Genomic DNA, 71,265 nt, shown 5'->3' with positions numbered 1-71,265 from the left:
AACAAATTAGCAGCTCAACCTCAGACTAATGAGAACACACAACTCTTCATCATTTTGCATTCTGTTTGTGTGTCTGAGGAAGTGCTTCTAAAAATAATTTATTCATCCAGATTGTTCAAAGACTGGAATATCATAAGACTGCAATGATGTCTGTATGTATCATGTATATGTATGCCCCTGTCACAGTTAGGAAATTTGAATCTTGAGTTCAGCATGTACAATCTGAGAACAAAAAGCTGCTGTTTGGGCTCTGATTTTAACCATTCCTCCTCCTGCTGGCATCACGATCAGTGTGTCAAACAGCAGCAGAGGTCAGTTAGTTATGTCATTTTTCATAAGTGAAATTTAAGTTCGCCTGCTCTGCACAGTGAGTTTGTTGGTTTAGGAGGGGGGTGCCTCGTCAAAGTTACATCCGAATGATGTCATTTTTGGATGTCCAGTTTTGGTCCATTGATGGGGGTGTTTTGTAAAGCCAGGCATAGAGCTGGGTGATATAAGATTTTTTCATATCACGATATGTTTTTTTCATTTCAGGCGATAACGATATCTATCACGATATAAGCCAAATAACTATATTTGTAAAATTTAAATGTGCCGTTGCTCACAAGTAAAATGTGAAATAATCAGCAGCTTGTTTTTATTTAAATATTTATTTCCCATAATAAGTTCAACAGGGTAGATGTACTTAAGGAACATGAGACTTTTTCAGATAAATAAAGGCAAATATTGCAAACTACACAAAAGGCAGCCGCTAAAGCGTTTAAGTTTCAAAATAGAACAAACGAAACAGACTACTAAATTGTCAATTCCACTTAGAAACAAAATATTAATTCTAAAAATAAATCTTAGTTTGTTTTACAGAAGAACAGACAAAACTGACTAACTTTTGTCAATATCAAATAAACTGAGAACTAAAAAGAAATTCTCAATCTCTCCTTGTTGTATAGCTGAGCTTTTCAAACAGTTTTAACAGTTACTTTAGTCTGACAAAAGCCGAATGACGAATTAGCGCTTCCAGTCAGAGACTGAGGTTACGTCCACACAGTGTGACGTCAAAAAATGCGCACACCTTTGACGCTGCGTTTTCTCCGTTTTTCTAGTCCACACGTAAATGCAAAAACTGAGTTTTCAAAAATCTTCATTTTCAGTGACCAAAAACGCCGTTTACGTGTGGCCGAAAGGTGCAAACGCATAGAAAAATCTGCGTTTTCAAAAATACCCGGGTACGTGTGGACGTAGCGCATGCACCAGTTTATTGTATTTCCAGACTTGCTTTCAGCACAATTTACAGTGCGCGCTACTCTGTTTTTTGTCAGACTTGAAATAGCCGAAATACCTTCACACTACGGAACTTCTATGGCTCTTCCGTTCGACAATCTCTCCGGCGTTGGAATCATCATCTGTTTGCTCTTCGGTCATGCTCGGTTGATTTTTCTAGTCGGCACACTCATTTCCTCCATTACCCGGGCAGTACGGTGGCTGGCTGCTTCCCAAACAAATACACATGTGCGGCTTGGCACTTGTGCTGTACGTAACAAGTCACGTGACGTGACGCTGCGGCTGTGATTGGTTCGGCTCTGCGCTACTTAATTTGGATTGGCTGTTCTTTTTTTTTTTTAAGAGGACAAGAGCGGCGAGGTCTATCGCAATAGTTTAATTTTTCTATCGAGAAAAAGTTATATCGCGATACATATCGTTATCGTTCTATCGCCCAGCTCTAGCCAGGCATCGTGTTTTTTTAAATGTCTACTGCAACTCTAGTGTTGACGTCCGTAGGACCTCCGTATACGGGCTATTTAAAGTCCGGATGTGGTTGTTGTGGACGTCTTTTCAATGTTAAATTTAGACTTAATGTAGCTACCGATCACAAACACATTCAATTTAATTCAATTTTATTTATACACCACCAAATCACAACATTAGTCGTCTCAAGGCGCTTTATACTGTAATGTAGACTCTACAATAACACATACAGAGAAAAACCCAACAATCACATAACCCACTATGAGCAAGCACTTTGGCAACAGTGGGAAGGAAAATCTCCCTTATAACAGGAAGAAACCTCTGGCAGAACCAGGCTCAGGGAGGGGTGGCCATCTGCCACGACTGGTTGGGGTGAGAGAATACACAAAATCACATTCACTTCCTCTTACAACTATTGAGCTCTTCACAATAAAACAGATTGCTAGTAAAAAATATAACCATATATAATGCAAACACTCTTTAACCTGGTTACAAACAAATAATAGAAGTTTATTAATTGAAAAAAGTAAACTAGTTAAATAAAAACAGGAAAATGTAAAATGACAAAAAAATTACCTGCATATACAGAATAAATCCAAAGGCTGACACATAATAAATTGTGTGTGTTTATAAATAATCTGCCTTCATATGTGTCATGTTAAAAACAACGATGCTGATATTTGTAAATAAAAATATTACAATTATTAATCATGTAAATTCCCTGCCCCTGTCATAGACGTCCACATGACATGCAAAAAAATTACCCAGTCCAAACTTCAAATGTTGAACGTCATGTTGACCTCCAAGTTCGGCCATTTTTGGATGTCCAACCAGTGGGCCTAGTTTGGACGTCGCATAGATATCCAGAATTGGTCATTGACCAACTGACCCACTGACACTGACATCCAGTGTTTAGTGGGAGGGCTCCATTCAGTGCTCTTTGTAGTACCACAGTAACCCTGCAGCCAGATCAAAGGACACAGGAGAACAAATACCATGTGTTGCTAAATGTAAAACTGACAAATATGTTTCTATTTATTTGCTCTATCAGAATATTAATTAAACCATCTTCTGTTAAACAGAAAAAAAGGGGCTCATGATGAGGTTTTTTTGAACGGTGCCAGTCAGCCCTCAGATTGTGGCTCTTGTATCATATTAGTATGAATTACTAAGACAGTTCTGTATTAGTGCCTTCAGTGTATTCTCTGTAGGATTTCTGCAGGATGGCAGCAGTGTGCAGTATTTTCAGGGGTGATTTCCCCACCAAATAACATAATCTCTCAACACTTTCATGTGTGAGTTTCCCAGAGCAAGCTTCTTCAATCACATGTGCCCGCATGTGAATAATCCATTTAGTAACTCAGTCATGTGTGGCTGCAGTCATACATAAATGTATGCAGGGCATCACAAATGTGTGCAGACTCACATTTGTGATGCATGGTTCTGAATCTGCATAATCCGTCTTCTGGAAGTTCTTAAACACACTGAGGATTCAGTGCTGTCACTAAGAAAAAGTTGCAGCTAGGTGGAAAAGCTATTTAGCTCTGAATTCTGACTTCCTAATCAGCTGTTTCATTTTGTGTTATTGTTGTGGAAGTTCACTTCGGAAAAGAGAAGGCAGCTTTTTGACAGTAGAAGCCAAAATATTCCCAGGACCTGAGAATCCATCTGAACCGCAGCTGTTTGCATGAAGCTCCACAAGACTGATTTGAACTTTCTACATATGGACCATCAGATTTTATTCATTATATTGTTGATATATATTGTCCTGACCTGACATTCTGACCAGCCAGCTACCTTTATGACTGTGACTAGAATCAGCCAAAAATAAAGCTTATGAATGTTGTTCCTCTTTGCACAAACTAGCAGATTCAGATCCTCCTGTTGGGTTGAGGATCTTCCAGGGCCCTATTCAGCTCTCCTAGAGTAGCTGCCTGTCTCCTGGAATCTCCTCTGTGGTCTTGAGACTGTGCTGGGAGACACAACAAACCTTCTCCAGGATGGCACATCGAAATGTACCATTACCAGGAGTTGGACATGTAAGTGCAACATAGATGCAGGATAGATTCCATACGTTTAACTGTGATAATACAACCTGCTCTCAACATTTTTGCCTGCAGCAAGCCAACAGACTGACTGTACACTAGCATCCCTACAACACTGTGTATGAAGAGTAGGAGAAAAAAATCATGTTGTGTGCCGACTCTCAGCTCAGCAGCCTCACAGCCTGCAAAGTCACAGCCAACCAGCATCGTGTTTGAGTGTTTGCTGCCACTGCACCTCGCGGCCACTCTGCCTGAGCATGTTGGGGCGAGCGCATGACATTGGGGAAGAGCATTTTGGCATTGAGTCACAGGGGGAATCCTCTCCACTCTTCTCTCTCTGCGACCACCCCATCGGATAAAAGTCGTCTGCCACCCAGTCCCCATTGACAGCACCAGAGGCTGCTGCTCTGCAGTCCTATTTATAGGCCTATCCCTTCCGTGGCTCCTGCCATGGCTAATCTGCGTGACTGTGGCCCAGTGGCAGCAGATTTAGCTGTGTTTTCCTGATGGGATTAACCGTGACATCACGTTTGGAATCCCTCGAAGCAGCCAGGAGGGCCTTTTGCTTCTTATCCTCCTCCTTGCACATCGATGCTTGCCTTGTACACTCACGATTTGTGAAGAGTTTGCCATCTGCTGCCTGCACACTCATGGAGCGAGGTCCATTAATAATGAGCTAACTGTAGCTAGATCGAGCATAACAGCAGCTGATGCCGCAGCTCGTATGACTAGCAGAGATGTCAGCCGTGTTTTGACATGCCCTCAGTGGTTCCATGAGCTTTTCTGAGGTGCCTCAAAGTTACTTCTGACATCTGATCGCCGGAGCGCCGGTAACCAAACGGGACAAACACTGATGTTGTAGAGCTAATTGATTCTCATGTCATTAATCAGTGTCATGTCTGCCTCCTGCATTTCGTGCGCATGAACAAAAGCCCTTGATGTGGTAAGGAGGTGATCCCCTGAGTCCAAACTGTCATATCAAAGTTGCCTTCATTAGTTCTGCCCTTCCATCCATCATGAGTCAAAGAACAGCTTCACGACATGACACACTCTTTTTCTTAGTCATTTAATGCGCTCCCTCACAACTAGTTTTTAAAGACAAACCCAGTCTGACTGATGAATCAGCTCCTGGAGTGTAGAGTCTTCCCACCACTTTCTCTTTGGATTCACTGCCACAACTACACAAGTTTTTTTTGCCTCTGTAGTGAAAGCGTATCGTATCAGTGGTCGTGACAACGAAGGCTTTGTGGGACTCACATTTGAAAAAAACATTTCATCACATTTTGATTTTAAGTCAGAAACATTAGAAAATACTAAGCAGTCAGCAAACGGAAACCTCAACCAAGGCTCACTCTCTTCAAACTACACGCCTTGTTGAAACCTATTTTAATACAAGTCATTTTGAGATTATTAATGTTGTATTTTTTATTTATGTGGATAATGTACATGTAGCTTTCTTTTCATTGTTTAGTGAAATCAGTAATAAATATAACATGACAAAAGTTAATTTTTTGTTCTAAAAACTAATTCTGTTTCAGTGAGATCATACATGTATTCATACTGCAATGTGTTTAAACAGTTAGAACCTGTTACTTTAGTGTAATAATAAAATTGATCAACTATAAATATCCCATGCCAACATATTCCTGTCTGCTTGAAAACCCAGCTCCATTATTATGACCTTCAGATTGACCTTGATGGAGAGGTCAGAGGTCAAATGTGACATGATATGTTAAATTTTTATGCTGTACTCTGTATATGTTGACAATACAGAACACAACGCAACCAGTTTACATCCTCATGTAGCAAATTCAGAGTCAGATTTTTTGACCACTTTGAATACATTCAATTAGCCCTTTAAAGCCGGTAGGAGCGGACACGCTCCATTTTGCGTAACTATTTTTAAATCCCGGTAGCACTGCAACCATGTAAGCTAGCGCAATAATTTTTTTTGCATATGAAACCGGAGGAGTTGTACTTACATCTTATGCCATCAGCTTGTCCTAGGTCACAGTTTCCTTCCACGTATAGCTTTGCAAAAACTGCATAAAAAGCACTTGCAGCAACAAAAACACAATATTCCAGAAACACGCTTCGCCAATCCGATCAGCTGTTTGTAACACTTCCTACGTCCATCAGCGTGAACTGTCGCATGTCCGCCATGAGCTGCCCGAAACCGGAAGTGATGTCATTTTGCGAAAATGTAGTTTTTTTACGATCGGGGCCTTATGAGCCTATACTTGTGTTTTTACAAGTTATGTTTGAGTTTATGACTTTCTGTGTCATTTCTGGGATGATTAGGACTCATATTGCACTGCTGGAAATACTTTATTTTGATGCATATGCTGTTATTTTGCAAATTTGCATTATAATATTTATTTTCGTTTTCCCTGCAGTATATGAAAATTGGTGTATTTAAAAAATAAAACTATGAAGACACTTAAAATAAATTTCCTGTGGTGGGAAACTAGTTTGTGCAACTTTTTTGTATTTACAGTTTTGAGGGATAAGCCTCTTAAATTTCTCTAACTAGAAATATATGTTAAAAAAAACAAAAACGTTCAATTTTTTTGTAGTTTATTGCACTTTTCTGCAATTTATGTAATTACTATGCACCTAATGCAGACATATTATTAAAGTTTGGGCTATAATGGTTGTATTGATGTATAGCAACTTGAAATGCTCCCAAAAATGGCTCCACAGCATGTAAAAATATAATATAAGCTCTGGCGGACTTGGTTCTATGGTAGGTCTTAAAGGGTTAAATAAATATTCACTCTGCTTTGAGCTCTGGTCTAAAGAAGATGCTTCTTAAGCCCGATTTTTTTTATCAATTCTATCCTGATAGTCTGTGTCTGCTGTATGTGGATATGTATTAGAGCGTTTCTTTTTAAAAAACCATTGAATAGAGCTGGCGTTTTTCTTAGTAATTTTGTAAATGTGACTGCTTCCAAGATAGAGATAAAAACGATTTAGATATCCAGTGGCCATCACCATCCACCTCTCTGTTCATTTTTTTTTTGCATTTATCAAGTTTACCAGCGTAAGTTGGAGCTTTGAACCAGGAACCTTCTCGGTGTGATGTGACAGTAGTAACACTGGTCTTTGAAGTGAACGATGCGAGTCAACTCCTTATTGGGAGCCGTGGGTTTTTTTTTTCTTTCTCTCACCCTCTCTCTCGCACTTTTTTTCCCGCTTCACTCCGCATGCGAGCCTTGTGCTTTGCGCTGGGAAGAGGGGGGAGCGGCGGTAGTTACACTGGCAGTAGCACAGGAACAGAGCAGGAGGGGGAGACGGAGAAAGAGAGCCAGGGACAACAACATCACATTAGAAAGGTATAGTAATCATCCACAACTATTTTCAGTTGCGGATGATAAAGGATTCAGAAAGTTTATTCATGCAGGCCCACATGACAGAGAATGTTCTGTATTTGTATAGCACTTTTACTAGTCCCCCCTAGGGACCCCAAAGCGCTTTACACACCCAGTCATCCACCCATTCACACACTGGTGGAGGCAAGCTACAGTTGTAGCCACAGCTGCCCTGGGGCAGACTGACAGAAGCGAGGCTGCCATATCACACCATCGGCCCTTCTGTCCAACACCAGTGGGCGGTAGGTGAAGTGTCTTGCCCAAGGACACAACAACCGAGACTGTCCGAGCCGGGGCTCGAACCGGTAACCTTACGATTACAAGGCGAACTCCCAACTCTTGAGCCACGATCACCCATCACTATTTCATGGCAAAAAGGCTCAGGCTGAGGCTCCAAAACAGAAAGGGTGATGTCATCGTGGTTGTCTCCATCTATTATGCACTATATTGCCAAAAGTATTCACTCACCCATCCGAATCATTGAATTCAGGTGTTCCAATCACTTCCACAGGTGTCACAGGTGTATAAAATCAGCATCTAGGCATCCAGACTGCTTGTGCACACGTCTGTGAAAGAATGGCTGCTCTCAGGCGCTCAGTGAATTCCAGCGTGGTACCGTGATAGAATGCCACCTGTGCAACAAATCCACTCCGTTATTTGTGGGATTATAACAAAGTGGAAGTGATTGGGAATGACACCAACTCAGCCTGGGGTCTGTGAATGCTGTGACACGTAGTGTGAAGAGATCACCAACGTTTTCCACTGAATAGCTGCAGACCTCCAAACTTCAGTGTGTGGAGAGCTTTAGGGAATGGGTTTCCATGGCGACCAGCTGCATCCAAGCCTTACATTACCAAGTAGCCTACAATGCAAAGCATTGATGCAGCAGTGCAAAGCACGCTGACACTGGACTCTTGAGCAGTGGAGAAGCGTTCTGGATCTAAAAGCTTTTTTGTACCCAGTGAAACAGCCTAAAGACCTTCCTGCTAAATCATTCCTCATTGACCGATTGGCCTGTTGGTTCTGTTGCATGGCAACATCACTTCATTTGCTGATTTCAGTGATATAACTCTGAGACACAGGCTGAAGCTCCATCCTGAGGAGGTTAGAGCTGCAGGCTGGTGAGTTTGGTGTGACACAGTGTTAATCTCTCCCAGTCTCCATGCCGACATAGATCTGACTTAAATATTTTCTGAACTCATTTTCTATATTAATGGAGCATGTTAGGGCTGCTGTCAGAGCCTTCTGGCTATTCTATTACCGTTAAAGCCGTCCAATTAATTCTGCAGAATGTCACGCATCACAAAGGGTGGGCGGGGCAGCAGTCCTGCAATTAGAGGCTTAAGAGTTTGGATCCTATTATTAGTGGAAGGCAGTAGGCCTTCCTTGCAATAAAAAATAGCAGCCTGTATTTCTTTCTTCATATTTAAAGATTATGATTTCCATGGCTGAGCAACGAGGGGGATTGCTTTTAATTAACTTAGTATATAATCACAGTAGATTGTTTTTATCCAGATAACACTCCTCCCTTTACAATTAAGCTGGCAGCAAGTCTTGATCCCTCTCAGTGATAAGATTTGAAAGGCGTGCGCTTCATGAATGAACAGGCCGCTAATCCAGTTAAGTTCATCAGACCTGATGCTATTTACTCAGTCAACACTCCGGCAAACGCAAGAGTTTTGCTGACTCTACTAATGGGCTGCAGTCTTTTTATTAATGAGAGGCATTCAGATAATTCTGTCTTTTGTAGGAACTCCTCCCCAAACATTCAACCAACTAAACCACTATTGGTGGTAACGTTCATCACTGAATTTCAAGACTTCTTCTTGTTGTTTTGATGTTATATCTGGTGACACATTGCACTTATCAACTGTTAAGTTGCAACTAAAAATATAATCAAACATGATGCATTTACAAAATTAACCGTTCAAGTTCAGGTTGAGTTAGTAAAGGGTTGTTTTATGTTTCATCTTTCATTTTTGTTCCTTTATTGCTGTCAGCTTCTTTGCATTTATTACACCTTCTCATTGGCTCCTTTATAAATTTATTCTCTTGGATTTAAACATTTTAAAGTTGTGTTAGTCATTAGTGTACTCCAAAGTTTGCCCTGTCTTCATTCATTGTTAGTTTTTTGTGGCTCTCACTTTATATTTAGTTTGTATTTTTGTGTTTCCTTTAGTCTTGTCTCTGGTTGTCATTTGTCTTTCAGTCTGTCCTCCTCTGTGTCAAATTAATCCTCGTTTCCTCATTCAGTTAAATCTTCCTGTTTTATTTTGGTAATATTTTTTTCTGTTCTTGTGTTCAATTTGCTTCCACTGTCTCATTATGTCTGTTGTCTCCAGCCGTACATCCCACCTGTGAATGTGCATAATGTCTCGGTCTCCTCGTAGCCCTGTGTTCCCTGGCCCTGTGGCCTCTGTGTTTCCCTGTGAATCTATATTTCCAGCTGGTTTCTGTTATTTATTTCTTTATTTTTGGATTCCCTTGCTTGGTTCTTTGTTTGTTCCTGAAATTCAGACTAATTAGCATTAAATGCTTGTTTTTATTTGCCTGCTGTCTCCTCCCTCATGCACTTGGGTCCGGAACAAACAGCTCACACAGTTGACACACAACAATATAAACTAGCATGAGATAATAAATGTAGCTGCAGTAAAGCAGTGACTGCATATTATTTGAATCCAAGGCATGAATACAGCAGCTCCTCTTCACACAAGACATTGAAGAGAAATTTTGCTGCTCTGCAAATGACCCTGAGCTTCCCCTTTAACATGGGGAATTACAAAATGAGTAAAAACATATGAAGTGTGAACATAATACAGCTATTCTTATCCACGTACTTACTTGCTGCACACACACCTTTGTAAATTTGCAGGCTTTTTTTTTTGGACACAACGAGTTTGGAGCAGGAACTTTGAGCATCATGATGTCCACCGAGGCTTTTCTGCCAGTACCATTAGAGAGCATGTGCGACTTTGAGCATCACAATTTTGAGGCCTTCTGTTGCCAGCTCTGATGGTGATTTGGATGTGAGGATAAATTTATCTGGACTGAAACAGAAAATAGATTTCCAGCTTTCTTTCCTAAACTAAAAATGACCACATGTTTGGAATTGTTGATGCATTTATGCTGGAACTGATAGATGATGGAAGATGATTAGAGACATAAAATGAAATGTGCTTTAGTCTGTTTAAGACCTTATGACCTAACTGCAGAAAACATGCTACACCATGAGACCATTATGTAGGGTACAAATTATGTTAAAGCCACAGCGGTGCAGCTATCATAAATGTCATCTTAAAATCTTTTTATTGACATTAAAGGATAGAAAAGCTGTAACTGTACTTTACTCAATTACATTCACATAAATTATAGTATATAAAGTCAGGCATGTCATAAATGATGATCTGGGCCTCCAAAAAGTAGTCCAGGTAGTTAGGACTAACAGTGATCAGTCATTTTTACGTTTTTTAAAAATTGTTTCAGACTTTTTTTTTGGCAAATGTGGCCAATGATGGACGCGGTCTGAGACCCCTCTGGACTCCATCAGTTATGAGCTGTTCTCCCCCTCGTGTATGCTTTTGTTTCTCACCCTTGTCTCTGGTTTCAGGGTGACACCCCCCCCGTGCTCATCTGTCTGCCTCCTGTATGATTACCTGCTCTACCCTAATGTATTTCATTGAATCATGTCCCCTGTGTATTTAAGCTGTATGTTATGCCTGAATTCCTTTGCTGACCGTCTGCTGTAGTATTAATATTCCATCGTTTTTCTTGTAGTGTCCCAGTGTTTTTGGACCAATTCAGTTTCCTGGTTTTGCCTCTGCCGGCTCCCTTATTGGACCATTTACCAGTACCACACCAGTGGAGCAGGAACTACACCAGTGATACTTCAGTAAAGACTTTGAATGTACGTTGCGTCTGGAGGTGCGCATTTGAGCCGTTACTGTGAGTCTCGACAGCTGTTGTACATCTTGCTGCGAAACCAAGGGACACTGCACGCTCATTGGCTAACTTCATTGACCAATGAGCGTGCACAAGTCGAGGACAATAGTTTACAAAATGAACATCACGAATGGGGGTGGGATTAACTCTGCTCTGTGCCCCTTCTTGTTTGTGACCTACAGTGAGAGTAGGGAGTGGGGGATGAGAGCATGGAGAGGTGGAGGTATGATCAGGAGAGAAGAGGAATGAAAGTCAGAAGCACGATGCAGAGGGTTAGTGTAACAGAGGAGGATGCTGGGAGGAGCAGAATTACCCTTTTATGCTTGCTTACCTGACATTTCAGTATTTTACCTTTTTAAAACCTTGTGTGTCTATGAGCTGCAGGGATGGTAACACAAATATGGACATTAGAGCCACATGCTGAATACTTGAAAATATCTGTTAAGACGGAAGATCATCAATCAGGAGTGATTGTTGGACCCAAAGTTCAGTTGAGACGCACTGTGTGCAGGGCAGCCTTCACCCTTTGCCTTTTTTTCTTTCTTTCCAACCTTCTTGTCGGTCTTTGTCTCAGTGTTCACTGCACCACTAATCTAATCACATTCAGTTCACTGCATTGTGATCCACTCGGCTCTGCTGGATAAAATACACCTTTTTCTCATTTTGCTGGTGAAGTCATCATGCAGTAATTCCTGCTTTGTTAATCAAATACAGTTTCATTAGAGCAGTTTCGGTTTTGTTCATTTGGTTAAATTTTTTTTTTTTTTTTTTTTACACACCCTTGCTTAATATTTATAGAATAAATGTAGACGATCACAGTTAGTTTCCCAGTTTCAGCTGTTTTTCTTTTTTTATCTGAAGTGGCCTTTGGGCTGCACATAGACCTGATTTGGAAGATCTGATCCCATCAGGTGGCTTTGCGGTTGATCTGGTCCTCAGGCCACCTCTGTGGCTCTCTTCAGTCTGTCCTCGGGCTCTGCAGTGGGCGTGCTCAGTATTCAGCTCAGAATCCACAGCGGACGGCCGGGGAGAGAAATACGACTCCACTGTCACACTTGGCTGATGTCCCTGTGCTCCTCTACTCTCTCCCTCTTTCCTTCCCTGCCTCTCCTTTCTCTTTGGCTCAATATCTAACTCATGTCCTTTATGAATGGGGCTGTGGGGAGTGTTTTTGTACGCGTGCAACACAGACAAGAGGTCATTTATTTCCGTGTACAGCAAAGAGGATGCAAGAGGAGAGATGAAAATGATGCAGGAGACTTAGGAAAACAAAGATAGATACACAGAAAAGGATAGTGAGAGAGAATGTGACAGAGAGAGAAATTATGCTCTAAATAGGAGTGTAACCTGTTTTCCTATAAGCTATTGTTTCCCTCAGCCTGAACATCCCACATCCAGTAAAGCAGGATATGAAGCCTTCACACCAAGGCTCATACACCAGACCTCTAACTGCACTGATACGTCAACAACTGTAAATTTGTACTTCCACAAACCGCAGGCTTTCATAAACTCCTTCACTGCTTAACCATCTTTAATTCACTTTTTCAAATGGCTTAATATATTATTTACTCTGTATTCTCCATCATCCTCTTCTTCTTCTCCATTCTCTGCTGCCGTAACGACCCAAATTCTCCCTCGGGGATCAACACAGTTCACTTTATCTGTATTTTGTAGAGTTCTGAGTAATGCTGATAAGAGCTGAATGCAGACCGGGGCTGCTCCTGTCCACAGTTATAGAGCAGGCAATGGAAGAAGCCTTATGCAGGTTAGATTTAGCAAAAAGAAAATGTCCTGCGATACATATTGATGTAATTATATAAATATGAATAAATATGGAAATGTATTTCTCTGAATTGAAATGCAGTTTTGCATTTTGTAAACATCAGCAGTTGTTTCTCTTTAACAGGCTTGACAGTGGAGTAATTGAAAATGCAGCTAAACCAATAAAAAAACAACTCTGTAGGAGTCTTTTAATTAACTGAATTCAGTAAATTTACTGGCACTTTGTGTTTGTGTTGTTGCAGAAAACACATTTAGTACCAAAACTAACAGAAAAAAACCTGATCATGTCCGTTAACGTGACGACGGTAAACGGGTTGTTCTGTCTTATGTGGTTAAACATACAATTTGTAGTTTATGCCAAAGTTTGCCAAAATTAAAGTTTGGTATGTAACAAATTTTAACATTAGATAACAGAATTCCTTTTTAAATGATGATTTCATTTATTAAGGGAAAAAAGCTATCCAAACCTACCTGCACTGTAGCAGCGAGTGTCTTTTGCATCCCTGTGAAGGAATTTTGTTCCAGTTTTCTTTGCAGACTTAATTCAGCTGTATCAGTGTTAAACGCCCTGCTTAAGGTCATGACAAAGAACCTCAGTTCACACTTTGACTCCGACAAAACCTTCAGGATTTTCTGGTAGAGGCAGAATTTGTGATTCTATCAGCTATGGCAATTCGTCCTGAAGCAGCAAACCAACGTGACAGCAGACAATCACACTGTTTCTGTGATGCTCTCTTTCTGAAATACTGTTAGTTTGATGCCAGATGTAACGGGACTCAAACCTTCTACAAAGTTCCGCTTCTGTCTCGTCAGTTCACAAAATATTTTCTCAGGTATCATGAGATGTGAGATTGGCAGATGTGAGATGAGTACAGCGGTTTTCTCCTTGGAGCTCTACCATGGAGGCCATTTTTGCCCATCCTCTTTTTTATTGTTGAATCATGGCCTTTGACCTTGGCTGAGCCAAGTCAGGCCTGCAGATGTTGTTCTGGGTTCTTTTAGCAATTTTCCACTACTACCTACTCAGCGTGGCTTGACTCGACTCAGTTTCTAGGGTTTTCCATTAGGTGGTAGTGGCTGGTGCTGTCATGTCTGCAGTGGCAGATGGTGTGGAGTGAAGAGAATGTGGACTCTGAAACGTAAAAAAAACCAAACAAACAAAAAAAAACCAAAACTGGGACTTGGGACCCACAAGGAGATATAAGCAGATGACCCAACAAGAAACAGAGGACTAAATACACAGAAGGGTAAGGAGGGAATGAGCACCAGGAGGGAAACACAGCTGGGACTAATCACACACACACAATACAAGAAGCAAAACAGACAACACTACAGATGGACTATAGAAATAAAACATGAAACATGACACAGAGAGAAGCGGGCTTGACGCTGGAACAACAGACATGAAAGCATAACTGACTCGATGTGACACGTGGAACACAGGGGAGGCCCAGTAACAAAACCTAACCTAACTAAATCAAAGAATATTACAGTTTTTGCCCGTTGCTTGAACACATTTTGCAAAACTTCGCTCATTGTGTCAAAACTCTAAACACAAGTAAACATGACACAACACTAGGAAATTATACCATTCACATCTGTGCCAAATTGAAACTCCACTCTCAAAACCTAAACTCTGCTGTCAAAACCTAACATTCCTTTGTCAAAATGTAACTCTGTTGACAAAATGACACATACCTGCACCATATGCAAACACTTACACATCAGGGGGAACACACTAGTCTACTTTATATAAAACACTGCAGTCTTTGATTTCCATTGTTTATTCAGAAGGCATATTTTCAGGAGACACATTTTCAAACAACCAAAAAGCAAATAGGCCTACTCAATATTGTACATTGCAGCACTGTACATTGCAGTACCATGAATTGAGATAAAGCAAAAAAAAAACAAAAAACCAAAAAACCATAATACAGTAATAGAAAAAACACTATACTGTAAACACAAAAAATCATGACAATTGTGCATACGTGGGCTCATGGATCCCACGGTCTGTTGGGGTTTGGCCACAGGACCTCATCGACATTGCAAGCAATGTCTTCTCTCGCTAGGCACCGGGGTAAATATCCTCTTGCATGCCGAAACCATCCATGGATTGCTGTCACCTGAATGTCACCACAGGCCTGTTCCATTACCCGCAGAAGAGGCATGCGGGCATGTTGTTGGCGGTCATATACACGCCATCTCCAAGCCAAAAAAAATTCCTCTATAGGGTTTACAGTTTTTTACAGTCGCTAACAAGCGTTTGTCCAAACAGTTGTCACATTTGCAAAACTCTAAACACAATTAGCACAGCATCGGTCTGTTGTGGCCATACCATTCACACATTTCATGTCGTGTTCACCCAATATGCAGTCAGTGAACACATTTCCACAATGCTTACATTTTCTTAACAGACAAGCTATACCTCCCAACAAAATTATGGACTGTTTTTGTAGTATCTACGAATGTTAACACACAACATCCCACAATAGCAAAAACAATATTCCAAACCTTAGATACAGTATAAAAGCCTCTGCTTCTGCAATGATATCAGTACAAAAACAATATCAATATCAAAAATATATCTCAGCTGATAATAAACAAACAACTGAATAATTGAGACACAGCTTATTTATGTTGGGTAAATTGGGCCAACCACAGCTTCTTCCATTCTGGCTTAGACTCAGTGGGGTTTATAAGGCAAGACCTTGAGGAGTGATGTTTTTGGAAACAAAAAAAAGACAAACACTGTAATGTCTGGTCGAGGAAGAGTAAGAGCAAGGGGCCCAGGGAGAAGAGCAGGCCCAAGGAGAGGGCAAGGTAGAGGTGTAAGAATGCGTGGTGGTGGCATTCCAAGGGCTGCAAGAACAGTAGTCAGTGATGAAATTCGTGCCACTATCATTGACCATGTAATCAACCATGGTCTTTCACTAAGAGAGGCTGGTGAAAGAGTGCAGCCCAATTTGAGGCGGTCAACGGTTGCCTCCATTATACGCATCTTTCAACAAACCAACAGGTAAGTATTGCATTTTACATGGATTGTTTCTATTCTCACTTGACATGTCAATATGGTCATACAGTAATGCATATGTTGAATTTTTTGTCTTTCTAAAGAATGCAACGTCTTCCACCCTCTGGGGGAAGAGGAAAGCTCCTCAGTAATGATCAGGAGCTTGCCATTGTAGAAATGGTTACTGCAAATAATGCAATAAAACTGCGTGAAATTCAAACTAGAATTGTGGCGGACCATGAGATATTTGACAATATCGATAGAATCAGCCTCACAACCATTACGCGGACATTGTCCAAACACAGAGTGTGGATGAAGCAGCTCTACACTGTTCCCTTTGAGAGGAACAGTGAGAGGGTCAAGGAGCTACGATGACAATATGTCCAGGTACAGTGTATATTCAATCCAATGTCCAGTTCTATAAGCTTTGCACTTTGCAAGTAGGTAACCTACACAATACTAGGTTACAGTACAGTATGGTATACAGTAATAACATGACTTACATAAACTTTGTTTCAGAGAGTTATGGAATTGGAGGCCAACCAGGCCCCTCATGAATTCATATACATCGATGAGGCAGGATTCAATCTGGCCAAAAGGCGTCGACGTGGACGAAATGTAATTGGAAAAAGGGCCACAGTTGATGTGCCAGGACAGAGAGGGGCAAACATTACCATGTGTGCAGCAATTGCAAATGCAGGATTACTCCTTCACAGATGTCAGGTTGGACCCTATAATACAGAGCGCTTGCTTGCCTTTCTCAATGATCTCCACCAGCGCCTGGTTCCAGAGCAGGGTCAGGAGGGTGAAAACATGAGGACCTTTGTAATTACCTGGGACAATGTGGCTTTCCATCACTTGCAAGCAATAACAACATGGTTTGAAGTCCACCCAAGACTGGTAAGTCTCTTCCTTCCACCCTATTCACCTTTCCTCAACCCCATAGAGGAGTTCTTTTCTGCATGGAGGTGGAAGGTTTATGACCATCAGCCACATGACCAGATGTCCCTCCTTGAAGCCATGGATGCCGGCTCCAGGGACATCACAGTTGACGATTGCCAAGGGTGGATCCGACATACCAGGCGGTTTTATCCCAGGTGTATCGACTTGGATAACATCAGATGTGATGTTGATGAAAACATGTGGCCTAACCCTGAAGATCGCAGAGATTAGATGCAAATTTTTTGCCTTTTTTTAGCCCCCCCTCCCTTTTTTTTTTTATCTTGGCTTTTTGCTGTTGTTTTTTTGTTCAGAATGCTCTTGTGTGTTTCATGGATATTTTGTTCACTGTAAGCAATACTGTAAAACTTTCTCTGTCCTATCATACCGTGTTTCTACTGTACCTCCTGTGGTAAACAGTAAAGAAACAAAAACTTGTTTTCTTTTTACTGGAATGCTTTTGAATGTGAACATTACTGTACATGTGGACATACAGTTACCAACCAAGACATTTCTGGTGTCAATATGGTGGATTGCATGTTTCGCATGCAAATACCTGTGACACTGAAACATAAAAGTCTATGCAGTTTTTGTAATGTCAATAATAGCCAGTATTTTGAAACCTGGTGTACTTTGATTGACTGCATGTACCTTGTGAAGTGAAAACAAGTGTTATTCTTTGACAGACTAATTTCATTTTGAGTCAGATTTATAGTGTTTTTGTACAGTTAGTGTGTGCAGAGAAAGATGTGTTCTAATTTTGAAATGAGGAGTTAGTATATATTTAACAAAGTGTATTTTTGGGAAGGATATTATCCATTTGGCCAATTGTGTTTTGTAGGTGTGGGTCTGTGTTAAGAGTTTAGAAAAAGTATCTGAAGTATGGGTAGGCGCTTGTTAGCGACTGTAAAAAACTGTAAAAATGGTGAGTAAGGGGGCAAGTATACCACTTCAAGTTGGTTGTGGTTGGAGAACCAGGCCTGGACCAGAGCAGCCCGATGGAAACTGACATTATCCCATATCACCACAAACCTGGGCTGATCTGGTCTGTTCTGTACAACTATATTATGGAGAGCATCTAGAAATGTGAGTATATGTTGGCTATTGTATGGACCTAGTTTTGCATGATGATGCAGAAGCCCTCGAAGGCTTATGGCAGCACACAATGTGATATTTCCCCCGCGCTGCCCTGGGACGTGCACATTTGCCCTTTGGCCAATTACTGTCACGGCTAGACGGTCCTCACTGATCGCCTTGCCAATTTTTGGTGCCGTTTGTGTGTACTTTCTGGTGTTCTCCTCTCCATCCTGTGCATGTGTGTTTTTCTGCTGGAACATGTAAAACCTCACCGTTAAACAGACACCATACAACAACAAAAGAAAAACCCAGTGCAAAAGGCAAACCCCCGGTCCAGTGGCAGCAAACACAGTTCTGGCGGCCGACCCGCAGGACGGCAAAACAAGCGGGACATGCGGTGGGTTAGGCAGTGGCGGAAAAACAGTTCAGGTGGCCTACCTCCAACCCCTTGGTGGAAACGCAGCAGCTCCGGCGGCCTGCCCCGTGTCCGACGGTGGTGGTGCTGCTCCTCCGGCGGCCTGCCCCGGGTCCGACGGCGGCAGCGCTGCTCCGGTGAGCAACAGCGAGGTGTGGTACATGGCCGATGACGCACTGGTCGCTGACGTGGACGCGCTGGACGTGGATGGCATGGAGGGCGCGCCAGACGTGGAGGTCCCTCCGACTCGCTGGCCTCCAGTTCTGGCTGAGCGGGTCCCTCCGGACCTCCGAGCTCCTCCGGCGGCAGCGCGGGCTCCACAGGCTCGCTGAGCTCCTCTCGCTCGCCGAACTCCAGCTCCGGCTCATTGAGGTCCTCCAGCAGCGGCGCTGGCTCCTCAGCTGGCTCCACCGGCTCGCTGAGCTCCTCCGGCAGTGGCGCTGGCTCCACCGGCAGCGGTGCTGGCTCCTCAGCTGGTGGCTCGCTGAGCCACAGCGGTGCTGGCTCCTCAGCTGGTGGCTCGCTGAGCTGCTCCGGCTCGCTGAGCCTCCACAATATCCCGCGCTGTTGTGTTGTTTGTGTCGCATACAGATGATGTGTTCACTTTTTCCCCCCTTGATAAATGAAATCATCATTTTAAAAACTATTTGGCATTTACTCTTATCATATTTGAAAAACACACAAATCTAGGAAATGTTTAGTTTTTTTTTACATTTACATGAATTAACTGTTAAGCCCAGCAGTACAGATTTAGCTGTGCAAAATATTACTGCCTTTCTTTCTTTTTGTCCTTTTTGAGCGAACAAGTCACAGGTTCTGCGGTTTTACAATATGAAAGAACTTCTGACAGTAACCTGGATCACAGGTGTACCTCATAACGGACCAATTCTCTGTAGCATGATCGACAACATAATTTGCAGCCATCTGTGTTGTAGTCTGTGGACAAAGTGCATAAGTTACAAACTTTTTGTATTAAGATCTAAAATCAGTGTTTTAAAGTGCCTTGAGACATTTGATTTGAGCGCATGCCAAGGATCAGTACTGACTCAGTCATGAGGGTTATTCCTGACTACTCAGAATCGGTGTGTAGTTGCAGGTACCCACAGGACATTTTTTAAATAACTTGGGTTTTCATTTTGCCGTTAGCGTGCTTTCTCATTTGTTAGACATTTTCTGTATTCATTAAAATGAATTAATTTGACACTGGCCCAAAGCAGCTTGCATTTAATCACTGCAGGGATAATAGATGATGTGCAAATGTACTGTATATAAATGATGATATAAAGAAATGGCATCCAGTCATCAAGAAATGAGATATCACGGTGTCATGTGGCACCGTCCCCATCTCCAGCTGCCATTAAGACTGAGGAGAGTTTATCGGCTGTGCAACATGCAGATAAAATGAAGACGTCTTCTTTAATAAAACAGGCGGTAATGTTCATTGTTGAGCAGAATGTCTCCAAATTACAAGAGGAGGAATGAATGAAAAGCAAAAATCTCAGCAGCTGGCAAAGCGAGTGCTGAGTCACTAGTATTGATCAACTACCCCATCAGCTACTGCAGCTGTAATATATTGTGTGGTCATTTTGTACAACAGGGAGGGGAAAATATCACCTAATGCCTCTTTAAATATTCACAGAAGTGTTTGAAACATCGATTTAGAACGGTGTTGAGCCGCTATGAATGATCCCAGTCAGATTATTCAAGCAGGATGTACAAGTGGAGCTGGAACAGAGGTCTACGTTTCTTTTTCCTTGTCTCGTTTCTACCTGTATTTTTTAGCAAAGACATTGATGAACAGGAAGCCACTGCCTGCCAACAAGTCATTGCAGACAGTGCCTAAATCCAATTTTATTTATTTATTTTGACTTCCTTACAGAGGCAGATTTAAGCCGAAGTCTCGGTCACAAACAAGAGCTTCTGCCCATTTTCCAGCCCGGGCGCTGCCTGCCTCCGACTCTCATGGGCCGATGATAGATTGCTCTCTCTCTGCCTTTGTGCTGGGAAATTGCTTTGTTTTGTTAACAGTCTGCCTCTGTTCCAGGCCAGACAGCAGAGATAGCGTGCCTCCTTTCTTCACTTATCTACCAAATATATTTAAGACCGTCTTAAAATGAATTACAGCTGAGCATGCAGAGGTGGGAGGACACCGAAACGTCCCTGCGTGTTCAAAGCGGGGAGGTCGAGACTAAAGTGAATTTGTACTTGACCAAATAAATTACATTACAAATGAAGGTCAGATTACATGTGTGTGTATTTACACACTGTGTTCTTGACAAGGATTCATAGTATGAATGCAAGATTGAATAAGAGTGTAGGTCCTCGCAGGAGGACATGCTGAGAGTATGGACAGAAAGAAAACAAAGTATGTACACCGCTCCAGTAAAAATTAAAGGAACACTTTTTAATCAGGGTTCAGCATCACGTCAGTGAAGTTGTCAGTGAGTTGGTCAGATACACGAGAGGGGCAACAATGAGACAAGCCCAAAAGTGTTTTACAGGTGGAGGACACTGACATTTCATATGTCACTGCTAGTAGCATGAGGATATACCTGGACCCCACAGAGGCTGCACAGGTAGTCCAACTCCTCCAGGATTGCAGGTCAATGTGCACTATTGTCAGAAGGTTTGCTGTCTCGCAGCAGTCTCAAGAGCATGGAGGAGAATCTATGAGACAGGCAGTTACTCTAGTAGAGCTGGACAGTGCTGTAAAAGTCCCTAAACCCCTTGTGAACATCAACCAACATCTAACTACTGTCAGATATCGAGACCTGAGACAATTTCTGGAAAGAAGCAGAACTCAAGAACACCTTCTGGAGGTGAGAGACACAAACATTCTGTGGGATGAGAAACGTGGAGAAAATGGGTGTTCCAGGGTGGAGAGATGGACGTCCCTGGATGGTCCAGCACAGAGAAGCTTGCAACTGCAGTATCAGAAGTATCATGGAAGTACATTTGTAGTGTTTGAGGGATAAAAGCTGTTTTTATATCTCTACAGCCACTCCCTTAACCTTTTCACTTACAACACATAGTAGTGTGAGAATCTGATTACACAGCAACTTAGATCGATTTCTCCCTCTCTCTCTCTCTCTCTCTCTCTCTCTCTCTCTCTCACTCACACACACACACACACACACACACACACACACACACACACACACAAACAAACAGAAATGAGGAAAGCGATTTCAAGTAAAAATCTTTATTCTTGATGCGCTGGCAGAGCTGCTCCTCACTCAAAGGAGTAAGAATAAGCATTTTTGGAACTGAATAATTCAACCCATTTGACAGATGGAGTGAACAGTCTGATGCAGAATAATGGCAAAAGGACATGCTCTATTGGTATTTTACGGCTGGCACGTCTGCTATTAGGATGCTAACAGGGATGTTTTTATCAAGGCTGCATGCATTATGAGAGGCTAAGACGTTAAAGATTCATAACTCTGGAGGATCCTGCACACCTTTTGGTCCATCCTACTTTTTAGTTTTTTGTGTCTTATTTCTCTGCTTACACACTATAATGAAACCAACCAAAGTTGTCTCCAGCCTGCTGCATTTGGTGAATATTGCTGATTGCTTTCTTTTGACTCTCAAGATGAGTCAAGAGTCAAGATGAATTTCATGACACAGGTGTTAAAGTGTTCAAGAGCAGGCAGAGGAAGAATGGGGCTTGGTGGGAGGTCATCTAAACACCTTATTCTGCTTCTTTAAATCTCAGAGTCAAACATAATTCTGTTAACCAAGGAGCTCCGCAGTAGTTTGATGCTATAAATTTGTAAAAAAATAAAAAATAAAAAAAAAAGTTCATTCACCTGTCTGTCACATCTTAAACTGGGGAAGATCTTTTAATACAAATCACCAAATAACAATTCTGTTCCAGTTTGTAGGGATCCTGCATCCTGATGAGCTGAGAAACAGCAAATCTGAATCTGTAAGCATACAACTGAGCATGTTGTAGGGCACAGTGGCCTGGATGTACTATTTCAGGGAGCATACCTTGTAAAATGCAAACTTTTCTACAAATCCGATACACACTGATACCAGGAAACATCTACAGTTGAGCAGAGATGCTGTGAGTGTGCTGCCCTCGATATCTGATAAGCATCTCTAACTCGAATCCATCAGTGATACGTGACTGAATCAGTGTTCTTGTGTGTGCTGCAGAGGCTCGAGGCTGATGGCTTCTGTCCCAAAGTTAACTGACAACAGAGACACGGCGGTGTGTGCGTGTGTGTTTAACATAAAAAGATTCCTCGTTCTCGGTGTTTCATGTGACTGAAACTGCTGCTGCGAGGCTCAACTGTCAGTACAGATCTCCGGTGAAGACTGTGATTGCAGGTGCACACACACACACACACATCGTGGGACAGAGTATATGCTCCGTGTGGCTTCAGTTCCCAGAGGCTAGGATAACACAAATACACACAAACACACACACACACACACACACACACACACACACACACACACACACACACACACACACACAAAGACATGCACCAACCTGCATCTCTGGATGCAATGAAGCCTCAGCTGATGTTAATTCTTGTGTTTCTTTTGCTGGTTTTGGAGTTGCCTGTCTAATCTATGACCCAAATATAAGTCAGGTAGCCTGTTTTGTGTGCTTTCTAACTTAACTGTGTCTTTTGTGCACTTTTGTTTTATTTTTACCATATTTCTGTGGTCTCTGTATGTCTCTCTTTGAGCTTGTTCTGTAATCTGAGCCAGTTCTAATTTCCCCAAATGACAAACTGTCCGTGGTAGTTGGTGCTGTGACGCACAACTCACACTAGGCTGCTCACCTGGCATCATATTTTAATGCTTCTGAAGACATTTAAGTGTTTGATGCTGTGCACTCAAAAAAATAATTCATTGGATGAACGTAATTTTATCTTGCCACTTATATTCCATCTAAACAAATCATGTTATATTAATCCATCTTGATTGTGTTGTGTCAACACAATATATGTGTGTAGGTTTAACATAATATTAACATTAACATTCAATTAATTTGACTTTTGTTCAATCAACATGTTTGCACCACGTTAGTCTAATTAAATTTATTTAAATCCATCTTATATTGTTTAAACACTTTGGCACATCAAAAATCTGTCTTGTTACATGAACTAGTAAAATAGTTGTTTGTTACACCAATGATAATCTTGTTGAATGAATGAAATGTAACTTATGTCTGTAGTACATGTTGTATTCATATTAAGTAATGTTCAACAAAAGAAATCAATGGATTTACAGCAACTTTCAATCCACCCATCTTCTTAGCTTTATCTGGGCTGCGGAAGTGATAGGGCAAGAGGGACAGGGTACACTGAAATAATGGGAATTGGCAGGCTTTTGAATTTGCACAAATGAATTTAGTTAATGCTACACAAGCCTCTCATGTTTCTCTTATTTACATGATTAAATAAAGTACCATTTACTTGATTATAAACAATACTGAGACTACTCATTTTTCTTGCATTGATTTAAAGTGACTAAATTAGAATACTAAAACCATTGTAATCATGTTTGACCACAACCGGAAATGATGCAATATATTCAAAGACAACAACTAAATTTGATTGGATAATAGGACCTACCTTATCCAATAAGACAACAGCATAATTTAAGGAGAGCGCAATTGACCGCCAGATTCTGGAAGACTGTTCAGCCACATGCAACCTTTGGCACTGAGTCAGGCATAGTGAGAAGGTAAGTAATTTAAATACATTTGTTTTAGTTGGGTACGTTTTCACAGAATTGTTGTAGTGCATGCTATATGAAACGTAATCTGTAATGCATCTACATGTTGTTTTTACAGTGCTAGCTAAAGTTGGTATTAGCTTTGTGGCCAAAGCTGAAAAATATTAACAAATTGCACATAGTCGGGAGAAAGCAGCTGTTGTCGGTCAGATATGGAATTTATGCATGTGACAGAGAGCACTGACGTTTTTGATGGCTTAGCAAGTTAAAACGTCACTGAGAGAGCAATAGTGTTTGTGTTACTCGTGCTAGCTATGGCTACATTGGCTAATTAGTCTGGCTGTAACCGTCAGAGTTTCAGAAGCTGGGAGGGCCACAGTGCCATACCTTAATTCTTGCTGATGACATGCACTCAAGTTATAATAAGCATCCTGCCACCTTAGACGTGGGTTTGAGAACCTGTGCCCATAAATGCCAAATCATTTTTCCATTTAGTCATTGTTTTAGGTGAAGTGTCACTTACTTGACTATTCTATCGATCATGCCCAAATAATACAGCAGATATCTACAAGGAGATAAGTTTGTTCAACAGACTATGTCTTATTAAGTGATGTATTGTGAACTTTCCAACATCGGCCCAAAACAAATTAGGACCCTTCCCCCCCCCCTCTTTTTTTCTACTTTGTGTAGAACATATGTGAGCTGCTTCTCAAAACATTATGTATAAATGAGGGAAAGATTGGTACTTTAAAAAACCATTGATGCTCTTCTGGACTGGAATACCTTTTTTCAATTAAAATTAATGTTTTATGTGATGGTGGAATTTTTACCTTTATGATTACAGAAGTCAAAACATCAGATGATGATAGCTTACTATCTAAACTCCCCATCTCTTGGCAAGTCTGAATTAGAGAGCTCAGCTGTATCGGCCTTTCTAGTGGATTTGCTTAAAGAGGAGATAGCTTAAGTCTTTAGGTACATATTCCCTGACATTCTAGAGGTCAACTTTGCACAGTGTGTGACATTAAAGGGCATAACTTATAGAAATGGAATGGTACTGGCCCAAAGGGCAGCAGGTGGATTGCCAGAATACTGAAAAACCATATCTGCATTGTACCACAGCATATTCTACATTGTCAGAGAGCTTGGTGGCTGGTACAGAGAGCACGACAGAGCTTTTGAGCTCCGCCCAGTATCCACAAGAATATTCACTCTCGCTTCACTCTGTGAACTCCTTGATACTTATCCATTGGTTGACTATGAGATTGGATCAGTCCACATTGTGACTTTAAAATGGCATATAGAAATAAAAGGTGTTCATATAAGTGTAATAGGTTCAGTCGCATGTATTTCATTAGATAAATTCTTCTTTTTTATGTCTGATCTTTATAACTTTGAGTATTGGGTATGGATAGCTTTATGAAAACTAAACTGAAATGATTCTTTCTGAATGTCTGATAGTAATTCTTTTTTTCCTACAGAGTCCTATGGGGAGTCCTATGGTCCTAAAGACTGTTTTGGCTGACGGAACCTGTCGAAGGCTCACTCTCTAATGGAGCGCCTGAATCAACTGAGGATCTCATCGTTGAAGTCAAGAGACAGTGTTGTCTTCAGGGCAGTTTCAGACTTCAGTTTATGGATTCCTTGTTTGGGAATGAGTTTCTTAACCTTACCTCAGTTTCAGAAGTAGCAGACAAGGGGACTCTTAAAGCTATTGACATGTCAAAGCCCACCACATGGACATAAAAAAAAGAGTAACAGAGTTGGTGAAACTAAAGATGGAAAAGACTTTTTCATACAGAAGACATAAAGTTGTTCGTGATGCACCAATGGTGGAGGCTTTCATGGCAAGATGGCCTGCTCTATTTGATTTCCATGAGGTAAGGTTCGCCTCATACACGGTGTTCTTGTGGTATTAGCCTAAAATGGTTAAGGCACAGTTGTTATTTGACAGCCCATTTCTTCAGCATGAGTGATTGCGGCCTTCTTCCAGGTATTAAACCTTTGAAGCTCATTTCTCTGTGCTCATGTTTTCAGATCAACGCTGAGTTTAAGAGAATTGCCACTATCCCCCCTCAAACAAAGTTCCTGGCTCAGCTGGATCTCCACTTGGACAACCTGGTTGGTCAACAGAAGAGGAGCGGTTAGTTGCCTGGATCCAGCCACTCTTACTAGATTGTATGATGTCATCTCAACAAGAACAAATTAAGTTGCTGAATTTCTTGCAGATGCTACATGATTTAATTACGTTCACCATAGAAACATGGAATTATTTAGTTCAAATTACAAGTTTGGATCTTATGCATGTAACAACCACCCAATTTGATTTTGGGGGTCGAAAATCAAATTGGTTTATTTGTTTTAGTATCCGTTCAGTCATCTTTTTGTATTCATATCCTTTTGATAGATAAGAAAAAGAGAAATCTGGCTTCATGTTGTGATTTTGGAAAACCACATGCTTTTGTGTTTATTGTCAGAAAATATTAAAACACAGTTAATATTTCTAAAAATGCTCCTGTGCTGCTGAAGTGCTCTATAAGCTCATCTGAAGCTTTGTTCATTTACATACAGATGTGTGGAGTCTAGATGAAGTATAGATTCTCTGATGGTTGTGAGCAGTTTCTCGAAGTTTCTGTCAGTCGTGAAATTAGTTGTAAAGACTGCCAACAATTGTAAACTATTTGCTAAACAATAGTAAACATTCTCCTTTTCTGGTGTAAGCTGCCCAAGTTTTACTGAGTGGTTTGTTAGCGAGTGTTTACAGACAAGCTGGCATCTTCCATGCAAACTACATGCTAGTGACCAAAGTAATCTGAAGGACCTCTTTGTCACCAATATCACCAGCAACCTGTCACCAACCAGCCAGGGAATGCAGACTTGGTAGTTCCCAGATGGTTGCTGACCTTCTTGTGCGACCGAAACCTTACTCAAACTGTCTGACTCTTCTTTTGCTAGAAGTCTGTTTATATATTTGCCACAGATGATTTTACTTTGGCTACACATTCATTAGAACTCATTTTATCAAACAGGTTTGGAATTCATGTTTTATATATTGTTTTTATTGCTTGCATAGACTTTATAACGCGTAAAGTCAAAGCTCAGGAAAATGGTTGGAGCCTCTGAACTGGTAGAGAGCTGACAGACAGAGATGAACAAAAGGAACCCGCTTTCTGTTCTTGTGTGTGTGCAAAGTCAGAACAATTAGCACTATGGATCTGTATGTGTATGCTTCACAGAAGTTCAGCTGAACGGAGCCTCAGTATTTTTTTGTCTTAGTGGACAGGTCTACAATGCACCACACTGATATTTGCAGCAGCACAGAGAGAATCGAATAATTCAATGGAAAGACATCAGGGACACATTCACAGACAAGTTTTATAAAACCCAGGAAACATAAAATACAACAGAAAGCAGTTATAAATAACAACAAAGTCAATTAATAATAAATCCCTTAAAAATTAATTAGTCTCACAGCAGAAAGCCTGGTAATAATTTCACCAAAGCGCACTGTGATGCTTTGGAAGATTATAAATCCATTAGCAGCGTTGGAAATGATCTTCAAACAGCAGTGAAACACACTGAAGTCAAGATGTTATCATTCATTTTACAATTCCATCTTAATCCACTTAACATCTTTAAATTATCTGTATATTATTACAGCCTCCTTAATGAATGGAGTTGTCAACACTGACAGAGAGATTAAAATCTGCCCGGAGACAGCAGCAGGATGCAGCAAAGAAAAATCATCACACAACGAGACAGAGGCTGCAAAGCTGAACATAACACATGAGACGAGGTACCTTCAAAGTAAGAGAGCAAAACAGAACATGGCGCACACAGACCGGAGACTACCAAAGTAAAACAGGAAGTAACAGGAACACACAAACAGACACGACTGGGGAAAACAGGCAACTAGACAAACATGACGGCAATGCAGGAAATGCTGGGGAGGAAACACATAGGGGCAAGACCCAGATAAATAAGACACAGATAAGACCAAACATGAGCAGGACCAAATACTAAAACAACCATAACTAGAAGTACTAATTAAAACTTCTCAGCAAACGAAACTAGGGAAACGTAGAGATCATAAAGAAATAAACCAGAATCCAAGAACCCTTACAGTAATACTTTTTTTACTCAAACAAAACGATTAAAAGGCGAAGGTGTGGTTAGAGTTAGACTAGATGACAGCTCGAGTTTCCTGGCTCTGCACTGTAAAATCTAATTAGTTCACAGAACCCAAAAAAACTATGCAAACTTGTTGCCTCAAAAAAGTTCTACTTAAGATAATTAAGCTAGGGCAATTTACTCATTTTGAGTACACTGTACAACCTCGTTAGTTCCCAAAACTCAAAAAAATTGAGTAAAGTTTACTTAAGATGACTGTTAGGACAACTTATTCATTGCAAGTCTGCAGTATTAAGAATAGGCTGTACAATACTAATTGTGACTGTACAATAGTACAGTACAATAGTACAGTCACAATTAGTCACAATTTCTGACTGTACAATACTAATTGTTTACCTACTGACAAACATTTCAAGTTCAACTAAATGAAAACACAATTTGTGGTAACCTGAATATGATTAAAAATAATTAACAACACTTTTTGTAATGATGTTAAAATGAGCCCAACTTTTATTTTCAAAGGCAAAAAAGTACAACAGCTAACATACTGGACACTGTTCTGCTGAACAACAAACAATTATATTGCCATCACTGTTATATTCTTACAGTGAAACAAAGTCTCAGATTTAATTATTCTGAAAATAAGTTTAGGCCTACCACAAAATAAAATATATTTATTGTTCTGTCACAAATGCAGTCAGTGATTTAAACAACACATTTGTTTTTCATTCCAACACAGGAGCTGGAATGTTGTAATGTTTTAAGGATGCCTTGTTTCCAGTCCAGGCATTACTGCCTGAATGACTATCATGGATCGAGGTGATCCAAATGTAAGTGCAGAGAAAGTCTTTAACTTCCCTTAAGTACAGTGGCAGTGGATGGGGGTTGGAGATGCAATGAGCTTGAACCTGCAGGCGACTATCTTCACTGACCACCCCATCTGTGACGGAGGACTCATCTCTCCTGGTGTCCTGCAAGCAAACAATCATATTTTTTGGAACATGAACTTAATTGCTTTCTTAAAAAAAAAATTTCTGCAGTTGGCATAGAACAGACTCCAATTTAGACAATCTCAGGCTCCCTCCCCACCGGAGAGGTGACATTCAATGTCCCAATTGTCAGTCTGGATAGCCCTGACCGCCACCCAACATACAGTAGTGTCATGAAAGCATCATTTTAAAAAGGGCTATGCAAACATGGCCAATAACTTTCATTCTAATGATCTGCAAAATGATTTGGGCACAAAACAAATTTTGCTGTTAGGAAACCTGCAGACTTCACTATACAGGGAGTGCAGAATTATTAGGCAAATGAGTATTTTGTCCACATCATCCTCTTCATGCATGTTGTCTTACTCCAAGCTGCATAGGCTCGAAAGCCTACTACCAATTAAGCATATTAGGTGATGTGCATCTCTGTAATGAGAAGGGGTGTGGTCTAATGACATCAACACCCTATATCAGGTGTGCATAATTATTAGGCAACGTCCTTTCCTTTGGCAAAATGGGTCAAAAGAAGGACTTGACAGGCTCAGAAAAGTCAAAAATAGTGAGATATCTTGCAGAGGGATGCAGCAGTCTCAAAATTGCAAAGCTTCTGAAGCGTGCTCATCAAACAATCAAGCGTTTCATTCAAAATAGTCAACAGGGTTGCAAGAAGCGTGTGGAAAAACCAAGGCGCAAAATAACTGCCCATGAACTGAGAAAAGTCAAGCGTGCAGCTGCCAAGATGCCACTTGCCACCAGTTTGGCCATATTTCAGAGCTGCAACATCACTGGAGTGCCCAAAAGCACAAGGTGTGCAATACTCAGAGACATGGCCAAGGTAAGAAAGGCTGAAAGACGACCACCACTGAACAAGACACACAAGCTGAAACGTCAAGACTGGGCCAAGAAATATCTCAAGACTGATTTTTCTAAGGTTTTATGGACTGATGAAATGAGAGTGAGTCTTGATGGGCCAGATGGATGGGCCCGTGGCTGGATTGGTAAAGGGCAGAGAGCTCCAGTCCGACTCAGACGCCAGCAAGGTGGAGTACTGGTTTGGGCTGGTATCATCAAAGATGAGCTTGTGGGGCCTTTTCGGGTTGAGGATGGAGTCAAGCTCAACTCCCAGTCCTACTGCCAGTTTCTGGAAGACACCTTCTTCAAGCAGTGGTACAGGAAGAAGTCTGCATCCTTCAAGAAAAACATGATTTTCATGCAGGACAATGCTCCATCACACGCGTCCAAGTACTCCACAGCGTGGCTGGCAAGAAAGGGTATAAAAGAAGAAAAACTAATGACATGGCCTCCTTGTTCACCTGATCAATTTAGAACCTGTGGTCCATCATCAAATGTGAGATTTACAAGGAGGGAAAACAGTACACCTCTCTGAACAGTGTCTGGGAGGCTGTGGTTGCTGCTGCACGCAATGTTGATGGTGAACAGATCAAAACACTGACAGAATCCATGGATGGCAGGCTTTTGAGTGTCCTTGCAAAGAAAGGTGGCTATATTGGTCGCTGATTTGTTTTTGTTTTGTTTTTGAATGTCAGAAATGTATATTTGTGAGTGTGGAGATGTTATATTGGTTTCACTGGTAAAAATAAATAATTGAAATGTGGTATATATTATATATATTATATTATTATCATATCTCAAGTCTACGGTGGCTGGGAAGTGCAAATCGCAACAAATTAAAAAACTGCAACAAATTACAAAAAGCCCACAACAAAATACAAAAAGCCCACAACAAAATACAAAAAGCCCACAACAAATTACAAAAACCCCACAACAAAATACAAAAACCCCACAACAAATTACAAAAAGCCCACAACAAATTACAAAAAGCCCACAACAAAATACAAAAAGCCCACAACAAAATACAAAACCCCCACAACAAATTACAAAAAGCCCACAACAAAATACAAAAAGCCCACAACAAAATACAAAAAGCCCACAACAAATTAAAATAAACCCGCAACAAATTAAAAATCCTTGACGGAAAGGGATTGTCTGAAATACCGGAAGTGACACAACGATTAGGCTTACTCCATATTTGTAGCTCAGAAAAGTGATTCGGGATGTAAACAAACGTCGAGAAACGCACTCCTCACAGCGCTTCCTCATTACCCTGACCGTGCTCGCTGCATTAAAAATAGATGGAAAATGTTTTGTCCGTTTTGTGGCGTTAGCTTCTGCCTCTTCACCCCTTTTTGTGCTTCCTGTGGACGGTCTCTGGAGCTTTTGCGGGACACAGACCAGGCCGAAGGATCAGACTCCCCAGGGACATCAAAACATACAAAAAATTCTGAACAAAGTAATTTTGATATATTACTCACTTTTTTTCTCTTCAGTCTATACTATTTCAGTTAAATAGCACGTTTATTTACCATTTTGGCTTTTGTTTATTTTTATGTTTCCTTATACTGTATTCTCGTCTACGTTTAGTAATGGAGAGTGCTTATAACCCCGTTTTGATGTTAAACGTTTTTCATTCAACCAGAACAAACATGTCCGTCATACAAGCAGTTCATGGAGTACAAAAAATCAAAATCCAAAGAGCGTCAAGCCTTCAACTGTGGAGCAAAATTAAAACTCAAGCAACAGAGTAAACCTGTCAAGGTAAGCCATCACAGGTAAATTTATAAACGAGGATTTGGCAATTATTCTTAAAGTGATCTTGCTTTTATTATTTGTTTCTAGATCAATATAGGAATAATGGCGAAACAACAAACGGACTTAAAACCGCTAAGAGGGAAAACACTGCCCTTATTTATTAGCCCCGAAATTACAGCCCCTGACCTCCTGAAGCAGGCTGTAGAAAAAATGATAACATTCAACAAGGACTTGGTGGAGGGACCATATGTCCTTTTGTATCCCGACTGCACAGAGGTGATAAATGTGCCTGGGACAGAAAGGCCATTCCGACTGGCAGACTACAAAGATGAAATAGGAAAGAACTACAACAGGATTTCTCTTTTCATTTGCCCAGAGAGCCACTTCAAACAAGGTTTGTTAATTTTATATTTTGATGTATTTACATATACAACAACTAATAATGTGTTTATTTTCTCAGCTCTGATTGCAGAGGATGGTACCTCAGACTCAGACCCTGAGATTGTGATTACATCAAGAAGCACAGCTGAGTTCAACCAGGCAGACACATTGGTGTGTACCTTTTTCCCCCTCCACCATGCCAGAGGCCTGTGAGTGGCCCAGGCTGAGTGCTCTATTTTTTTCTCTATAATGATCATAATTCTGTAACATCCATGGGTGGATTATTTTCATTGTGTGATTGTATGTTCTTTAAAAAAATTATTATTATTATTTTGATGAACTAAATGCAATACGAAGTTGTTGAAAGCTTTGAAAAGTGCATATTTTTCATCTTAGGTTTTCAAACCACAAGACCAGAGTACCCCTAATGGTAAACATGCAGAGAAGGAGTAAGTTATTTCAGAGCTTGTTCTGCTATATATTAGAGTTGGGCAATACAATATGTCACAATATTTCTTTGTTTTATTTCAGGGAATATTGATATACATCACAATATAAACAGCTAGATTTGTACATATTAAATGTGCCGTTGCTCATAAGTAAGATGTGAAATCCTCAGAAGCTTGTTTTGATTTAAATATTTATTTCCTGTCATACGTTCAGACAGACAGATGTATTACCATATTACATTCCTTTCAGATAACTAAAAAAAGGTACATGTTAAAAACTAGATAAAAAGTCAGGGATAAAGATTTCCAGTTTCAAAAGACAACAAACACCATATCACTCAATTGCTTGGTCAATTACATTTAAAAACCAAAAAGAATGATTCTAAAAATAAATCTTAGTTTACAGTAAGTTTTACAGGAGAACAGACATAAAATTGACAGTTTTTGTCAATATCATATGAATAAGCTAAGAAATTGTCACGGCTGGCGGGGTGAGCCGTGTGGTGTGGGGGAAAAGGAGGACCCAAAATGCGGCAGTGACTGATGATTCGAGTGTTTATTTACAAGTGGTGGAGTGGCAAAAACAGGCAGTGAGGCATGACAAAACAACTGCAGAAACCTAAACTGGGAGAACTAAATGACAAACCTGAGACCATGCAAAAGGGGTGCGGGGCAGAGAGACAGGAACGGAACACCATAGAACGCAGACGAGCCGACAACGAACACAGACCGACACCCACTATATACACACACACATACACAAGGTAATCGGGTAATCGCACACAGGAGGGAAGAACAGCTGATCTGAATACACATGATGACTGGAGGACACAAGCTGAACACAATAACAGACACAGACCGTCAGAATAGAACAGGAAATCCAGAACACGAGCCTTCAAAGTAAAGCAGGAAACACAAAGACTGATTTACAACACAACACGGGGACATGAACAGAGCACCAAGGACAGACACAGGTAGGGCTGAATATACACCAAACTTCAGGTTCAACCCTAAACTAATACAAAATCAGAATAAACACAAAACGCTGGGTCAACGACCCAGGACCATGACAGAAATAAAAGCAAATTCTCCTAATCTCTCCTTGTATATTTATTTTAATGGTTTGTTTAGATGTAAATGGTGCCCAAACATCTCCACGGGTGGTGTTGCTACTTCACTGTGCTGCAGGTAACAAGTCACCCTAACTGGACATGACGCTGTTCCCATAGCAATTGGTTGCTGCGCAACTTGATAAGGATTGACTATTCTTATGTCAATGAAAAAAAAGAGGGATTAGAGGAATAAGCAGCATGTAAAATGGATGGATAGCTCTATTGCAATAGTCTCATATTTCCATTGAGAAAAAAGTATAGTGCAATACATATTGTTATTTTATTGCCCCGCCCTAATACAAATATTTATTGGTTTCATAGCATTTTTATAATGTTGGTATCATAAAAAATATAAAACTGTATGAGCTTCTTATCTGGACATTTTAATTCCAATTCTGTTTCAGACATGCTCCAGGACCTTCATCTACCATACAGCCATGTCAGGTATTTGGGCAATTTATGTCAGCATGAGGTTTTTTGCTATTGTTGAAATAATACAATGCTATGTATGTTTATGTACAGTATGCAATCTTTGTTGTTCTTGTTTTTCAGATTGTAATATCTGATACAGAGGATCTTGATCACCAAAACGAAACAAATCCAGTCATGAGTCCCTATAGGTAAATAAAATTGTGTCTTATACGTAATTTTAAACCTGTAACTACAGTACACGTTTGGGTTTGTGAAATGGGTAAAGATAGTTATAGGGTCAACACAAGTTTTTCTAATGTTGGAATTATAATTTCTCAACAGTAAATATGCAGACCTGTGTGCCCCCTGCATTGAGGACGAGGATGAAGAGCTGGTTGAAGTTGCTTCACCGATGGATTCCAAAACACTGTAAAATATCAAATAATACTTCAAATAACAACGCTAAATTGTATAGTCTTGCATTCTGTCTTTCATTTTTGTGATTACAGGGAAGACGTTAACATTACTCTACCTGACATCATTGCAAACTTATCCAGTGCTATTCATCATGGAAGTGTCAGCAGATTCAACATCTCAAGAGCAAATGTCTGGGATGGAGCAGTCAGGGGTTTCAGGCGGTTGTCATACTCTGAAACCAATGACATGTTGGTTAAATTTACTGATGATGCTGGCATTCTAGAAGAAGGACTTGATGCAGGTGGCCCAAAACGAGAGTTTTTGAGTCTGCTAATGAAACACATGAAAGATCGTCCCATTTTTGATGGACCAGAAGGACATCGATTCCTCGTCTACAATGCAAAGGGTATGCAATGATCAGATCTTTGATAAACTTAATTTAAAAACATTTTTGGGACTTGTAAATCAATTTGTTTTTAATTATTATCAGAAGCAACTCATTTTTTTTTTGGATTATTTCAACACAGCATTAGTATGTCTATCTGGTCGATTGATCTGACATCGATCGGCTCTGATCGATTGATAGAGAGAGGTGTGTGTGTGTGAGAGAGTTTATCATTTACTGTATTCATTCACAGCTGTAAGAGAGGATGACTACTACCTAGCAGGAAAGATGATAGCCGTGTCAGTTGTGCATGGTGGTCCAGGGCCCCATTTCCTGTCAGAAGAACTGGTACATTATCTTGCAGGCCAGACTTCAGTAAAAGCAACAGTTGCCTCAGTCACAGATGACGACATAGGGAAAGCTTTACTAGAGGTGAGGACAGCGCAGGATTTGAATGCAGGATAGAACTATAGTTTCTTCATCTGTATGAAATTAAAATCTTCTTTCTTTGTGTAGGGAAAAAAACAGGAATGAAAATCAGACACGTAAGCTTACATTGTGTATGTCCATTTTTATGGGTTTTTCAGATCGACAGTGCTGGTTCAGTGGATGTCCTGCGTGACTGTGTCATAAAACACAGTACTATGCTACAGGTGGCTGGTTGTCTAAGGCATGTTTCCACAGTTGAGGAAAAGAAAGACATTGTGTCTGACTATCTCCGGTGGTATATAATTGCTCGAAACTCATCTGTAATTGACAGGTAAGACTATTATAGAAGAGACTATGCACAACACCGTCATAACAATAATTCTATAATTTCCAACTGAAATGTTTTACATTCTCCAAGGTTTCCAAAGTTCAAAGTGTGTCCATAGTTTATGCATGTATTATGAACTGGTAAATGACACAAAGTTCTCCTCATTCTTTAGATTTAAAGAGGGTCTTTCAGCACTTAATTTCCTGAGTGCGCTCCAGCAACACCCTACTTTGCTTTCCCCGGTCCTGTGTCACATGGAAAAGAAACTCACAGCTCTTGAACTTGAGAGACTTTTCAAACCTGACTTCAGCCCATCTGGAAGTAACAGGAGACATCTGGAAAGTCAAACTGTGGGCTACTGGTCAGACTATCTGCTGGACTGTGAAGGTTTATACCAGTATTTCTTTTAGTACTCATTACAAGACAATGTGTTGAATTCACATATACATATATAATTTTTTAATTTTTTTTTAATTCTTTGCAGAATCACAAACTGCTGTGTCGGTGGGCGATGTTCTGATGTTTGCAACTGGGCTAACATCACTGCCACCTTCTGGATTAGATCCACTACCAAGCCTACAGTTCCTGGATGACTCTTTATTCCCGATGGCAAATACATGCTTAAACTTATTGAAACTACCCATGACAACCTCATATTCTGTGTTTAAATCCAACATGGATTTTGGAATTCAAAACTCCCCAGGATTTGGATGTTTCTAGGATGTCTGGCCTTGTATTTCAAACCTGCTGTTGATTTGTTTCTCTAGTTTTTAAGTCAAGATTTTTTTAAAATATGTTATGAATAGGAGAAGGTGGGACATACTAGTGGTACAGCACAAATCCATTTTGGTTTACCAGGTGTAATTTTATTAGATAACCCAGTCACTTACAGCTGCTTCTTCTTGGCATTACATTGTAAATTCTGTAGGTTTTTTTGATACAGGACTTATCCAGAAATCAGTTATGTATTTGAGCGTGTTTTTTTTTATTCTAAAATGTAGGTACATATGTTCAAAGGAGATTGAAAATACAATGGCTTGACTTGATTTGTTCAAAGGTTTAACAGTGCCGCTAAAAGTAAAGGCATTTAAAAGTGCACCGTGTTCTACTCTTAAAAGTTGTAATAAACCCACAATACAGTGCAAGATTTGATTTTATTATTTATCGAAATGTTCAGGACTGTATCTCAACTTCCATCAGCTAAACAAGCATCACAATTTGCAAGACATTGCAGTAAGAATGTGCTTTTACAAACACTAACTTAAACTTTTGGCATCTTCAGCCAACTCATGTAGCCTAGTCCAAAAATACAGCATATGCTATAGGTTTTGGTAAAAAACCAAAAAAAAAAAGGTTGGTTTTTTTGGGGTTTTTTTTAGAAATTTGCAATTTCTAATAACTTCATGTAGAGTTCAGTGGCAGACTCCCAGCAGACTGGCTTTTGAAAATGATTTTGCTCCATTACAAAATCTAGATACTCCTGTATGTTTGAGTCCCCACATACAACTACTGACAACCTAGACTCAGGAAAAGTGTCCAGTTCAGATTGTTGAATCAGGAATCCACAGTCCCTGGAGCTGTATCTGTGGTCAATGGAAGACAATTGCATTAATATAGGTTTACACAAAGTAATTATTTGATCATTATTATCCATTACCTGTGGGGTAGGTAGTACAGTTCATTTGGCACGCCTCCTGGACATGAAGCTGTTCTTGAAGGACGAATCCGATGAGTGTTCCACAACTTCACACATTCATCAAGATCCTTCTGAACAATGTCAGTGAAGCAAAATCTCAAAAGGCACTGATGCTCATGACTTCCATTGAAGTATCCAGCGTCTCGAAGATCCGCAAACAGCTCCAACCAAAACTGAGCCCTACAGAAATTGTTAAAAAAAAATTGTTTAGAAATAGTTTAGTTAGTTTACATGGCATCGTTTCACAACATGTCATCGCATGGCACTTTACAGTTCATTTTAACTGAATCATATATAGACTCCAGTCAGTTTAAATGTTTTCTATTGAAAGGGATTGCATACAGGCAAAAATCGAAAACATTTCAGTAATGTGCAAAAGTTCATTTATTTTAGTAATTCAAATTAAATGTGAAATTACCAATATTGACTCATTACATACAAAGTGAGGCATTTCAAGTATTTGTTATAATGTTAATAATTAAGACGTAGAACTTATGAAAAACATGTTCTATTTGTTTGGGTCCTTTTTGCATAAATTACTGCCTCCATGCAGCGTGGTATGGATGCTATCAGTCTGTGGATGTGTTGAGGTGTTATGGAAGACCAGGATGCTTCAGTAGCAGCCTTGCGGTCTTAGCCACTACACTATGTGACACCCCTTTCATCCACACTTACATTGGACAAAACTTTCTATTAATGTGCTTTGATAGTCTCTGGGAACAGCCAACGTCTTTTAAGGTGTTCTTTATGGAGGGTGTCAATTATGTGTTTTTTTCCCCACAGCTGTCAGGACAGCAGTCATGTCCATCCTGTGAGTCGTCCTAAATTAGAAAGACCATTTAGAGGCTCAGGAACCCTTTGCAGATGATTTGAATTAATTAGCTCATAGTAGAGTGGCACTTTAAGTCTAAAATATTTAACCTTTTCACAATATTCTGGTTTTGAAGTTGGGTTTTCTTAAGTTCAAAATCATAATCATCATAATTACTAAATGGGCTAAAAATGTCTAGTTTGGCAAATAATGAGTATTTAATATCGGTTTTACTTTTTAAGTTGAATTACTGAAATAATAATAATAATAATAATAATAATAATAATGGATTGCATTTATATAGCACTTTTCGAGGCCCTCAAAGCACTTTACAATTCCAGTATTCATTCACTCTCACATTCACACACTGGTGGAGGCAGCTACAGTTGTAGCCACAGCTGCCCTGGGGCAGACTGACTATAAATCAACTTTTGCACAACATTCAAATTTGTTACACCTTTAAATATCAGGCAAACTTAAATGTTATATTTACCTTCCTTTTCGATATATGGACCACCAGGACTCAATTCGCTGGTTATTCGTTGATGAACCAAACATGTGACTGGACTCTCCGCTGAAGTGGTCATCATGATGGTGACGTAGTGCGCACTGAACTGCAGCCATAATGCCGTTTTCTGTCCCACAGTCAGTTCTCAGTCTCATCGGTACAACACCAAGGCTCCCAACACATGACAAGTAATAGTAAGCTATGACCACTGGATTATTATTGGTTGGTCCACATTCTAGCCACAAAACCTTGCGTGAAAATCCATCAATGCACCCTGAAATGGCCAAACCGAATGGTTTGAGCTTGTCATAACCATCAGCATGCCACATGTAGTTGGGTCCCAGCGAATGATAGGTTCTCCTAATGAATCTTCTGCGTGTTCTCATCTGGCATCCATGAGGATTAAGCTCCCGGAGTATTTTCATCACATCATCCCTCTTCACTTTAAGATGATGCTTTTGTTTAAGTACCTGCCACATTGTTCGATACCCAAACAATCGCCCAGGTCCTTGAAGCTCCGCTCTGATTGCGTTAATGATTGTTGTTCTGGAGTGAAAATGTTTTCTTCGGTAAAGTCCAGCATTATTGAGTTTACTTTTAAGACTCCTTAAACTCATCTTTACACCATGCAAAGTTAACATCATGTCCATGATAACACTATATGAGTGACCTTCGTTGAAATATTTAATGCAGCACTGTAGCTTGTCTGATCCTTCGGCCTGGTCTGTGTCCCGCAAAAGCTCCAGAGACCGTCCACAGGAAGCACAAAAAGGGGTGAAGAGGCAGAAGCTAACGCCACAAAACGGACAAAACATTTTCCATCTATTTTTAATGCAGCGAGCACGGTCAGGGTAATGAGGAAGCGCTGTGAGGAGTGCGTTTCTCGACGTTTGTTTACATCCCGAATCACTTTTCTGAGCTACAAATATGGAGTAAGCCTAATCGTTGTGTCACTTCCGGTATTTCAGACAATCCCTTTCCGTCAAGGATTTTTAATTTGTTGCGGGTTTATTTTAATTTGTTGTGGGCTTTTTGTATTTTGTTGTGGGCTTTTTGTATTTTGTTGTGGGCTTTTTGTAATTTGTTGTGGGCTTTTTGTATTTTGTTGTGGGCTTTTTGTAATTTGTTGTGGGCTTTTTGTATTTTGTTGTGGGCTTTTTGTAATTTGTTGTGGGCTTTTTGTATTTTGTTGTGGGCTTTTTGTAATTTGTTGTGGGCTTTTTGTATTTTGTTGTGGGGTTTTTGTAATTTGTTGTGGGGTTTTTGTAATTTGTTGTGGGGTTTTTGTATTTTGTTGTGGGGTTTTTGTATTTTGTTGTGGGGTTTTTGTAATTTGTTGTGGGGTTTTTGTATTTTGTTGTGGGCTTTTTGTATTTTGTTGTGGGGTTTTTGTAATTTGTTGTGGGGTTTTTGTATTTTGTTGTGGGGTTTTTGTAATTTGTTGTGGGCTTTTTGTAATTTGTTGTGGGGTTTTTGTAATTTGTTGCGGTTTTTTAATTTGTTGCGATTTGCACTTCCCAGCCACCGTACAAGTCTAATGACAGAAGACAGGAAAATATCAGTAAAGAAACAACTTCCCCAAAAGCACAAATAAAACAATAAGTAAAACAGGCTGATCTAAAGTATGATTAAAGTTCAACTTGATTAATACAAATGTCACTGAAAATTGTTAATATATTGGAAAACCAAAATACTCACCACTGAGTTGAAGTCTTTCTGTCCAACAGCAGGAGTGCTGGTCCTGAGCCTCAAAGACAGTAAGAAGCAAGCAGAGGGAGAAAAAAAACGATTTTTTTAGAAGCTGATTTGATCCTTAAAGGCTGTGCAATCATTATAACTTACAACACAGAAGGTCAATGTAGACCCCATACAACCAAATTAGACTAACACATATAGTATTAAAAACACCATCTACTACTGTGTCTGAATGTGTGGTATTGGCACTGTTAGTTTAGGCCCTAAGAGATATGTGTTTAAAAAAAGACCATCTAATTTAAATATAATCATTACATGCTTGTTAAAAGTTAACTTCCAATATATAAAGTTTCTAATAAGCAAAATGACCAGATCTAACATATGGCAGAGTTTATATGTAACATAATGTTTCTTATGATTCAACTGTGGAATTTAACTTAATTCTTTAGAAGGACAAGCTATATTACTTTATTCTCAAGTATAAAGCCAACCTAGACTTTAACCATTTAACAGGCCACTAATCTGGATTATATCTTTCACAACAAAACTTGTTTTTAACACATTTTTAACAAAACAAATACTATTGTTATTATCATTATTCAAAATGTAATTAAACAGAAAAGTGGTTAAATATAAAAGTTAAACGTGTTTATAAGCTAATCCGTAACTACCGTCCTTTGCTAGGTCCAGAGACCTAGCTAGCTAAGATGAGCACTTGGCTGTCGGAGAAACTTGATTTGTAAAGTTTGTTTAGCTAACCTATACAGGTGAATGAATTTACCCTGACTAAAGAAATCAAGAGAAACGCCCCGGGCTGCTCAGTCACTAATTATCATTACTGTACTTTTATTACAAGTGTTATACTGTAAAAGCAACAGGCTGCACTCTGCTTCAGCTCCTGTGCAGAGCTGATTATTAAATGTGCAAACAGCATGTTTTCAGTCTCTTCCCACATCATTAAAGACATTAACACCATTTTTTAAACGCTTGTACTTTAGTAACTCCTCATCAATTAGTAACTATGGATTAAAGTACTGTAGTGTACTGTAATACTGAAAAAAATGTAAGAGAGGAACTTCAAATCCCAAGTGTGTGGCACAGAGAAGCTTTATTTCAATTTTGAGGGATAAAATTTACATTTGAGTTTGTGATGATTCTGTTCTCTTTGTGATTACAGGAGCTGCCCTCAGATTCAGACCTCATCTAGTGACAGCAGACAGATCATCCAACATGTTCACATGTTAACTGCAAAATGAACTGATGAAAACAGTACAAGGGTTAAAGTACCACATGTGCTGTCAGTGAAAGCTGCAGCTGTTTTATTGATAAAAAGTGACCCATGTAACTGTGTCACTATATATCAGCATTAACAGGACCTCAGTTTGGTGTTTCAGAGAGCTTTCATAAAAACAAATGGTGGATTCTACAAATCTATAAGGGACAAGATTTTTAGTGCCAGACGTTTCTATTTGTAGTTTGCCTGCAGTCAAAGTTCATTCAAGTATAGTTCTGTGTAGAGAAACGGATGGACCCTCCGGTCATGAAATTTTATCTGGTTAAATTGGAAATGCCCCAAATTGCTGCTGGCAAGATGTGAAGTCAGCAGGCTAGTCAGTGAGTTTCCACTTTTAATTTAACTCCAGATTTAAATTAAATGCAATTAGCAATACAAAGCTGGTTTATAAAGATAAATGAATAAAAAAGGGATACAATGAAAGATCATGTAATATCCTATGACTAAGGAACCACGAAGACCATGTTTAACTCACAGTTACTTCTTTATTAAGAGGGCCGGGGCATGCGCCCCACAGACTGAAAACTCTCCACCAACTGTTGCCCCCTGGTGGACGAATCCCTGCCACAACGTAACATTTCTCCCCCCTTAAACTGAAACTAATCTGTAGTTTTAATCACTACAGAAAATACCCATAAACAAAACTTCACCTTTATAAAAATGCAACAACCCCGTCCCCAGCCTTTACTGAAATTTCACTCTGTAATAATGAACCTTTAGTCCAACCTTAGGTTAACCTATAACAGTTCACCGTAATCTCCTTCTTATTATTGTCAATCACGGCACAAAGTCTCTCAGGTGCTCAGGAGGTCTCTTGGTTCTTTGTGATCGCCGTAACCCAGTGGCTGGTGATTCCTGTGAATCACTACTCTCCATGTGTGGCTTCACCACTGGTGTAACTTGCACCTCCATGTGTCTCTCATCATCGTCTCCTGTCTCAGCGCTGATGTTTGGGGCTGCCTTTGGGGGCTCACCCGGGTGGCCTTCAGGCATTCCTGCTGCCAGGCACGGCTCCAGGCGGGCAAACAGCTGATCTATGTAACGCCTCACCACTGTCCCATTGCCCAGCATCACCAAGTAGGAAACAGGCCCTGTCATCTCCTGTATAAGTCCTGGTAACCATTTGGGTCCTCTGCCATAGTTTCTGGTATAGACTGTGTCTCCAATAACAAACATGCGCTCCTTGGCATGTCTCTCATGATACAGTCTTTGGCTATCTTGTTTTGCTGTCACTTTCTGTTTCAAGTCAGGGTGTATGAGATCAAGAGTACACCTCAACTTCCAGTCCATCATCAACTCAGCGGGAGACTTCCCTGTTGTGGACTGTGGTGTGATTCGATAACTAAATAGAGCCCTGTTTAACTTGGTTGTGTGTCTCCAGTACTCTTTTTCATGAGTTCTTTGAACGTTTGCACTGCTCTTTCTGCTAACCCATTGGATGCTGGGTGATATGGAGCGGAGGTGACGTGAGTGATTCCATTCTTTGCCATGAACTCTTTAGTTTGTGCACTTACAAAACACTGGGCATTGTCTGAGACCACCATCTCAGGAAGGCCGTGTGTGCTGAAACAGTTTCTCAGGCAATCTATGGTTGCAGCTGCTGTAGCGGATGGAACTGGATACACATCTAATCATTTGGAGTGGGCGTCGACTATTACTAAGAACATTTTACCCAAAAACGGGCCAGCATAATCGATATGTATCCTTCTCCAGGGCTTTTCTGGCCACTCCCAGGGGTGTAGCGGTGCCTCTTGTGGCCTGTGTCTATGTTCTTGACATGTACTGCAGGACCTCACCTTGTCTTCAATGTCATTCTCCATATGCGGCCACCACATGTAGCTTCTGGCCAGGCCCTTCATGCGGCTCATTCCTGGGTGTGACTGATGTAGCTGTTCCAAAAGGGGGCATCGACCTCGATCACCACCTTTGCCCCCCACAGCACACATCCATCCTGCACACTCAGCTCCTGTTGTCTCTGTCTGTAGGGCTGAAAATTAGGATGCTGCATAGTGGGCCATCCTCTCAAAGCATACTCACGCACTCTGGAGAGTATGGGATCTTTGGTTGTCCATCTTTGCAGCTGTTCAGATGTCATCACGCCCTCCTGGTCCTGATCTACCATCAACACCTGTTCCTGAGCTGCCACCTCTTTAGGGAGGTTCTCTGGAAGAGGGAGATGACTCAGACCATCAGCATTACTGTTATTTTTGCCTTCTCTGTATTTAATGACATACTCATAGGCTCTTAATAACACCGCCCATCGCATGATCCTCTGTGACGCCATTTGAGGGACGGCCTTCAACTCATGGAACAAACTTATCAATGGCTTATGATCCGTGATAATCATGAACTTCCTGCCGTACAGGTACTTATGAAAATACTGTACACCAAATATTACAGCTAATCCTTCTTTATCCAGCTGTGAGTAGTTCTTTTCTGCTGCATTCAGGGTACGTGATGCAAACCCAATGGGTTTTTCCTGACCATCTGGCATGCGGTGAGCTAGTACTGCTCCCACTCCATATGGGGAAGCAAGAAAGAATTAAATCTTTTTGCTCATAAAAGTGTACCAATAGACTGCTTGACTGCAACAGTTCCTTTGATTTGCAGAAAATCTTCTCCTGTGCTGGTCCCCCACACCATGGTTCCCCTTTCTCAGAAGCTTGTGCAGTGGGGCCAACAGTGTGGACAAGTTTGGCAAGAACTTATTATAGAAGTTCAACAACCCCAAATAAGCTTTGAGCTCTGTCACTGACTTTGGGGGCGGCGCCTCCTGCACTGCTTTCACTTTTGCTGGCACTGGATGTAAACCGGTCTTATCCACCCAATGTCCTAAAAATGTCACTTCCTTCTCCATGAATTGACATTCGCTCCTTTTTAAGCGCAGGCCCACCTCCTCCAAGCGCTGCAGCACCAAGTACAACCTGTTGATATACGTGACTCATATCTAACTTGGTGTATTTTTCTCCTCCCACCAGCCCCGCTATCATGTCCTCCATTCTTGGAATGGGGTATTGTTCCTGCTCCACTTTCTTTTTCATAGCAAACGGAACTGATCGGGGCTTATAGAAGCATGGTTTGGCATCACCGGTTACATGCATCTTTGCTGCAAACCCCTTCAGCGTTCCCAAATCGTCCTTAAACACTGTTTCATGTCTGGCCAGTATCCGCTGTAAGGCATCATCTCTGCCTTCTATCTTATGTACAGGTTGCCAGTCTAATTGGAGGGCCTTAATCCATCCCCAACCCATCAAACTAGTTCCAGCCCCTTCAACCACCAGCACATCCAGTTTTCTTTTACTGTTTCTGAATTCCACCTGCACTTGGACTGCTCCCCACACGGGTACCTTGTGGCCTCCATATGTTCTCAGTTTGATTCCACACTTGCTTACTTTGGGTGCATTACTGCCTTCAAAAGGTTTTTTAAATGACTCCTTCGACATGATAGTGTAGCCACAGCCTGTGTCTACTTCAAATGTCACATTCTGTCCATTTACTTTTAGCTTCTGTCTGATGGGTTCCTCCCTTGGAATGCTAATCTCCTCATGCACATTATACATAGTCACACTACTTGCCTTTATGTGGTGCATTTCAGCTCCTTCCTCCTCACTCTCCACATTCTCCTCTTCTAAGAAATGGGCTCGTTGTTGCCACGCCCTCCTTTTTGTTCCATTTTCATTCGGCAGACCCTTTTTATGTGTCCCACCTTTCCACAGTTGTGGCATTTTTCTGAAACAAACCTGCAGTCCTTGGCCACATGATTTAGTCCTCCACATCTGTGGCACTTCCTGACAACCTGTTGTGACGTCGAGCTGCTGTCCTCCATCTTGTTCACCGCTCCCAATTCTTTAGTGAATCGCGACTGTTCCGTCATGCTCTTCAAGTCCACAATGTCTCTGTTAGCAGCCTCCATTGCTTGAGCAAACTTCCGCGCCTTTACAAATGTTAGTGAATCCTCTGCTAACAATCTGCGCTGTATCCTGTCGTCGCTTATTCCACATACTAAACTATCCCACAGCATCACCGTCAGGGAATCTCCAAAGTTACAGTCCTGTGCGAGCTTCCTCAGCTCCACTACATAATCGCCCACACTTTCCTCCGGCCTTCTATTCCGTGTGTTAAACTTCCACCGCTGCACAATTTCACTCGGCTTAGGGTGAAAATGATTGTTCAACAATCCCACCAACTCAGCATAAGAACAATCCCCTGGCTTGACCGGACTGAGTAGGTTCCTAATCAGGGCATAGGTCTGTGCGCCCACACAGCTCAACAGTACCACTCGCTTCTTCTTCCCCTCCTTAATATCATTGCCACAAAAGAAGTAATCCAAAATCTCACAATATTCCTCCCAGGATTGCAGCTCGCTGTCGAACGGTGCCACCGAGCCCACTGTGGTAACCATTATTCCACACCGAGGGTTACGCTCCGCTTCCAACAGATGGTAGCGCTGTACCACTTGCCAACCTCACTTCATAAGTCACTTATCACGGCGTAACTTCACAGCAACACCTGGCTTTTACCCTCGTCGCCATATGTAATATCCTATGACTAAGGAACCACGGAGACCATGTTTAACTCACAGTATTAAGAGGGCCGGGGCATGCGCCCCACAGACTGAAAACTCTCCAACAACTGTTGCCCCCTGGTGGACGAATCCCTGCCACAACATAACAGATCAGTTTTAGAAATATCAGTAAGTGGTTCTTTAGAGCCAGAGAGACACTGCAGGAAGTCTGAGATCTTCCACTTTAGAGGAAATGTGGAGTCCCAGCAATTTTCAGGGTTCAGGGAGAAAGGCTAAGAAGATGCTTTGCTCTTTAAAAGCATTTGTTGATGAAAGGTTGCATTAATCATCTTACTCATGTGTAAAATTTCACTTTTTGTTGAGCCCAGAGCACACAGAACCTTTTACGTCTCCTCCCAGTCGCACTCGGCATGTGTCCAACCCCCCCGCTGTGTCAAGAAATGATGGATAAAAAACAACTGCCTGTTACTGTGACGCTTCCACATCTCCACAGTAATGCTCCATTTAAATTATCCAAATCTTTTTCCTCTGTTCAGCCATAAACCCTCAACACAATTTTCATATAACGTTTTATCTGAAGTAACTCACGTTTTTACATTTCATGTTTTTACATCTGAATAGAAAAACTTTTCACTGTTAGTTAAAAACACTAGAAATTTTATATTTAGCCATTAGAAGTGCCCCATTTTTATGATCGTTGATAGAAACCACCAAACATCAATCACACATAAGATGGACTGAGAAGAAATACTTGTTTTAGAAATATGTGTCTGAGTTTGGTTAAACTTTTCATTTGCATGAGCTTTGGACTTTTTTTAAATAAAATGTGCAGCAATGTTCAAATAAATTTGTTATTTTTCATATTTTCTTTCTGCAGAAGTTGTATTTAGAAGAACAGAGAATTTGTCATTTGGGCCTCTCTTAATTATGGTCAAGGCTCTATTTTGGGTCGTGCCTTGTTTGCACTGTATATGTTGCCACTGGGATCTATTCATTTAAGAGAGCGAGCCAAGGTAAAGCCATACCTTCCTGGTGATGTCTTTGAACGTGTTATTCATGTGTTCATTACTTGCAGACTGGACTACTGCAATTCTCGGTACTTTAGTTTGGACCAGGCCTCTCTTTATCATCTCCATCTGGTCCAAAATGCAGGTGCTCGTCTGCTGCCTGGCACTAAACTGAAGCAGAATGTTGGCCTCTCTACAGTGCTCGAACATTTTAAATCGTTACTAAAAGACATGTTTTTATGGTCTGGCTTTTAACACAGATTGAACTAAACATTTTGGTTTTAACAGCCTTAGTTGTTGTTGTTGTTCTAGTTGTTTTTATTGACTTTATTTGTTTGTTTTGCAATATTTTGCTGAATCACTGTTGTGCATTTTATTTATTTTAGTGGCATTTTACATTGTTAAGCACTGTTGGTAATGTGCTATATGTCACGGTCTGGCTGGCAGACCGTGGGGATGTGGGGAAGGAGGACCCAGGCGCAGAGCTCAAAGTTCAAGCAGTGCGTTTATTTACAGAGGGTGATATCAAACAACAATAAATCCCCGTGTTTTTCCCCAGACTCCCGTGTCGTGTCCTCCAAGTGCTCTCTGCTCCCGTGTCTGCACTCCCGGTGCTCGCTGCTCCTTAAGCCTTCCACGCTCCTCGTGGAGTCCCAAGCAATGATCCCGCGTCGGTGGGAGCTCCAAGACTCTCTTAAGTAGCTCCCCCGACGAGGCCTGATCAGCAGCAGGTGTGTGGCTTCGGGTGTGGCCAGTCCCCTTGCAGGGCCACACCCTCCAGGCCTGACGCCGCCTATAAACAAGTGCTCAGCCACCCACACACACATATACACAAGCACAGGGAAGGGGGAGCAACACCAAAATACACAACAATAATAATAATAATAATAATATAATACATGACTGCTCAGGGATCCTGGGTCGCCCAGTCCCAGGACCCTGACAGTACCCCCCCCTCTAAGGGTCGGCTCCCGACGACCCCAAAACCAAAACAAAAAACAGCACAACCAACCCAGGGCGGGCGGCTGGGGGAACCAGGACGGAGGGCCAGAACCAAAACAAGCAAAAACAACAAAACAACGAACCGACCCAGTCCACAGTCTCAGAGTCAGACCGCGCATCCCGCAGCGGTGCAAAAAGAAAACGAAAAGATGCCACAAACAGTCACAGGCGGCCCATCAACACAACAAGAGAGTTCAGGGGGCCTACCTCGAGCCCAACGGCGGCGACGTAGCAGCTCCGGCGGACGGCCCCGGGTCCGGCGGCAGCAGCAAAACAGTTCAGGGGGCCTGCCACGGGTCCGGTGGCGGCGGCGCTGCTCCTCCGGCGGCCAGCCACGGGTCCGGTGGCGGCAGAACGGTTCTGGTGGCCTGCCACGGGTCCGGTGGCGGCAGAACGGTTCTGGTGGCCTGCCACGGGTCCGATGGCAACGTCGCTGCTCCGGTGAGCAACAGCGAGGCGTGGCAACAGGTCCATGACGCGCCGATCGCTGACGTGGACGCACCAGATGTGGACGGCGAGGAGGCCGCGCTAGACGTGGAGGTCCCTCCGGTCCACTGACCTCCTCGGCCGGCAGCGAGAGCTCCTCCTCGGCCGGCAGCGAGAGCTCCTCCTCTGGCTCGCTGAGCTCCTCAGCTGGCAGAGCGGGCTCCTCCGGCTCGCCGAGCTCCTGCTCGGGCATGCTGAGCTCCACAGCTGGCGATGCGGGCTCCTCCGGCTCACTGAGCTCCTGCTTGGGCATGCCGAGCTCCTCCGGCTCGCTGAGCTCCTGCTCGGGCATGCTGAGCTCCTCCGGCTCGCTGAGCTCCTGCTCGGGCATGCTGAGCTCCTCCGGCTCGCTGAGCGCCTGCTCGGGCATGCTGAGCTCCTCCGGCTCGCTGAGCGCCTCAGCTGACGGTGCGGGCTCCTCCGGCTCACTGAGCTCCTGCTCGGGCATGCTGAGCTCCTCCGGCTCGCTGAGCGCCTCAGCTGACGGTGCGGGCTCCTCCGGCTCGCTGAGCTCCTGCTCGGGCATGCCGAGCTCCTCCTGCTCGCTGAGCTCCTCAGCTGGCGGTGCGGGCTCCTCCGGCTCGCTGAGCTCCTGCTCGGGCATGCTGAGCTCCTGCTGCAGCTGGACGAAGTCTGAGGTTTCCCGAGCTTGCACTACCCCCCGGGCATTACGCAGGGTGCAAAGGCAGGCGGAAACTCCCTTGAGCTGGCCGAGGTTGGGGTTTCCCTCCAGGATTGCCTCGATGGCATTTAACCCCACCACTCTTGCCCTTGCGTTGGTGGTGTGAGTTACCCAGTCCATCAGGCGTTGGACGCGTGTGAGGTCGCTCTCTCCGGACAAGGCCGCTGGAGTGGGTAGTGGAATGGAGGCTGCTGCTGGTGGAGAAGATGGCTGAGCGGGTGATGTGGACGGTGAACAGGATGAAACGGTAAGCGGTGAGGTAGATGTCGCGGGGGATGATTCAGCAGGTGACGGCTGGATTACTAGCTGGGCGATAGGCTGTGGTACAGCGACCAGCTGGGCCGCGGGCTGCGCTTTGGCTACCGGCTGGGCAGCTGGCTGTGCCGCAGCTACAGGTGGCTGCTGAGCAGGTAACTGAGCCGAAAGCGGACGGGCAGCTGACCGTATAAACATAGCCCCAGAGTAAACAGTTGAGGTGAGTGACGATGAATTGTCCATATGACTCACCACAGCCGGCTGTTGAGATGTCTGTGGATTTAGCTGCGGTGAGGAACGCTGGCGGCGCGAACGTCGTTTCCGTGTCGGCGTCGGGGCCGGCGTCTCAGGCAGTGAATCCACCAGCTGTCCGAGCTGGTGGGCAGCCTGAGGAGGAGAGTGGAGGTGGAGGGTGGAAAGTAGGAAGTCCAGGACCACCGCATTAAGGGAGTCCACCAGCCAGGGGAATTTAAAAAGCATCTCCTGCAGCCGCCTCTCCACGGCGCGACGCAAACCTTCCGCAGGCTTCTCCCACCATAAGTCACACATGCGGTACACTTTGTCCATAATTTCCCTCCTGAGCCTCTCCTCGGAGACCGCTGGGTCCATAAGTGGCGGGATCATTCTGTCACGGTCTGGCTGGCAGACCGTGGGGATGTGGGGAAGGAGGACCCAGGCGCGGAGCTCAAAGTTCAAGCAGTGCGTTTATTTACAGAGGGTGATATCAAACAACAATAAATCCCCGTGTTTTTCCCCAGACTCCCGTGTCGTGTCCTCCAAGTGCTCTCTGCTCCCGTGTCTGCACTCCCGGTGCTCGCTGCTCCTTAAGCCTTCCACGCTCCTCGTGGAGTCCCAAGCAATGATCCCGCGTCGGTGGGAGCTCCAAGACTCTCTTAAGTAGCTCCCCCGACGAGGCCTGATCAGCAGCAGGTGTGTGGCTTCGGGTGTGGCCAGTCCCCTTGCAGGGCCACACCCTCCAGGCCTGACGCCGCCTATAAACAAGTGCTCAGCCACCCACACACACATATACACAAGCACAGGGAAGGGGGAGCAACACCAAAATACACAACAATAATAATAATAATAATAATATAATACATGACTGCTCAGGGATCCTGGGTCGCCCAGTCCCAGGACCCTGACACTATATAAGTAAACCTGACATTGACCTTGGTCAAGCTTCCAGTGACTAAACATCTCTCTTCCATTTCTTCTCCACATAAATGGACCACTCAGATACAAATATATGGCAGGTAGGGTTAGAGATGCCTGTGAAGGCTAATTCACGCCTATGGATGGAATTCAGGGCTGGCTTTAATATTCATAGTTGTTCCACTTTGGCTTTCCAGCCCCTTTCATTCGTTTATATGAGTCAGTGCTTCAGTCAGTGCTGAACAAAAATGACCTCGTGGCTTCAGCTTGTGATTTATATAAAAAGGAGATCTTAAAGGTGTTTTTTTTTCACACTTGATAACTTCTTTTAATGAAATGATGAAAATTTCATTTCTGACAAATACTGGGCTACCCCTGCTGCATTTTGTTACTCAGAGAAAAAAAACAGCTGAGCATGAGGGAGTCAACCTGGAACTTTTTTTCAGATTTGTTTTCATTTTTTTTTCCTGTGGAATGACCCAAAACCACCTTTACACACACAGCTGACACAAATCACTGAGGTGCCATTCAGAGATAGTATTTCACGCACTCCGAGTTCAGGTGTGCTTCTTTCAGGTCACCGGTCACTCAACATCTCAAAATCTACTCTCCATCCTGTTTTCCTACAGCATCAGCCCCTCAGACCAACATCTGACCGCTGCTGAATAAAATGCAGATCACATTAAGTGTGTGAGATGGAAAAAGAAGTGAATCAAATAATGAAATAATTTCTTTTTCAATTTCTGAAATCCATGTCAGCCAAAGACAGCACATTCTGTTTGTGACTGTGATGGGGGAAAAAGCTGATTACTTTGGATCACCGAGCAAAATTGGTGCAAATCTGAAAGTAATACAGAAGGAAATTACTTATTGTTAAGAAAAAAATAGTCATGAAACAAAAGTAATGAGTAAATTATGTTAATATTTTTTTAAAAAATGATAATACAAAACATTATTTTTCAACCATTTATCCACAAATCTACCCATTCATTCATTCATATCCTACAGCCACTTCTCTCACTAATGTTTGCAGAAACAGGACTAAGGAGTTGGTCTAAACACTCTTTTATCTCTCTAATAGCTTAATTGTTGTCAGTGTCATTGAAGTGTTCACATGCAACATGCACACCTGCTGATTCACTGGCAACAAGCTTGAAAATAGGTCTTTACACAGCATGGAGCTGTCACTGTGGGTTGTGAGGGACTTTAATTGTGATAAAATGTGAAAATGCTCACTTCAGACAGTGCTTGAAAAGCAGTCTGTTTAGTCTGCAGGCAGTTTGGATACAGGGAGCTCTGTGGTGATGTAACATAGCCTGAGACGCCCATGTTGGAGGTCATTGGTTGTTGGTTAAAAGTGACTCCAAGAAGCTCTGACTAGGACTGGTCATTGCTTCCCATTAGGAATAAAACAAGAAAAATACAGATGATTCCTTTTAAAATCTATTGATCTAAAGGCTTTTTAAGTCAGTTCAATTTGGTTTACAATAATAAACGTATTGTAAATTTAACAAACAGCTTATGGGAACTCCACAGTTGTTGTTCTTAACAGCTTCCTACACTGCCTGGTCTGGCTTTGTCTCAGTAAAGACTCCCTCTCCAGCTCATCCTTGGGAACACATTCCCAGGCCAGGTCTGCTCTGGGCCCTTCTTTTGGCAGGACATTCCCAAACCACGACTGCTTTCAATGTCAAGGAGGCTCCACACTGAGCCTCTTTTGAGTGACTGAACTCCTCACCTTATCTCTAAGGGAGAGTGCAACCACCGAATCGCAGACAAATCAAATTTTTCTTGCTTGTGACTGTGATGTGATTCTTTTGGTCACTTCACAGATCACATGGCCATAGCTGAGAGTAGGAAGGTAGATGGATGGTAAATCTACAGTTTTGCGTTCACGTTTAGCTATTTCTTTCCTATAGTAGACCTTTACAGGATCTGTATAACTGCAGAGGGTTTGTCAATCTCCAGCTCCACTTTCCTCTCACTTGAGAAATATTCAGGGCAGTAACTCATCCCTGAACTATTCTTCTGGCTTGGAGATGCTAATTCTCATTCCCAGCTCCTGACTCTGTGCTGCAGACTGCCCCAGTCCACGCTGGAGGTCACTGCACGCTGAGGCTAGAAGATCATTTACAAGAGCAGAAATGTGATCCCTCCATCACATGGTTATACCTAGAAACTCTGCATCCCTGGCAGAGTCCAACTCTTACCAGATTCATGTCTGACTTAATGCCAACACTATGAACCAGCAAATTACTCTGAACCTTACATTTGAGGTGAGATTCATCTTCTGCAGACTGAACTTTCATGCACATCATCAGAATCAGCAGAACCCAAACAAAGGCCAGACACAATGTGAGGCCTATATTTATTCCCTTGTTTTTATTCTCCGTAGAAATGTAATCCTGTTTCAATAACCTGCTATTATTCCCTCAGAGCTCTTGTACAGGTTTCACTTACAGCTGTTCATCCTAAATCCTGTGGAGGTGTTTGTGCTGTTTTACCCAAACAGACTGCAGGCTGTCTCTTTTCACTCTTTATAACCACACAAGGGACACATGACAATAAATATGTGTGAAGTCATAAAATATGTGTGTTCTGCATTTACAGAACATATTGTACATATGGTAGTGTTTGTATTCTTTTAGCAATTAGCTAATGTGTGTGTCTGTGCGTGTGTGACACAGCTACCTGTGTTCATGAGCATGAAAAGCAGACGGTACAGAGGGATGACCTCCACCGCCATCTGTGATTCTGTGGCAGCCTGCCACCCTGCTAACAGCGATACCTCCATCCATCCATCTGGCAGTGGACACATACCTGTGTCAGGATTTTTCACATTCATTTAAAGTTCATTTTTGTCTGATCTGTCAGACATTCAGTGACTTCATACTCAACTCATACTACACAATATTTACTATTGACATTCATAATCTTGTTATTACCGTCAACGTGTGTGTGTGTGCGCGCGCACATGTGTGTGGTTTCAACCAACACTGTTATGTGTATATCTGATCAACTTTACCTCTTGATTCTTATTTCATCATATCAGGGTTTCTTTGGCTGCAGGTGGTTTTGTGCTTTGAAATTCAATATCTGGGAAAGCATGGGATTCTTGGTTTGAATGATAAATATCACAAAGATGCACTTTCATTTGACTTTGAAGCCACTGGTCAGAAAACAGAAGCAAAGTGAACAGAAACCTGTGTATATTCATGAAGGTGAAGCCTAACTGTACCTCTGCATTGAAAACTCCTTTAAGAAAAAAATCAATGCAAAGAAGAATAAATTAAAATACAAGGCAAACAATAACTCCATCGCCCCTGCATGGACCCTGTGTGGTATAAAGTGTATCAAATGAAAAGCAGTGCCACAAGCATGATGAATGGGGAAACTGTTGCCAGCATTGCCTTGGACATAACCTCAAGGTTTCCCAGAACTCAATCAGTTTGATGAAACAAGTTTGAGATACCAATGTTTACAATATATGAAATAAACTGTACACAGTAAATCAAATATATACACATCTTCAGCCAGCTGCACACTGAAGAGCTCTTTTTTCTGGGAGAAATTGGCAGACATTTATCAATGAACCCTACATTGCACAGAACATGATAGAAACAAATGTTTAAGTATTTTGGACATCTCTCTCAACTGTGTCTGTGTTGTGAGTTTGGCTGCTGCAAATCAGCTAGGAACAAATATGCAGTTCATAGCTCTCACTATGATTTAAACCCTTATTCTGTTTAGGTTAGTGTTTAAGATATGTAGATATATTATAAAATTTGATAAGATTGTCATATGGTAGCTAACGGTATCAAGATTGAACTTTTCAAAGGTGTTTCCTTTTTTTAAATCTCTCCACAGAGAAAAAAATCTGCCCTTCTCTTCAGATTCCATATGTTCTGTATTTATCTAGTTAAACTTCCATTAATATTCCATCCGTCCGTTTTCTGCTGCTTATCTGGGTTCGGCTTACGGGGCCAGCAGTCTGAGCAAAGAGGCCCAGACTTCCCTCACCCTCGGCACCTGCTCTAGCTCATCGAGGGGGAGACCGAAACGTTCCCAAACAAGCCGAGAAATATAATCTCTCCAACGAATCCTGGGTCTGCTCTGGGGCCTCCTCCTTCTGCTAGGATATTCCCAGGATACCTCACCTATGAGACATCCAGGAGGCATCCTAGTCAGATCGGACCAGCAGCGGCTCTACTCCAAGTCCCTCAGCCCATTTCTAAGAGAGATTCCAGAGACTCTTTGAAGGAAACTTATTTCTGCCACTTGCAATCACAACCTCATTCTTTTGGTCTCCACCCAGAGCTCATGACCATAGGTGAGGATAGGGACATCTACTCTCCCCTCAATTGAGAACAAAACTCAGAGGGACTTGAAATTACTAACAATTGGACCAGCACCATGGTTTCGGACTCAGAGGTGCTAATTCCCATTCTCATTCTTGCAAACCTGCAAGCTGGAGGTTACCACCTGACGAACTCAACACAGCAATACAAACCAAACTCTCACTACGATTTTACAGGGACTGAATGGCCTGTAACAACTAGCCAGACACCCCATATTTCTGAAGCTTGAGCGTTTGATTGCTTTTTCCAAGTCCACAAAACACATGTAGACTGTTTGGGGAAACTCCCACACACATTCGAATATCCTTGAGAGGATAAAGTGATCGTCCAGCATTCCACAACCAGGTCAAAACCCACTTTGTCCTTCCTGAAACTCTTTTCCAGCACCCAGGCATAAACTTTCTCAGATAGGATGAAGACTGTGATCGCCCTTCTTGAACAGGGGAACCACCATCCCAGTCTGCCAGTCCATAGGCACCGCAATGCAAGATTGCAGAGACATGTCAGCCAGGACAGCCCTACAACATTCAGAGGCTTCAGGAAATCTCATCCACCACAGGGGCCCCGCCGCTGTGCCATAGTTTAACCACGTCCGCGACTTCACCCACAGATAAACTTAGTGTAACATTTTTTAAATACTTTGCAGAGATCCGTGGTGCCCCAAAGCTCCAGTTGAAACAGTGCTGGACACCAAGAGAAACAGTCTGATCTGCAGGACTGCAGCAACAATAGCGACCAGGTGAGAGCAGTTTGTCTGTTTGGAAGCACTTGGTTCTTTTGGAAAAGATTAATTTGATGGTGGCCAGTGTGACAAAATGTGCCAAGCGGTCCTGATCAAGAATGAAACCAGGGCACCACCAAAGGACATGTTGTGTGTCCGGGAGGAGAAAATGAGGACGGGCTGCGCATGGTGCTGATGTGTGTGCAGGTGTGAACCTGTGTGCTTATCTGTATTAAAAGGTGACTGGCCCAGTAAAAGAATCAACTTGAAGGAGACACACAGAGATTGGATTGTGTGTGTGTGTGTTTGTGTGTGTTAGAAAGAGAGTGAGAGAGAGGGCGAGTGAGTGTGTGAGATGGAGTATCAGAGTGACAATAGCGTTTGACAGTTTAGCCCCATGGTGTTTGAATATAATGGCCTGTGTGTTGCTGGCTGCTGGCTCAGTTCTCACCTTTGCTCTCATGCATACCAATGGGCAGCCATTCTCATTCATGGGCTGTGCAAACTGACTGAGTCAAGGGCAAACATGCTTATGCAGTGCAGGGGAAAAGAATTAATCTGAAAGAGTAAGGAGACTCTGGTTGCAGCTCAGTGCATTTAATGAGTATTTATGCCATCTAATGGAATACAAAGCATGGAATGAATATTTGGGGGAAACCAGCTAGCTGCACTAGCATAAACATACAGCAGGACATCGGTGGCCTCGTTTAAAGAGAGATCAGTCTAACCCTGCATTACGTTTTCATTTTAAACCTATAACTGCTTCTACTTTTTCTCTGGCATTTTATGGCCACTGAAACAGATTAAACCTGGGGCTGCGTTTTAGTCTGGAAACAATAAACACCCCACTGAACGAGCATGTTTGTCAGTGCCTGCTTTGTTATAGCCTCATCTTAGTTAGACAAGGCTATAACACATTTTTAAGAGTATCCTTGACTACCGATTAATTCAAAATGGATGAAGAATAAAACATCATTGACCTTGTTGTCTGTGCTAGCAGCTGTTTTTTTTCTCATGCTCCTAGCTTTCAGGTATGTTTGAATGAATTCTTAACTGGTACTTGAATCTCATCTGAGCACAAATCTTTAATAACAAAAGCAGATTCCTTTGTTTCACACTAACGGAAACATCAGACTGAGACTGGAAATGTTTCACATTCTCCTGCTGAAATATAATTAGCATGGGGAAGATGAAGCAGTAATAATCTTTGACCTGAGTTACCTGCATCAATTATGAAGAGAAGGCACAGAAAGGTTATTTCCAGACAAATCATCATCTCTCTCTGCCACTTCGTTTACAGCAGTTTTACTTTCCTTTCACCGACATTCCGGTTAGCTGTCTCTCAAATGAAACCATTTCTATCTGGCACAAAATTAATCATAAAGAAAAGATGCGCTAATTTGTTTACTACTTCCCCCTTTTTGTTCATCTTAATAGTTTTTTTGATTTGTTGTTTGGGATTTCTCTGATGCTTTTTACAGTCTGACCTTGGATGTGGAATTCTTGTAGCCTCGTTTCATTTCTATCTAATCAAAAGCAAAACAAACAAAAAAAATGTTAATAGTATTTTTAAAATATACACTTTAATTTTAAAACTGTGTATATACGGTATATTCTTTGTATTTATTATCTCACTCTTATTGCCTGTTTATGCCCTGTCCTTATCTTCAATGTCATGCTGCTCTGTTGTATCTTAATTGCCCCTTGGGGATAAATAAAGTCTTTCTGATTCTGAAAAAACTGTTGGCTCAGTTGATGAAGTAATTTGTTATATCCTTATTCCTTTGTTATTTTATCCAGAATGCTGCAAAACTCTTCTTTGTAAAAATAAAATAATAAAAGTTTGCATAACTCATTCTTACTCATTCTGTTTGGATACTTCAGTGAAACTGCAGCAGGAGACGGATTGGTCATAGTCCAAGTAAGAATTTTTTTTAAACTGTTGGTGTTGCAGAAATTAAAGTTACAAAAGTGTGAAATAGAGATTTTATCACTGTGCAACATTTCATAAACTCTTCTTCTTCTCCTCTCTCTCATGTGGGAGATTGCTGGCCCTCCCTCCCAGAACTGGAGTTCTCTTCCTGTTAACTCAGGGGTGAGGGGTAACGTCTCTCTGTAATGTCTTTATTCATAAATATATGAATACCAAAAAAGAAAACCTTATCAAATTAGACTGCAGTTTTAACTCCAGTTTCTGTGAGTGTGATGTAACTGTATCAACAGGTTTACTGCTCACATATTATATATGAACATCTTTAGTAACTGAGTAGCCCCAAAAGTTGATTCTGTTCATCTGGACATTTTCAGTCATCCAGGTCACTTCTTCACTCTCAGCTGACTGCAGGTTTCCAACCTTATAAACTATACATTTGCACAATGACTGAAACTAGCACCACTAAATGACCAATGGCCTGTGAGGTCAGTTTTTTTTTTTTTTAATCTTTAATATGCAAGTACAAAACAATATAAAACACAAGGAGCATGAGACCAAAACCGAGCCCAGAAACCTACAAAAACAGTTCAAAACAAAAGATGCTGGAGTCCAGGGAAGCAGTGTCCATAGAGAACAGAAGGTCGACCCGGGGGGCGACAGCACAAAAGTTCAGTTCAGCTATTCCAGGGGCCAGCCACGTGAAAAGTGGTAGCAGCGGCAGAGCAGGTCCGGAGGCCGGCCGCGTGGAAGGCAAACAGTCTGTCCAAAAGTTTGTCAGCACCACGCAGTCCTCAGCTGGCGGAGAAAGCTCACAAAGGCTTCCAGCTGAGGTTGGCAGTGTCTGAATGGGTTGCTGAGCTATTAACTGGGCTGGTGTCTGACTCTTGGCTGCTCTCCTCCGGGGAACAGGAACGGGTGCTGGGCCTGGCCGAACACCAGCCATCCCCACCCGAGGTACAGACACGGGTGCAGGGACGAGCTGGTCTCTGGCTGCCCTTACCCTGGGAGCCGGTGTAGGTGCAGGAGCTAGCTGGACTTCTGCTGCTCCCACCCGAGGAACTGAGACAGGTGCAGGAGTTGGCAGGGTCACAGTTGACCTCACCCGGGGAACTGGAACAGGCGCAGGCAACAGCTGGGTGTCCATCAACCCCACCCGTGGAGCAGGTACGGGTGCAGGGATGAACGGAGCCTCTGCCAGGCTGGAGACAGAAGCAGGGACCAGCTGGTTCTCAGCCACCCTCACCCAAGGAACTGATACGGGTGCAAGGGAAAGCTGGGCCCACGCTGGATACAGGAACTGGAGGTGGAGAGCGAAGCGCAGGAACAGTAACTGACACAGGGTAAACTAGGTTGATGGTGCCGAACACAGTACTAGCAATCAGAGACTTATGGCTGGCTGGTTTTAGCAACTTTTTTGTTCTTACGCTGTCTAGGTTACAGTTAGCAGTCTTTGGAAGAGTGAGTTCAGGAGCAGTCACAGGTACTGGAGAATTCACACAAGCAGTGTCTGGATAACCTGGGTGTGAAGCAACACTACACACAGTCGTACAAGATGTAGCCCGAGACGTAGACCCAGAGTCCGTGAAACTTGGCTGAAAGGCATTGGCACACAGAGTTTAACTGACATGACCGGGGAACAAAAAAGTTAACCTGTGCAACCAGCTCTGCAGTGCTCAAACCAAATTCCTTTGCCAGTTTACGTATAGCAGACAAAACCTTGCAACTCTTAACCTTAGCAGGCATTGAATGCACAGTTTCAAGGAGTCCACGAGGAAAAACAGAAACAGTCTCATGCTTAGCAGGCACGGTCGAAGGGGAGTTTACACAGGTAGCGTCCAAGTTAACTCTTTCAAGTTGTGGCACAGAAAAAAACCACAGCCTGAGAAACTGACAGAGCAATACTGGGAGTCACAGGTACAGGAGCTGGTTTAAAGATTAAACTGTTCATAGCAGAGGAATGGCTAATAGTCTCTGTGTCACCTGGCTCATGCAGAACACTAGGAGTAGACGTTAAATTGGCTTGCTCAGCAACACAGGTCTCATTCTCAGTAACTATTTGAGAAGCTGAGAGAGCAATGGCTGGTTGAGGAGTTGGCTGGGAAATATCAGAAACGTCAAAAGACAAAATAGGCTGGAACATGAAACTGTCACTAGAAGGAGCATCAGCTATTGAACACAGTTTCAGGGGGTTTGTGCTCCTCAGCATGCACTGTTACATCTTGAGCTGACGATGCTAGTGGTGTGTGGCTGAGCTCAGACTGGGAAACCTCAGAATCTACAAGCTGAGTAAAACAGTTCTGCGGGGCTACAATGCTGGTAACAGTATCAGAATCAGAATCGTGTTTATTGGCCAAGTATATGTGCAGACACATACAGGGAATTTGGTTCCGGTAGATGGTGGCTCTCAAGCACAGCAATGTAAATCACACACACACACACACACACACACACACACACACACACACACACACACACGTGTCTATATATACACATTACACATACATACACAAAGCTGTGTAAACCAACTATAAATAACGAATCTAAACTTATATACATAAAATACAGAAATGAATGAGGTGGAATGAATACTACAAAATGTACATAAGGTGCAGTTGCAGTCTGGCAGTGTGACAGGTTAACTGTTAAGAAGGGAGATGGCGAGGGGAAAGAAACTGTTCCTGTGTCGGGTGGTCCTGGTCTGCAGGCTTCTGTACCGTCTGCCAGAGGGCAGCAGATCAAAAAGTCTGTGTGCAGGGTGTGAGGGGTCTATGATGATTTTCACTGCCCGTTTCCTGGTTCTTGAAAGGTACAGATCCTGGATGGAGGGCAGGGGGGTGCCGATGATCCTTTCTGCTGCCCGTACAGTCCGCTGCAGTCTGCTCCTGTCCTGTTTAGTGGCTGCTCCATACCAGACTGTGATGGAGGAGCACAGGACAGACTCAATGACCGCAGTGTAGAACTGGATCAGCAGCTCCTGTGGAAGACTGTACTTCCCCAGTTGTCTCAGGAAGTACATCCTCTGCTGGGTCTTTTTGAGGATGGAGTTGATGTTGGTCTCCCACTTCAGGTCCTGGGAGATGGTTGTACCCAGGAACTTGAAGGTCTTCACAGTTGACACAGGGCTGTCTGATATGGTGAAGGGGAGCAGAGTTGAGGGATGTCTCCTGAAGTCCATTGTCATCTCTACAGTCTTAAGAGTGTTCAGCTCCAGATTGTGCTGACTGCACCAGAGTACCAGCCGCTCAACTTCTTGCCGGTATGCAGACTCATCACCATCTTGAATGAGGCCAATGACAGTGGTGTCATCTGCAAACTTTAGGAGTTTGACAGCCGAGTTCTTGGAGGTGCAGTCGTTAGTGTAGAGGCAGAACAGTAGTGGTGAGAGGACACATCCTTGAGGGGCACCAATACTGAGGGACCGAGTTTCAGAGGTGATCTCCCCCAACCTCACTTGTTGCTTTCTGTCTGTCAGGAAGCTGGTGATCCACTGACAGGTAGCTGGTGACACGCTGAGCTGGGAGGGTTTGGAGGAAAGAAGGCACAATGGTGTTAAAAGCCGAACTAAAGTCCACAAACAGGACCCTGGCACAAGTTCCCGGGCGGTCAAGGTGTTGCAGGATGTAATGCAGCCCCATGTTCACTGCATCATCCACCGACCTATTTGCCCGGTAGGCAAACTGCAGAGGGTCCAGCTGGTGGCCTGTAATGTCTTTCAGATGGGCTAACACCAGTCGTTCGAAGGATTTCATGACCACAGACGTCAAGGTGACAGGTCTGTGGTCATTCAGTCCTGTGATGGTGGGTTTCTTGGGAACAGGGATGATGGTGGAGCGTTTGAAGCAGGAGGGAACTTCACACAGCTCCAGGGATCTGTTGAAGATGCGAGTAAAGATGGGAGCCAGCTGTTCAGCACAGGTTTTGAGGCAGGAGGGTGAGACGCCGTCTGGTCCGGGGGCTTTCCTGGGCTTCTGTTTCTGGAATAGTCGGCTCACATCCTCAGTGTGTAGTCTGAGTTTCAGGGAGGAGGAAAGGGGGGTGAGAGGTGTGGTGGAGGTCGTTGAGTCTGGATTGGAGAGGGTGGTGGTGGTCGTTGAGTATGTAGGTGGGTCTGGTGTGGAATTACGGTCCTTTGTTCAGCTTACTCTACTGTGGAAACATCCATATTGGCTAACTCAGAGGAAATACTTTTTTATTACCAGAATCTGAGGGCTCAAAAACACAAAGATCACTAACGAGAGGAACTGGTGAATAATCTGACACTGAGGTGCCTCGCTGTGTAGCGTCTCTAGAGTCCAAACACAAAGTGGCAGAATTGTCTGAGTTAGGCAACACAATATCCACGGAGCGCCAAACAGTGCTACTCACAGTGGTGGATAAGTCATGAAGTCCAGGTTCAGAAAGTTTGGGCTCCCAGTCAAGTCTGTCCCGTATTCAGTAAGTGAAAATAAAATAAACAATAAAAGGTGAATCAAATGGACCATTACGGCAAGGCTGGGATGGTCAATTTGGTAAAGTAAATCCGTTGGGCATCTTTCTTTGCCTTTAGACAACAATTCTGATGGCAAAAGAGCCAAACAGGACAGGCAAAAAAAAAAAAGAAAGTTTGGGCTGAGTGTGTGATGCACAGTCACTCTTTCCCATGGGTGCAGCCAGCTCAGCTGTACTGGAGCGACGGCGGCGTGAACGCCGTTTTCGAATCCTCCAGCGGACCGGGCTGAACGTCCTCCGATCCGACTCTTCATACTGGAGAGGCAGCTCCGGGGGGATACGTACGGTGGAGACGAGGAAGTCCTGAATGAGGTGGTGTAGCGCGCCGAATAGCCAGGGGAGTCCAGAAACCATCCTCTGTAAACGAGTGGCTAACAACTCCTGGTATTCTGGAACTGGCTACCCACTCTTGGCAATGATACTCCACCATGTAAATTAAATCTGCCCGGAGCTCAGCAGAGGGATTGTAAGCTGCTGGGTCCATGTCGTGGTCGCGTTCTTTTGTCATGGTTGTGGCTGTGTGCAGGCAGGATGAGGACCCAAACGCAAGCTCACGGAGGCAGGAATGAACTCAAAACACAGCTTTATTGCTGGAGAGAAAAACCATACAAACTAAACTGGAAACTATAACATATTACACGGAGAAACACACGGCCATGAATGAGGGGAATGTGACACAGAACTTCTTCTTCTTCTTAAATGTTATTGGCGGTTGGCAAACAACTGATTGGTGCATTACTGCCACCACTAGTATGGAGTGTGGACTGGAGTGATGCCCCCCCCCCCCAAAACAACAACAACAACAACAACAAAACAAACAAACAAACAAAAAAAAAACCTCAAAGCCTTTCAAACACTCTTCCCGCTTTAAAAAAACTGAAATAAAGCCTGGTAACTCTTACTGCCAGAATCCTTTTGCAATAGGTCAACCAGATCCAATTTCATTTTCATATTAATAAGGTTTTGGGATAATTGTCTCTTCTCCACCTGATATTTCTGACAGTGCAATATCACATGCTCTATAGTTTCTGTGTCTCCACAGAAGGCACATTTCCCCGTATTATGTTTCCCAATCAAGAATAATGTAGCATTTAACCCAGTATGTCCAAATCTCAATCTCGATATGACCATCTCTCTCCTGCTCCTTCCAGTGGTCCTCATTTCTCCTACCCCCTTTTGTATTGTATACAACCACCATCCTCTCCTTTCCTCCTCCCACTGCTTTTGCCATCTATCCCTCATTTCTTGCTGTATGATACTCTTCACTTCAGCTTGACCAAAACTAACAGCTAGGTCAACTGTCCCATGTTTTGTGGCTTGCTTCACCGCTCTGTCTGCCATTTCATTCCCCATTATTCCATAATGGGCTGGATTCCATAGAAATACAACTGTAAGACCCATCATGTTTATCCTGAACAGTGTTTGCCGAATTTCTGCTAGAATATCTGCTCTCGCATCTGAGTGACTACCCTGTAAACTAAGCAATGATGCTCTTGAGTCTGAACAAACAATAGCTTTTAATGGCCTCATATCTTCCACCCACTGAACCGCCAACAGAATTGCAAGCAGTTCTCCAGTGAATACTGACAGTCTATCAGTGATCCCTTTTCTTATTTTAACCATGAACTCTGGGACCACAACTGCTACACCAATTTGACTGGCTGAATCCTTAGATGCATCCATAAATACACATAGGGTTAACGAGGGAAGTGGGAGCACACGGGGAACACAGGTGACACTGATAATCATAACAAGACATGGCAGGAGTAAACGCAACACTGACGGGAGACTGTCAAAGTAAAACAGGAAGTACACAGAGGTTCAGACAGGAGGAGAGAGAGCACGACATAACGGGCGGGGGAAAACATGGAATAAAACACAAGGAGGGGAAACGAGGGCTCACAGATACACAGAGGGGCACACAGGGGGTAATCAAATAAGGAACATCTTAACAGAACAACCTAGAAACCAGGGCATAAATAAAGAACAAAATACATGAAAACTAAGCATGCTGGGCCAACATGGCCGAGGATCATGACAAGAAGAGGTGAAGAAGTCACTTGGATGAGTGATGAAATGTTTCTCCCACTAAAAACGTCCAGATGAACTTACTTGGATGATTGATCATGCGTCAGGACAGTAACTGAGGAGGTTTGGTTGTAAACTGTGGTAATAATAATAATAATAATAATAATAATAATAATAATAATAATAATTTCTATGTTCTTTTTCTTTGCTAACCTGGAGTTCTTCTTAAAACGCCTTTTATCGTGATCTTCATACTGTTAGTGGACTGTTGGTGAGTCCAATGACCAAAACTCTGCTCTAGCAGCGTAACCATTTTCTATGATTTTCTATGTTTTTGCACATTGACAGACATCTGGCCTGACACGCAGGTACCTCTAATTGGCTTTTGAAACTTTCCTCGGTTGCTGGCTGCTGTGCTGTCTCACACTTCAACAGACCATTTAAGAGAGTCTGAGATTCACTGCTTTTCTTTTCTATAACCTCCTAAGACCCGAACTCTTCCACGGCATGCATTTTTAATTTCTCTTTGATATTTGGGCATATTGGGCCCGATGAATGTAAAAACAAAGAATTACCAGATTTTTTTAACCTTATTTTTGTTTTTAAGAAAAATAAGAGCCATATATGAGGATATTCATTTAAAATTTTGATAGAACAGTAGCAGTGTAGAGCAAGATTGAGTATTTTGGTCTAAATAACCCAAAATGTAATGTCCACATATGTGGACAACAGGTCCTAGGAGGTTAAACCAGCAAGTGCTGGATACTGTGAAATCTGTGCTGCTGCAAAAATAAAATGGAAGCTCACAGAAGCACCTGACCTGCATCAGTTTATTATCTTATGCAGGCTACCAAACTCTGGACACATTGGCCATTGTGTCCTTTGAGTTTCTCAGATCGAAAAATGGCTTCAAGTCATGAATTAATAAAAAAATTATTCACACATGCACATTTTATGATTCATGTCCATGTTTCGATGTGAACTCATCCTTGAGCCGTGATATCTGTTTTCCAGTTCATGTCAAGCCTAATCCTTTCATTCTGTTTAATAAAGTTGTATTTTAATCAGACTCCAAAGTGCTTAATCTCCCAAACTGTCTGAGAAGCTGCAACTTGCTGACGTGAATTATTCCTCGGAGGGAATGATCGTTCATCATGAGCATCTTATTCCGGCTGAGAAAAGGCTGTAATGTGCAACATCTGGATATGCAAATCACTAACTAGAGCTTTGACATTAAGTGAGGTAGCAGTGCGTGTACAGAACAAGCCATCCAGCCTCTGCGAACTGTGTTCCTCACAGAATTTAGCTGTTGTGCCAGTTAAACAGCATTCATAGTTCAGGCTGTGTTTGCTGGGGTGACAGATACTCACACTGCCATAAACACAGCCATGCAAATCAGCTTTTATGTTAACACACACACACACACACACACACACACACACACACACACACACACACACACACACACAGCTCATTCATTTTAAGTCTGTAAAACCAGAAACAGATAAATGATGCACCAAGTCCTGTGCAAAACTATGGTTTCATTCAATGTTTGGAGCATTTAGACTTTTTTGTTACTTGTTACAAGCTGTTTTCGTCTAAGAATCTCAATGCCACTACACAGTTCATTTGCAAAAACATTCATTAATTCATTCGGGAAATAAGTTCATAATTATCTCAATAGACCGATCGGACCTGGTGTGTGTTGGTGGTGTGTAAGCATGACTTTGGTGATCCTCTCATGTGCACTTATAAGTACCACATATGTATATGTATATAAACCACAAATGTTATTATTGCATATATGCAATAATAATGTAGACATTTGTGGTTTTGAGTGAAAGGTTTCCAGTATGAAGACTGTATGACTGCAGCAGTTTTCTGTGTGTCATGTCTGTAGCTGTAAAAATGTTCTATGGGTAAAAAAATAACACACACACACAAAAAAAAACAACCTTTCAACTTAAAGACACAAAGAAACAAAGCCTACATGAAAGAGTTGTGAGCTTTGAAGCACACGTCCCACCAATCAGAGAGAGAGAAGAGCATCTCATCATTTCAGCAGAAACAAGCCCGAGGGACAAACCATCCTTCTGTGTTTGACTTCTTGACTCACATTTGACAGAGCGGCTGACACAGAAGCAACACAGCATTCACCACCAACAGCTGTCTAAATACAGAAACCTTAATAACCGTGGAGCGCCATGACCTGCCAATCAGAAAAAACCCCGTCTTGCGCTGTATCCTTGGACGGCTGCAGACAATTACAGCATGTTGTCTGTTCTTGGCTTCATAAGGTTATCTGCTTATATATATATATATACAGTGGGGCAAAAAAGTATTTAGTCAGCCACCGATTGTGCAAGTTCCCTCACCTAAAATGATGACAGAGGTCAGTAATTTGCACCAGAGGTACAATTAGGGTGGAAAATAAGTATTTGGTCAATAACAAAAATACAACTCAATACTTTGTAACATAACCTTTGTTAGCAATAACAGAGGTCAAACGTTTACTATAGGTCTTTACCAGGTTTGCACACACAGTAGCTGGTACTTTGGCCCATTCCTCCATGCAGATCTTCTCGAGAGCAGTGACGTTTTGGGGCTGTCGCCGAGCAACACGGACTTTCAACTCCAGCCACAGATTTTCTATGGGGTTGAGGTCTGGAGACTGGCTAGGCCACTCCAGGACTTTCAAATGCTTCTTACGGAGCCACTCCTTTGTTGCCCGGGCGGTGTGTTTTGGATCATTGTCATGTTGGAAGACCCAGCCTCATTTCATCTTCAAAGTTCTCACTGATGGAAGGAGGTTTTGGCTTAAAATCTCACGATACATGGTCCCATCCATTCTGTCCTTAACACGGATCAGTCGTCCTGTCCCCTTGGCAGAAAAACAGCCCCATAGCATGATGTTTCCACCCCCATGCTTCACAGTAGGTATGGTGTTCTTGGGATGCAACTCAGTATTCTTCTTCCTCCAAACACGACGAGTTGAGTTTATACCAAAAAGTTCTACTTTGGTTTCATCTGACCACATGACATTCTCCCAATCCTCTGCTGTATCATCCATGTGCTCTCTGGCAAACTTCAGACGGGCCTGGACATGCACTGGCTTCAGCAGCGGAACACGTCTGGCACTGCGGGATTTGATTCCCTGCCGTTGTAGTGTGTTACTGATGGTGACCTTTGTTACTTTGGTCCCAGCTCTCTGCAGGTCATTCACCAGGTCCCCCCGTGTGGTTCTGGGATCTTTGCTCACCGTTCTCATGATCATTTTGACCCCACGGGATGAGATCTTGCGTGGAGCCCCAGATCGAGGGAGATTATCAGTGGTCTTGTATGTCTTCCATTTTCTGATGATTGCTCCCACAGTTGATTTTTTCACACCAAGCTGCTTGCCTATTGTAGATTCACTCTTCCCAGTCTGGTGCAGGTCTAAAATACTTTTCCTGGTGTCCTTCGACAGCTCTTTGGTCTTGGCCATGGCGGCGTTTGGAGTCTGACTGTTTGAGGCTGTGGACAGGTGTCTTTTATACAGATGATGAGTTCAAACAGGTGCCATTCATACAGGTAACGAGTGGGGGACAGAAAAGCTTCTTACAGAAGACGTTACAGGTCTGTGAGAGCCAGAGATTTTCCTTGTTTGAGGTGACCAAATACTTATTTTCCACCCTAATTTACGAATAAATTCTTTACAAATCCTACCATGTGAATTCATGGATTTTTTTTTTCACATTCTGTCTCTCACAGTTGAAGTGTACCTCTGGTGCAAATTACTGACCTCTGTCATCATTTTAAGTGGGGGAACTTGCACAATCGGTGGCTGACTAAATACTTTTTTGCCCCACTGTGTGTGTATATATATATATATATATATATATATATATATATATATATATATTAGGGGTGCAACGATATTCGTATCGATATTGAACCGTTCGATACAGTGCTTTCGGTTCGGTACGCATATGTATCGAACAATACAACATTTGTAATTTATTTTATCAACTTTCCCTCTGACGATGCTGTCTGTGTTGAGCGCTCAGTGAATCTGCGTTCGACTACTCCGCCTAGGCTGCACTGTCGAGCGCAGATCCACTGAGCGCTCAACACAGACAGCATAGTCAGAAGGAAAAGCGCAGGGCAAGCTAGCAAGACAGAAGTTAAGCTCTCCTTGCAACATGGACCTCCCCCACCCTCATTCAGATCTGGCGTTTGGAATTATTTTGGTTTTCATGTGACGTATGACCCTGAAGGTAAGCGAGTCATGGACTAAAGTAAAACAGTATGTTGGATGTGCCATGCAATGCTCAATTACATGGGTGGGAACTAGTGTGTTAGCGCAGTTAGCTCGTTAACGTGTTGGCCGTCTAGCCCCATGCACGGGGCGATCGGCGGTAGCTCGTTAACGGAGATTTGCCGTGTTGTGGCGTTAAGGTCATTTCAACGAGATTAACCTGAAAGCACTAGTGGGAACACAACGAATATGACTGCACATTTACGCCGACATCATCCTAGTGCCAAGACAAAAACAACAAGCATGCTACTAACTTTAGCCGAGTCATTTAGACAGCTGTTAGCACATGATTCTCCTTATGCTGCTGAGAATATAGCCCAGAAGAAGCGGATAGTATAGCTTTTATTTTGGAAAGAGACATTTCTCTGTAATAGACTCTCTTTTCCAAAGATGAGTGATTCCTCAATCAGATACAGGGCTTGCAATATCACTAGCCCGACGTCCTGGGGCAAGCGATTTTTTCAGTCGGGCTACCAAAATCTATCTCTTCCCTGCCCGTCGGGCTATTGTAGGAAAAATATATGTCAATGCTTTTGCATTCTTTCAGAAATGTAGCTGGGTAATTATGTCATTGGCATCGGTGAGCCACTGTCAATATGTGACATATTGAAATCGCGTTTGAATTTGCGCTTGTTTTTTTGCTTTCACTTTGCAATCGTGCGAACTGTGTAGAGAGCGACAGCACTGATCTGTGAGTGATGATAATTTGTGCACCAGTTCCTCTGACATCGTCTTATTAATCGTTAGCTTACTATGCAAACATGACAAGTGAAATCTCCCGCAGCAAGCTTAAACATGTGAGAGGTTGATCGTGCAGAGAATCGCTGAGCTTATGTGAGTGCGTGTGTAAAAGCAGCAGGATATATATTTTAGTTCTGCTGAGCCAAATAAGACAGGTCAGGGTGAAGAAGTGACAGCCAAAGAAAAGCTTACCACAAAACGGAGAAGTTATGACAAATCAGACTATAAGGCAAAAAGAAAGTGCAGCTTTATGGTTTCATGGACAAAATAATTTTTCTGGCTGCAATATGACGAGCTAAATAACCAGGGCTGCACATAAGTGGTCCGCAGGTGCGCATTCGCTGTCAAAATAAAAAACACGCACAAGGGTTAGGGTTAAATTTAAAAACTGTACTTTTGAGTTAAAATATATATTTATAATTTTAATAAATGAGAAATTAAAAAGGCATGAACATTTTTTGTATCGAAAAAATATCGAACCGTGACACCAAAGTATCGAACCAAACCAAACCGTGAATTTTGTGTATCGTTGCACCCCTAATATATATATATATATATATATATATATATATATATATATATATATATATATATATATATATATATATATATGTGTGTATGTATGTAATTTGGATCTAAATTATAAATCCTGTAGATCAATAAGCTCAATCGTCACACCAAATATGTCATCCTGTATAAATGAACTCTCAGTCCCGAGAGTCGTCCCCTTGATTCAGCGGATTGTAGATCCTCCTTTATCAACAATAAGTTGCAGTGATGGTTTCCTGTGTGACTTCATCAGTCTCTCACATCACTGTGGGGACACATTGACCCACTCTTCTTCACAGCTTCAGCTCATCAAGGTTTCCTGCATTCATTCATTCACAGCTCGCTGAACGTTGCACCACAGCACATCACAGCCTCTTAGGTCTGGACTCTGATCTGACGACTGCCGCAGCTTGATTCTTACCTTTCAGGCGTTCTGTTGGGATTATCAGTCTGGATTATGATCGCTGGTCTGAATAACAGGCCAAATGCAAACACTGCCAAGCAGGAAGGTTGTTATTGGAATGCAGAAGGAAATAAAAAAAGAATACAAGGGATGGAAAATTAATATACTTCATGCAGTATATGTATAGTCAGTACTCCTTGGTGTAGTGACTACACCAAGGCGGCAGCCGTCTGCGGCTGGCAGATTGCCTCCCTGAGCCTGGTTCTGCCGGAGGTTTCTTCCTGTTAAAAGGGAGTTTTTCCTTCCCACTGTCGCCAAAGTTCTTGCTCATAGGGGATCATCTGATTGTTGGGTTTTTCTCTGTATTATTGTAGGGTCTACCTTACAAAATAAAGCTCCTTGAGGTGATTGTTGGCGGTGTATAAATAAAATTGAATTCAATTGAATCTTTAGTATATACAGTATATAGTACTGTATACTGAATATGAAAAAAGTTCAGTGAATCCAGCCATGAAAATCTCAAATCCCCACTTCAGCTTCTTCAGGTGCACATCTGGATCAGAGCGAGCTGCTGGTTTTAGATCTGTGGAAGTCTCATTCAGAACATTCGGCACTGGAAGCAGTCCAAAGTGTACAAGGACACAACCTTAAAGAAATGTTATCAACGCTTAAATCACGTACGGTTTCCATTTTTTATGGGAGGAGTCACACTCTTCATTGCACCTTGTTTATTGGCTCTGAGCAGGTGGTCTAAACTGCACTTGAACTAAGTAAATAACAAACCAATCTTTTCTTGTCATATAGCTTTCCTCAGAAGTCCACACTCTACTTACTGATTTCTACTTCACACAAAATGTGTGTAAATACTTATAACAGTCTATATTTTTGAGAGTGAGCCATGAATTGTATGATTACTGTGATGGAAACTTATCAAAGAAAAGCAACTGCTTTAAATCACAAGATTAATT

General features: G+C 42.2%; 3 protein-coding genes across 3 annotated transcripts; 1 reads left to right on the top strand and 2 right to left on the bottom strand.

The window, feature by feature from the left end:
- Positions 1–16,595: 16,595 nt before the first annotated feature.
- LOC146581757 (uncharacterized) lies at positions 16,596–19,200 on the bottom strand. The gene is made up of 4 exons (XM_085245645.1): positions 19,196–19,200; positions 18,348–18,865; positions 16,878–16,999; positions 16,596–16,673 (listed from the first exon to the last, which is right to left on the bottom strand). Exons 1-4 carry the CDS (start codon positions 19,198–19,200, stop codon positions 16,596–16,598), a joined length of 723 nt encoding a protein of 240 aa, XP_085101771.1.
- Positions 19,201–31,658: 12,458 nt separating this feature from the next.
- On the top strand, positions 31,659–36,386 carry LOC146581756 (G2/M phase-specific E3 ubiquitin-protein ligase-like). The gene is made up of 10 exons (XM_085247341.1): positions 31,659–31,760; positions 31,842–32,148; positions 32,227–32,306; positions 32,532–32,565; positions 32,867–32,873; positions 34,617–34,930; positions 35,163–35,341; positions 35,497–35,669; positions 35,839–36,053; positions 36,151–36,386. The coding sequence occupies exons 1-10, from the start codon at positions 31,671–31,673 to the stop codon at positions 36,384–36,386; spliced, it is 1,635 nt and encodes a 544-aa protein (XP_085103467.1). The 5' UTR covers positions 31,659–31,670.
- Positions 36,387–48,191: 11,805 nt separating this feature from the next.
- Positions 48,192–50,254, bottom strand: LOC146581755 (uncharacterized). Its single transcript, XM_085247330.1, has 2 exons — positions 49,763–50,254; positions 48,192–49,666 (listed from the first exon to the last, which is right to left on the bottom strand). Exons 1-2 carry the CDS (start codon positions 50,249–50,251, stop codon positions 48,311–48,313), a joined length of 1,845 nt encoding a protein of 614 aa, XP_085103456.1. The 5' UTR covers positions 50,252–50,254; the 3' UTR covers positions 48,192–48,310.
- Between the last annotated feature and the right edge of the window lie 21,011 nt (positions 50,255–71,265).

This window comes from Mchenga conophoros, linkage group LG2 (genome assembly GCF_057382185.1).
Source record: "Mchenga conophoros isolate Kocher_MC1m ecotype Shallow Benthic linkage group LG2, M_conophoros_male_GT1.1, whole genome shotgun sequence".
Classification (NCBI taxonomy): domain Eukaryota; kingdom Metazoa; phylum Chordata; class Actinopteri; order Cichliformes; family Cichlidae; genus Mchenga; species Mchenga conophoros.
Note: the sequence above shows the minus strand (reverse complement) of the source record. Positions and strands in the feature narration are given on the sequence as shown.

Bases quoted from the DNA above. Each gene is read 5' to 3' on its own strand.
- LOC146581757 (XM_085245645.1), bottom strand. The intron at 17,000-18,347 runs GTAGGCCACCTG...ATGTTATCCAAG, and splicing joins TTTCCACCAAGGGGTTGGAG to TCGATACACCTGGGATAAAA. The intron at 16,674-16,877 runs GTCATAAACCTT...CTCTGGAACCAG, and splicing joins ATCTGGTCATGTGGCTGATG to GCGCTGGTGGAGATCATTGA.
- LOC146581756 (XM_085247341.1), top strand. From the start codon at position 31,671: ATGGAGTACAAAAAATCAAAATCCAAAGAGCGTCAAGCCTTCAACTGT. The intron at 31,761-31,841 runs GTAAGCCATCAC...ATTTGTTTCTAG, and splicing joins AACAGAGTAAACCTGTCAAG to ATCAATATAGGAATAATGGC. The intron at 36,054-36,150 runs GTTTATACCAGT...AATTCTTTGCAG, and splicing joins CTATCTGCTGGACTGTGAAG to AATCACAAACTGCTGTGTCG.
- LOC146581755 (XM_085247330.1), bottom strand. From the start codon at position 50,251: ATGATCCCGCCACTTATGGACCCAGCGGTCTCCGAGGAGAGGCTCAGG. The intron at 49,667-49,762 runs GCTGCGGCACAG...CTAGTAATCCAG, and splicing joins CTGCTCAGCAGCCACCTGTA to CCGTCACCTGCTGAATCATC.